At 50.3% G+C, this 70,831-nt stretch overlaps 1 protein-coding gene across 3 annotated transcripts; it reads right to left on the reverse strand.

Annotated features, from left to right (window-relative positions):
* Window positions 1–7,931: 7,931 nt before the first annotated feature.
* PMP22 (peripheral myelin protein 22) lies at window positions 7,932–41,200 on the reverse strand. 3 transcript variants are annotated; one of them, XM_042916454.1, is made up of 5 exons: window positions 41,039–41,200; window positions 36,317–36,428; window positions 34,833–34,932; window positions 18,193–18,333; window positions 7,932–9,301 (listed from the first exon to the last, which is right to left on the reverse strand). In XM_042916454.1, exons 2-5 carry the CDS (start codon window positions 36,392–36,394, stop codon window positions 9,138–9,140), a joined length of 483 nt encoding a protein of 160 aa, XP_042772388.1. In that variant the 5' UTR covers window positions 36,395–36,428; window positions 41,039–41,200; the 3' UTR covers window positions 7,932–9,137. The 3 variants fall into 3 exon arrangements, with proteins under 3 accessions (XP_042772388.1, XP_042772387.1, XP_042772389.1); XM_042916453.1 differs by lacking the exon at window positions 41,039–41,200 and adding an exon at window positions 38,206–38,387; XM_042916455.1 differs by lacking the exons at window positions 7,932–9,301; window positions 41,039–41,200 and adding exons at window positions 11,193–11,790; window positions 38,206–38,390.
* Window positions 41,201–70,831: the final 29,631 nt, after the last annotated feature.

The raw sequence follows: 70,831 nt of genomic DNA on the forward strand, positions 1-70,831 counted from the left end.
ACGCCCTTCCTGCATAGGCTGTCTCTTAAATAACTTTCATTTAATATAACCAACGTGACAAAGTGGCACATTTTGGGGCAGGCCAGGCTTGACCCCTCCAACCCCCAAGGGAAGATACGGTTTTTGTTTTTTTTTTCCGAATAAAATCTATGAAGTTAACATAAACCCTTTCAAAGTAAATAAAGAATTTTTGTTTTCAAATTAAAAGGGGCTTCTTGTACAGCAGCTTGTAGCAGATAAATTCTCCTGGCTGAGAACCGTGAAAACAATCGGATCAAACGTCTCAAAATCTGTTTGAGAGCATCATTTTGACACTAAGACCACCAGGATTTGCGCCAGCAGACCAGAGAAAAGGAAACCCACTGAGGTGAGCCCACCACCAATTCCGAATTTCCCCAAAGCAGCAGACCAAAGCGGGGCACTTGAGTGGCTCAGTCGGTTAAGCGTCCAACTTCGGCTCAGATCACGATCTCACGGTGTCTGAGTTCGAGCCCTGCCTCTGGCTCTGTGCTGATGGCTCAGAGCTTGGAGCCTGCTTCCGATCCCGTGTCTCCTTCTGTCTCTGCCCCTCCCCTGCTGGTGCTCTGTCTCCCTCTCTCTCAAAAATAAATAAAGATGAAAAAAAAATTTTTTTTGAGAGTATATTAGCAGCAAACCAAGAGCTTGCAAAACTGTCTAGAAGCAGATGCTAAGGGCAGAAAGACTAAGCTGTTTTCAGGCCCTTGAAGACTTGCAGACAAGATTGGAGTTTAGGGTTTACTAAGACACGAGGGTACTAAATCCTGGAGAGAAAAAAAAATGGAAGAAAGCATGCCTGACGCCCTGAGGTGCTCCTTCGTTCCATCCATTTGCCATTTTGTAAACAGGACACTCCCCAAGTCTGAACGCCCGGCAGAAGGCGGCTGCTAAGAGGGCGGTTTCTAATCAAAACTCCATTTGTATAAATTCTTGACATTGAACTATTTCTCAGACGAGCTCCAGGATGGAAAATAAATGTCATCAAAACAGTCCCCTGGGAAAACCCAAGATTCTTAATTTTTTTTTTAATGTTTTATTTATTTTTGAGACAGAGAGAGAACAGAGCATGAGCAGGGGAGGGGCAGAGAGAGAGAGGGAGACACAGAATCGGAAACGAACTCCAGGCTCCAAGCTGTCAGCACAGAGCCCGACCCGGGGCTCGAACCCACAAACTGTGAGATCATGACCTGAGCCAAAGTCAGACGACGCTCAACCGACTGAGCTACCCAGGCGCCCCTGAAAACCCAAGATTCTGTTAGTGAAGAAATATGTAAGCTGTTCATCTTCAATATCCTGCCTTGCTTTTTATTGCTTAGAAGAAATAAGAATCTTGTCCCTTTTGGATGGGGAGGTGGGGGGGAGCGCCTGGGTGGCTCAGTCGGTTGAGCGTCTGACTTCGGCTCAGGTCACGATCAGGGCTGACAGCTCGGAGCCTGGAGCCTGCTTCGGATTCTGTGTCTCCCTCTCTCTCTGCCCCTTCCCCTCCCCAAAGATAAATAAAAATTTTAAAAATTAAAAACAAAAAAAGAATCTTGTCCCTTTAGGAGAAAAAATAACCCAAACCACGAAAATAAAAGGCGGATTACTTTTCAAACAGAAAGAACAGATTTAATGAGAGAACAAGGAACAGCGGGAACAGACAACCGTCTCTTTTCTTTCTTTTTATTAACAACTTTATTGAGATATAATTATCCTAGTACACAACTGACCTATTTAAAGGATACAATTCACTGGCTTTTAGTATATTCACTTCCAGGAGAAGATATGTAACCATTACGACAGTCAATTTTAGAACATTTTTATCACCTCCAAAGGAAACACGGTTACCTGTGAGCTATCACAACACTGCGTTCCCAGCCCCGCTTCCCAGCCTTAAGTCGTCACTGATCTACTTTCTGTCGCTGTAGAGTTCCCCACTCTGGACTTCCAAGGAAATTGACTGACACGATATGCAGCCTTTTGCAACTGACTTCTTTCATTTAGCATAAGGTTTCCAAGTTTCACCCACGTTGACCGCATCTCCCGGCATTTGGATCTATGACGTTTTATTTATGCACTCTTCAGTCGATGGACATTTGGGTTGTTTCCACCTTTGGGCTGGTATGACTAACACGGCCATAAACATCCCTGTACCAGTTTCTGTGTTTTGTGTGTTTGTGTCTCTCAGGTATATTCCCAGGACAGAAATTGCTAGGTTATATGGTAGCTCTATGTTTAATCCTTTGAGGAACCGACAATGTTTTCCAAACGAGTTGTGCTGTTTACATTCCCGCCATCGGTGTATGGGGGCTACAAATTGTCTACGCCCTCACCAACATGTGTAATCAATTGTCCGACTTTCTGATTCTAGCTAACCTAGTGGGGTATGAACTAACATCTCCTTCTGGTTTTCATTTTCATTTCCTTGATGACTTCCAATGCTGAGCCTTTTGGCCGGGAGGGGGGTGTTTACTTGCCATTTGTATTTATTCCTTGGACCAATGTCTGCTGAAGTCCTTCACCCCTGCTTTAATTGGGTCATTCATCTTTTTTATTATTGAATATAAGGGTTCTTTTTTTTTAATTTTATTTTAATGTTTATTTATTTGTGAAGGAGAGACAGAGAGAGACAGAGCGTGAGTGGGAGGGGGGAGCAGAGAGAGGGAGACACGGATTCCGAAGCAGGCTCCAGGCCCTGAGCTGTCAGCACAGAGCCCGATGCGGGGCTCAAACCCATGAACCGTGAGATCATGACCTGAGCCGGAGTCGGACGCTTAACCAACTGAGCCACCCAGGTGCCCCTAAGGGTTCTTTACAAATATATTCTAGATGTAGGTTCAGCATCACATATGTGATTGGCAAGTACTTTCTTCTATTCAGTGGTTTGTCTTTTCACTCTCTGGATGGTGTTCTTTGAAATACAATAGCTTTTAATTTTGATGATGTCCAATGTATTGATTTTTTTTCTTTTGTTGCTGATGCTTTTGGTGTTATAGCTAAGATGCTTTGCCAAACCCAAGGTCACAAAGATGACGCCTAAGCAGTCATCTTCCAACAGTTTTATACTTTTAGCTCTTAAATTTGGGTCCTTGATCCATTTTGAGTTAATTTTTGTATATACTGTTAAATAAAAGTCCAATTTACTTTTTTGGTTGCATGTGGATGTTTGGCTGTTCCAGCCCTATCTGTTGAAAGGACTATTTTTCCCCATTAGATGGTCTTCGCACCTCTGTGACGATCCAATTGATGGTATTTTATGATCATAGAATTCAATCAAATATATGTGGGCTTATGATATATGATCATAGACATATGGGTTTACTCCTGTACTTTCAACCCTATTCCACTCATTTATATGTCTGTTGTTGGGCCAATACCACACTGTCTTGACTACCATTGTTTTGCGTAGGAAGTTTTGAAATCCAGAAATAAGGGTCCTCTACTTTGTTCCTTTGCCAGATCGTGTTGGTTATTTTGGGTCTCTTACCATCCCATTTGAGTTTTAGAAACAGCCTGTGAATTTCTAATAAAGAAGGCAGCTGGGATTCCGATGGAAATTGCCTTGAATCTGTAGAAAAATTTAGGAGCATTTTCCTTCTTAACAATGTTAAAGTTTCCAATCCATGAACATAGACTGTCTTCCCAATTACTTAGATTTTCTTTAACGTCTTCATCAATGTTCCATAATTTTGACACGGTAAGTTTTTCACTTTTTTGTTACATTTATTCCTAAGTTGTTTTTTTTTTTCCCCCTTTTTGGATGCTATTCTAAGTGGGATTACTTTCTCAGTTTCATTTTTTAATTGTTCATTGCAAATATAAAAATACAACTGATTTTTGTATGTTCATATTGTGCCCTGCCTCTTTGCTGAATTCATTTATTAGTTCTAAGGGGTTTTTTTTATTGGATTACTTAGGATTTTCTGTATATGAGATCATTTACCTGTGAATACAGATAGTTTCAGTCTTCCATTTTAATCTTGATGACTTCTGTTTGTTTAATCTAATTTGCCTAATTGTCCTAGCTGGAACCTCCAAGTTAATGTTAAATAGAGACAGACACACTTGTCTTCTTCCCGATTTTAGAGGGAGCACACTCACTATTTTACCAATACATATGATGTGAGGTGAGGGGTTTTTTTTATATAGATGGACTTCATTAGGTTGTGGATATTCTCTTTTATTCCTAGCTTGTTGGGTGTTTTTATCATAAAAGAATGTCAGGGCCCCCAGGTGGCTCAGTCGGTGAAGCGTCCAGCTTCGACTCAGGTCATGATCTCACAGCTCCTGAGTTTGAGCCCCGCGTCAGGTTCTGTGCTGACAGCTGGGAGCCCGGAGCCTGCTTCGGATTCTGTGTCTCCCTCTCTCTCTGCCCCTCACCCGCTCACGCTCTATCTCCCTCTCTCTCTCAAAAATAAATAAATATAAAAAAAATTTTTGGGGGGGCGCCTGGGTGGCTCAGTCGGTTAAGCGTCCGACTTCGGCTCAGGTCATGATCTCACAGTCCGTGAGTTCGAGCCCCGCGTCGGGCTCTGTGCTGACAGCTCGGAGCCTAGAGGCTGCTTCAGATTCTGTGTCTCCCTCTCTCTCTGACCCTCCCCTGTTCATGCTCTGTCTCTCTCTGTCTCAAAAATAAATAAACATTAAAAAAAAATTTTTTTTTTAATTTAAAAAAAATGTTTTTAAGAGCGTTGGGGGGCGCCTGGGTGGCTCAGTCGGTGGAGTGTCCGACTTCGGCTCAGGTCATGATCTCGCGGTTCACGAGTTCGAGCCCTGCCTCGGGCTCTGTGCTGACAGCTGGAGTCCGGAGCCTGCTTCGGATTCTGTGTCTTCCTCTCTCTCTGCCCCTCCCCTGCTCACGCACGGTCTCTCTCTGTCGCAAAAATAAGTAAAACATTAAAAAAAAAAAAAAAAACTAATTTACTGCCAAAAAAAAAAAAATGCTATCGTCTGAGATTTTAGCAAGGCACAATCCCTGGTCACAGATCACCGTAACAAATGTAATACTGAAGAAGACTGACATATCGCAAAAACTCCCAAAACGTGACACAGAGGCACAAAGTGACCAAATGCTGACGGGAAAGCGGCATGGGGAGACTCGCTCAACGCGGGCGCCACAAACCTGGAATTTGTAAACGATGCAAGATCTACGAGGTGCGATGAAACGAAGAATGCTTGTATTTAGTAACCGACTGGATTATTTTGGTGAGGTCTCTTTCCTCCGCACAGTGTTCAGCCTCTGATGTTCCTTGGGGGGGGGGGGGGTGGTTAGGGATGCTTTGGAATGTTCACCGTGACAGGGGATTCATAGGGCTCTCTTGCTCTCTTTCCCAGACCACATCCCATTGTCAGACGCCATTCATTCACTGCCGGTTTCTCTGCTGTTTTCAGCAACGCCTTGGGTCGTCAACTGGTCTACGAGTTCATCCAGTCAAACTTTAACTCCTTTGAAGGAACAGTTTCTGTTCCTTCAGTTCTGTCTTGCAAACCAGTGGCCTATAATGCAGCCTGGGCCTTCAGCGTCCTCCCAGCTGCCCTCTCCGAGCACTGCCACCATGCTTGGGAGCACCCCGAGGCTTGAACTTCACTCTCCGGGGCAGCTGAGGTCCGTTCCTTGGAAAGAGAGTAGCAGCTACCCGGTTTGTGGATGCGTCTCCACCCAGGCAAAAAGCGCTGAGCCAGGGCTTAGGGAGGCTTGACGAACACGACGCAGAAGCTTGCGAGAAATCCGGAGCTCGTTGAAAAGAATGAGGTCTGTGCTGAGGTAGAAAGATCTCCAATTTGGATCATTAAATGAAAAGAACAGCTTGGTGCAAAACAGTGTGGGTAGTCTGATCCCTTTTCAGGTACACGTTTTATTGATTTCTTAAGTTTTTTTCCTGTTTATTTATTTTTGAGAAAGAGAGAGAGAGAGACAGAGCGCGAGCAGGGGAGGGGCAGAGAGAGGGGGAGACACAGAATCCGAAGCAGGCTCCGGGCTCCGAGCTGTCCGCACAGAGCCCGATGCGGGGCTCGAACTCACGGACCGTGAGATCATGACCTGAGCCGAAGTCGAAGTCGGATGCCTAACCGACTGAGCCACACAGGCGTCCCTTGATGTGCTCTTTTTAAATAAATGGACGGATGTGTCTATGTTGGCATTGCCTTCTTCTCCCGGAAGACATCATAAGCTATGTCTTACGTTAGCTTTGACAAGACACTATGGGGAGGTGAAAAAGAGGCTTTCACGTGTTACTTTTCCCTCCAGATGTCTTTAGGATGTTATGCTCCTTGATATATATTACTTTTTTTTTTTTTTTAATGCCAAAAACGCTACCTGGGCGGGAAGATTTGGACCACTTTTGGTTTTCTTCTTTGATCTCACATATAGGCACGTTCAACTTTTAGGTAAATATTATAAAAACAAGTTTGTGACATGAAAGCCGACTCTTCCAAATACAAGTTGGTGAGGTTGCCAGTGTTCCCAACCACCTACGTCTCCCGGGCATAGGAATGGCCATCTGTACCACCTGACCCGTTCTACCCAAGTCACAAGCAGAGTTAGCCAGTCACTACTGAAAACCTGGGAAGGGGGAAGCCCTCCTATCACCGGGGTTCAGAGACAAAAGAGTACGAAGTGCCTAAAGGTGGCTTCATTGTGGCCCTCGCTGCTTAAAGCATGGTCCGGGGGACCTGGTCCCGGGACATCAGCATCACTTAGGCAGGAACTGGAAATGCAGAACGGAAGTCCTCACCCCAGACCTCCGGACCCAGGATCTGCATTTGATAAGCTTCCCAGGTGATTCATCAGCACACTGAAGTCTGAAAAGACCCGTAGAGGCTTTCAGATCCATCAAGGCAGGTGGGGGCCAGCACAGACAGAAGGAATCCAAATCTCTGGGGCGGCCCCCCGCATGGGAGATTCTCGCGTTGGGCCTGATATTGACAATCCCTCAGAAGAATCGAGATCTCCTCTCGGTACACCCCAATCGTCACATCTGTGATAATCACTGATTTGCTTTCGAATTACCGATCACTGTGCTAAGCACGTCACACATTTCATCTTTTTCCTGTCTACCATCCCATAAACTTGGCCTTGGCATCATCTTACAGGTGAGGACGTGGGATCCTAGAGTCGTAATAACCTGTCCAGCCTCCTACAGCAGGTAAGGGGCAAAGGGCAGGTTCAAACCTAAGGTGCCTAATCTGTGTGCTCTTCGCTACCGTATGGCTGTCTGCATACGCCTCTTCGCGAAACCATCACCCTTTGCGATTAAGAAGTATGCGATCCTTTCTTGATCCCTGGTGCCCAGTTTCACACAGATGCGCAATGAGAACTGGGAAAATACCGAACGCACCGGGAGCTCGATGTATCTCGAACGCGCAATAACACGTCAACGGGTAAACGTGGCTATGAGCCAGACGCAGCCCAAAAACCTGGAGCTAGACGGCACGGTCGGCCCTCTCCCTCCCTCAGGACCACACGCAGAGCGGGAGCTCTGTTGGTGCTAACATCTCACCTGAAAGCCCAGCCTCAAGTCACCAACTTGTCGCCTTTCCACTATCAACACATCTCCCCTCCTTGTACACGTTACGGTCTGTGTCGCTCACGCCAACGTTCCCCGAACGTTAGGTTGACGCAGCCGTGACACGCCCCCTGGTCCCCGTGCGGGTCACCAGAGGACAGCGAGAGACAGAGAGAGGGAGCTGAGCTAAATGAACACGCAAGCCCCTTCCGGTCCATGTCCAGTTTCTGTTTCGGCTGCAATTCCTGTTCTCCCTCAGTCAGGAGACATCTGCACAGGCTTACGGAAGGCATACGGTGCTCCCTGTGGCCGGTTAGGGAGCCCAGACCATGAGCTCAGCCTTGCTCTCTGCTATGGCTCTAAAGTGCACCGCCCCCCCCCCCGCCCCGTGCGCGCGCCGAGGTCCCCACAAAATCCCAAGAGAGATCGTTGAGTTACTCTGATGTTTATTTGAATGCATCTTAGTCCACACTTGGTATAAAATCAGAAAAAGCCAAGCCAAAAAAAAAAAAAAGGAAAAGAAAAGAAAAGAAAAAAAGAAAAAAAAAAAACAGGTCTGGAGTCTTAGCATCAGAAGGGCACCTTATATACAGGTACAGTCGGTGGCCAATACAAGTCATTGCCAGACAGTCCTTGGAGGCAGAGAACAGTCTAGACCCAGAGGAGTCCTGGGAATGCACGGTCCCGAGGGGTCTAGAGGCTGGTCCCGATGCTCCGACCGTAAGAAAAATGTGGGAGCAGTAAACGCTGTGTTTATTATTTATTTATTATTGTCATAACTGCAGCCTCGCTAGGTACAAAAGCAGTTATAAACCATTTATATGACACAGAATTACTCAGGTGTCCATCCTACTTTATGTCGTAAAACCGTTAATTGAATTTCCAGTGAGTAGTTTAGACGATTAGTGATAATAAGGAATGGTAAATCCATAGCACCATTTCATAGGTTTGCTGTCACCGATTTCTCATCTAGACGTGCGGCTGAGACACTCACGGCCAAGGGCAAGTGTTCCAAAGCCGAGGGCTCCAGTTTGGGGGTTCTGTCCATGGCTTCGCATGGAGGTGCGGGCGGGACCTGTCTCTGCGCGACGCACCGGGTCGCCCGCCAAGCAAAAGGGCTTCTGGCCAGTCGGGGCTCCCACCCACGCTTTGGTTTTCTGAATGAGGTGGAGTGAAGGGAGGTATCTACTTTCCGATAAAAGGGAAGGGGCAAGATGGGAAGTATTTTACGTCCGGGCCAAACAAAAAGAACAACAAAACAGAACAAAAGAACAGAGCTCCGTTATACGGTTAGGAGGTAAAAGTTCCTTAGCTACTTCTTTAAGATTCAACACAAGGCTGATGGTCAACATAAAAAGCGAACGATACTATGTACATATATGTAAAAAGTGTTATAAATAGGTTTTATAAACCATAGATATTATATACATCTTGAGTCAACACGAACCCCCCCCTCAACTGCTTTCTGTTTGATTTGGTTTGAGTTTGGGTTTTTTTGGCTAGCTCTTTTGTTTGGATGGTTGGTTTGGGTTGGGTTTTTTTCTTTCTTTCTCTTTTTTTTTTTTTTTTTTCTGGTTTCCTTCCTCCCTTCCCCCGATGTACGCTCAGTGCCTCAGACCAAACCGTCTGGGCACCTCATTCGCGTTTCCGCAAGATCACGTAGACGACGCCGCTGAGAAGGGCCAGAGGGAAGGCCACCCAGGCCAGGATGTAGGCGAAGCCGTAGGAGTAGTCAGAGTTGAGATGCCACTCTGGGTGCCTCACCGTGTAGATGGACGCTGCACTCATCACACACAGACCTGGGGAAAGACAGGGACAGGTAGGGGGAGGGAGGCGGGGAGGGGCCCCCCTGTCCACCTCCCCGCTACAGATTCCACAGGACTTCGGACACCTGCCCACACCATTTCCTCTCTCTTGACACACACACACACACACACACACACACACACACACACACACATACACACACATACCAGGAAGAAGGTCACCCAATCTTCCGCAGATAACGCTGTGCTCAAAGAGCATGTCTGAGGGGCGCCTGGGGGGCTCAGCCAGCTAAGCAATCGATCGACTCTTGATTTCAGCTCAGGTCACAATCTTGCGCAGTTCAGGGGTTCAAGCCCCGAGTCAGGCTCTGTGTTGACAGCGTGGAGCCTGCTTGGGATTCTGTCTCCTTCTTTCTCTGCCCCTCCCCCCTCTCGCTCTCTGTATCTTTCTCAAAATAGTAAGTAAGTAAATAAACTTAAAAAAAAAGAAGAAGAAGAAGAAAAGGGGCACTTGGACGGCTCAGTCTGTTGGACGTCTGACTCCAGCTCAGGTCATGATCTCACAGTTCGTGGGTTCAAGCTCTGTGTCCGGCTTTGTGCTGGCAGCTCAGAGCCTGGAGCCTGCTTCGGATTCTGTACCTCCCTCTCTCCCCACCCCTCCCAAAACTCACACACTGTCTCTCTCAAAGATTTAAAAAATTAAAAGAAGAAGGAGAAGGAGAAGAAGAAAAGCAGCTCTGATTCTGGATCTGGCAGCAGGGAAGGGTCTCGAAGATACAGAAACAGGGGAAAGAATCTGCTCTCTGCTTCTGATCGAGGGGACCCAGACCAGCATCTCCAAGGTCGCTTGTCATCTTTTCTGCCCTATTTCTCTTCCTCGGACTGTTGCCAACGCCTCGTCGACAGAAGGATGTGGCCAGCAAGAATTCGACTCACAAGATAAACCCACCTAGCGCTCTCCAGGGAGGGTTGGGCATGGGAGCGCCTGGAAACCCGTAAAGCACTGTTCAAATGGGTGGTGATGTTATCTGAACCGGTAAAGCGAAGGGGCACTTGGCCATGATCTGAATTGTGCCAGGGCAAGAGCACTGGGGTCCAGGCAGACCCCAGAGCCCCTTGGCAGGACTTCCACTCAGGAGACCAAGCAAGCAATGCCAACGGGCACCGTTAGGCAGACAGAGGATACAGAGAGAGGAAAAAGAAGAGGGGGGGTAGGATATGAGTGGGAAGCCGAGAGAGGAATCTATCAAGCTCCATTGCACCCGGTCCCTTCTAACAGTTCCTGGTGCCCTCAAGGTCGAGTCTGAACCCCCAAGAGTGCAAGATTATCGGGTCGAGAGATAAATCAGGTGGCCCTTCCCCTGCCCACCTCTGCAGCCCTTTGGTGTGGGACTCTTGAAGCAGGCAAGTTCAAGAGCGATGGTCCGCGCCCACAGTGACAGTCAGCATCCCCCTGCAGGGAGGGGTCCCGCGATGTCAGCACCCCAGCCTGGTGCCCCACAAAGCCCGCTCTGTTCCCTCTGTTCCCTCCTGAAAACAGGGTCTTTGAGAGGCTCTGAGTGACTCTATTATAAACCCAGCATGCTATGTGGGATTCCTGTGGTTCCAAAGCTCCCAATGTCCCAGACCACCTACATCTAACCTCCCTGCTATTTCACTGGACACTGTAAACTTTGTTTGAACAAAGCACGTAAGTGGGAATATACCACATTCGCCACCCTGATAAGACCGTCCTTCTCCCAGTCAGAGGAGAAAGCTCCCACTTGAGTGGCCCCTGTTGAGAAGGCCACACAATAGTCCCGCAGCTCCCGCGGGATCGGATCCAGGACCCGCTACCTACAGAAAGTTAGGGGGACAGCGCGGATGCCCGGGGTAGAGGGAAAACCAAGGGCCGGCAAACTGCCATTCGAGGGCTCTGCTGGGAACGCGCTTTATTTGCCCTGGCGTCCGCGATCCCCGATTATCTTCCCCAACGGCTCCGTGGCTGACCTCCGCAAGGTGCAAATTCTTGTCTTCAAGAAATACTTGAACTTCAAGAATACCGAAGTTGTCTCTCGGCCAATACCCGGCTACCTCCTGGGGGCAGGGCTATAGAAAGACAAGTGTGACCCAGGGAACAGAGTGCCAAAAGGCCAGGCCCATGCTTGTCATGATGGCGAGGCTTCCGAATGGGGCCCGCGTCTACCCAGCACGGGCAGGAACAAAGCCGCGGTGGCTGTGCAGACCAGCTGTGCCCAGATTTCACCGGCAGAGAGCACACGTTCCGTCGGCGACCACGGGGGACAGGGGGAGGCAGGACACCCAAGTGCGGTGACTCACTAGACGGCCTCGTCTGTAGGGTATCCGTCGAGGAGTATCTCGGGGGTTAAATGACCTTGAGCTTCGCTGCCAAGAGCCACCGGCTGAGACGCTCGCAAAGCCAAAGAGCAGATATACGCTTCGTAATTACGGTCGTCGGGAGACTGATGCTTTAGGGTATACGCGACGACAAGGCGGTCTGCGTGTAGTGCCATAGCGGTGCCCTGGAACACGGGGAGTTAATGCCATACGACAGACCTCCCAATGTCACACAAGTGTTCCCATAAATGGGCGGTCCCCATAAAGTCGCTTTCTCAATGACCTGTAGGTGGGGGCGTGGTGATGAAGGTCCTCCCCACCCCCCCACCTCGTGGGGAAGGTGAGGGAGGTTGCGGTCACACCAGCAGTGTCCTGCCTTCTCCAAGGACGAGCGGCGTGTGCCCCGGCAGTGACAGAGATGCCCTGGGAGGGGCCCGAGTCTGGGAGGGCAGGCAGCTGTGAGTGGGGGACTCTGACCCTCTCCAGACAACACAGAAGAGCTGGCCACTCAAGAGTCTATCCCCGTCACGGGGCGCCTGGGTGGCTCAGTCAGTAAGTGTCCGCCTCTGGGTTTTGGCTCAGGTCACGATCTCGTGGCTTTGTGGGTTCGAGCCCCGCGGAGGGCTTTGTGCTGACAGCGTGGAGCCTGCTCTGGATTCTCTCTCTCTCTCTCTCTCTCTCTCTCTCTGCCCCTCCCCTGCTCGTGTGCTCTCTTGCTCTCTCTCTCTCTCTCAAAATAAATAAACTAACTTAAAAGAGAGAGAGAGAGTGTGTGGACATCAGTGACCTCTGCGGAAGCTGTTCATTGGAGGGCCCGGAGCGGAAGCCTGAAAGAAGTTGCTAGAAAGCACACAGCGGGGGGGGGGGGAGGGGGGGGGTTGAGTTGCCTTGTGGCGATGGTTGGATGAGTGAACACCCGTGAGTCACATCCCCCCACCTCCATCCTGAGGGTGACAAAATGTCGTGGGAAGAGGCTAGAGGGTCCATTCCTCTGAAAGCGTTGGGCTCTCTGTCGGACCCACACAGAGCCTTCTCTGCACTGCCGGGCCGGTTTCCGCTTTCGGCCCCCAAATGCTGCTTAGAAAATCACCCCCACAGCATTACTGGCTTCTGACCTGGGCACGGCTGGAGTAGCATCTGAAACAGTTCATCCCTCTTTTTTTTTTAATTTATTTATTTTGGGGGTGGGGGGAGTGAGAGAGAGAGAGCACAAGCAGGGGAGGGACAGGGAGAGAGAAAGAATCCCAAGCAGGTTCTGAGCTGTCTGCACAGAGTCCAACGTAGGGCTCGATCCCACAGACCGTGAGATCATGACCCGAGCGGAAATCAAGAGTTGGCCGCTTCACCGACGGAGTCTCCCAGGTGCCCCTGGTTTAGTTCATTCCTAAGTGGGGGTTTCTAAATGTGGTGTCTGACCACAGCTGCCTTTGAGCCCCTCGGAACAGGGAGGGCATCGTGCTTTTATGCATCCCCAAAATCCTTTCGTTCTAAAGCCCCAGGTCTCTATCAGTCTGTTTGACGAAACAAACAGAACAAACGGAAACCCTCCCTCGGGAGTCCCCTTTGGCCGGGTTTTCTGTTCCTCTTAATCACAATAAATAGTAAGCTATACACACGTGACCCGAGTTCGCGGCAAGGGAACACAATTATCCAGTAATCCAACAAGCGGGTTATTCAGGGCCTTCTACGGAGCCTTCGATGCACGGAGCTCGGTGCGGGGCGTCAAGTAACGAAATCAGTCAAAACGTGCATCTGTCTTTCGGGTCTGTACTTCTGCGAATTTCCTGATGTTCTCCCATCGAGGGCAACCCAGCCCAACAGAGCTAGGGCCAGGGTAAGCGCTGTCTGAGAACAGACGGCTGCAGGTTCTGGAAACAAAAAGGACTCCGAAGTCCAGACACTGATTCAGAATGGCTCTTCTCTAAGAACGGGGTTTGGAACAATCTATGGCTCCTGAGTGGGAAGAGTCATCAGCAGAGAAAGTCCAGAACAATCTATGGCTCCTGAGTGGGAAGAGTCATCAGCAGAGAAAGTCCAGTAAGACCAGACCGAGGGATAACAAAGAGCTCGATGGCCACACCAGTGGTTCCTAAGCCCTGATCAAGAGTCACCCAGGGAGCAGCCCCTCTCAAGAGCTCTCCACGGACAAAGGCTGAGCACGGGAATTTTCTAAAAGCACCTTCTTTATTCGGGGCACCTGGGCGGCTCAGTCGGTTATGTGCCCGACTCTTGATTTCAGCTCAGGTCATGATCTCACACAGTTCATGAGTTCAAGCCCCGCATTGGGCTCCAGGCTGACGGCTCGGAGCCTGGAGCCCGCTTCGGATTCTGCATCTCCCTCTCTCTCTCTCTCTCTCTCTGCCCCTCCCCCGATTGTGCTCTTTCTCTCTCAAAAATAAATAAACGTTAAAAAAATTTAAAAAGATGGGGTGCCTAGGTGGCTCTGTTATTAAAAAAAAAAAAACCCGGGGTCGCCTGGGTGGCTTAATCAGTTAAGCATCCAACTTCGGCTCAGGTCATGATCTCATGGTTTGCGAGTTCGAGCCCCGCATCGGGTCCTGTGCTGACAGCTCGGAGCCTGGAGCCTGCTTCGGATTCCGCGTCTCCCTCTCCCTCTGCCCCTCCCCTGCTTGTGCTCTGTCTCTCTCTCTCTCAAAAATAAACATCAAAAAACATGTTTTTATAATATAAAAAAAAAAGCAATGAACTAGATGAAGACACCTGTTGCTATATCCCCCAAAAGCAGCCAACCTGCGAAGTATGTAATCAAGGGAAGACAGCTCGTAAATGTTAAGACCTGCTAATTACGACACGCAGAAGGGAATCAGGCAGACCAATAAGCACACACAGACGTGTAATCTGGAGAAAGGCAGAGACGGCTCCCTACATGGACAGTCAGCCCCGAGAGCCCCCCACACCTTTCATCCGCCTTTCCTGCACCCTCGTGCGTGTGACCTACGAAGACCACAGCTGGATCCTTCCAAGGGAAGCGAGGCAGAGGCAGCGCAGAAAGTATTGGGAGACTCAGAAAATATTCCAAGGGCTTCCGCTTAAAACGGCTCAGTGCTTTGCAGAAGCACGGAAATCTTCAAGTGAAGCCTCTTCTCCTTGAAGTTTTCAACCTGAGTGGGAGGACCCTGTAGATCAAGTTCGAATGCAACGTTCGGGGGGGTGGGGCAGGGAACCTGCGGCTCCCAGACCACCTGCTTTCAGCTCCCGCTAACTGGGGTGAACAGTTCAGAACAGAACATTCCTTAGGGCTGGTAGATTACAACTGCTACTGTGGCTTGACTTTTCTCATCCAACATGACTTTCTATTCAAACCGGGGCCGCCAGGCTGATGAACTGATAACTGAACACTGGATCCCATGATAGATAAGAAGCTACGTTGGAAGGGGAGAAATGAAGAACAAATCATGTGCTTTTAGACATAGAGGGGTTTTTTTTTTAATTTCTTTTTTACATTTATTTATTTTTGAGAGACAGAGAGAGAGCGCCAGCGGGGGAGGGGGAGAGAGAGAGGGAGACACAGAATCCGAAGCAGGCTCCAGGCCCTGAGCTGTCAGCACAGAGCCCGACGCGGGGCTCAAACTCACAAACCATGAGATCATGACCTGAGCCGAAGTTGGATGCTTAACTGATTAAGCCACCCAGGTGCCCCAAGCGTTTTTGTTTTTTTTTAAATAGTAGCATTCTAAAAGGCTTGTATCGAGTTCACAGGCGATTCAAAACAGAGAAGTGAGGGTGCATCAGGAACTATATTTTGGAAAAAGCAGAGTTTCCGCCCTGCATTTTCCGTTCTGTAGCAACTCGGGCGGATTCTGTTGTCTCTAACCATAAGGAGGTTGCTAACTATATCGAGTCCACGTGGTATCGGAGGAAGTGTGGGCTTCTGGTTGTTCCTGCTTGAGCTGGGTGACCTTGGCTATTCATTATCCTCTCCTGATCTCAGTTTATCAGTAAAATAACACCCTTGTATAGGTCTCATATATATACACACACACATACACACACACACACGCACATATATATGCATATATGTGTGTGTATATGTGTGTGTATATATATATATTTTATGAAAGTTCTGGTTCCTAAGTCTGTATTATTCTCTTGAGGACAGATCCACTGATGCAACAGATATGATCATCAGTCGACTTGATATCGAACTGATGATCATATCTGTTGCATATATATGAATATGTGTGTGTGTGTGTATGTGTGTGTATATATATATATTTTATGAAAGTTCTGGTTCCTAAGTCTGTATTATTCTCTCTTGAGGACAGATCCACTGATGCAACAGATATGATCATCAGTCGACTTGATATCGAACTGATGATCATATCTGTTGCATATATATGAATATGTGTGTGTGTGTGTGTGTGTGTATGTGTGTGTGTATATATATATATATATATATATTTTATGAAAGTTCTGGTTCCTAAGTCTGTATTATTCTCTCTTGAGGACAGATCCACTGATGCAACAGATATGATCATCAGTCGACTTGATATCGAACTGATGATCATATCTGTTGCATATATATGAATATGTGTGTGTGTGTGTGTGTGTGTGTGTATGTGTGTGTATATATATATATATATATATATATTTTATGAAAGTTCTGGTTCCTAAGTCTGTATTATTCTCTCTTGAGGACAGATCCACTGATGCAACAGATATGATCATCAGTCGACTTGATATCGAACTGATGATCATATCTGTTGCATATATATGAATATTTGTGTGTGTGTGTGTGTGTGTGTGTATGTGTGTGTATATATATATATTTTATGAAAGTTCTGGTTCCTAAGTCTGTATTATTCTCTCTTGAGGACAGATCCACTGATGCAACAGATATGATCATCAGTCGACTTGACATTGAACTGTAAATGGTAAGCCAAAAAAAAAGAAATCTCCAGACCACGTTCCAGTTTTGTGTATTACTTTCAGAAACGGGAATGACTAATTGATAACTCTTCTTCTAACACACCTAGGAATGACACCGTACCGCATAATGAGTAACTTAATAAAACCGGCACCACTCTAGGAGCTTGGCTTGCTTGGTCGAACTAAACCTATGCAAGCAGCAAAGCCCTATTAGGTTTTCACATCCTAAAACTGCATGTACTGGAATGCCGTATTTAAGTATTTCATGAGAAGTAGCTGTCCAATTCCCCTCCTTTTTCCAGGGAAGCTGGCGGGGGGGGGGGGGGGGGGTACTCTCTGGCTTCTAGAAAAGATCATCAACATCTAACCTCAGCCCGTGTCTTACCGTACGGCCGTGGGTAAGCCGTTACATCTACACTCACCAAAGACGTGTGGGCTGTTATCAACGCTCCAATGACTGCCGCTGAGCACAGGGTGGTGATTCAGCACCACGGACATTCTGACAACCAACTAAAAGAAGAGAGGACAGCCTAGCCCTCCGCCTACTCAGCCAGCCGGCATCTAGAACATCTCACAGTACAGATGCTCTCTGGTGCACCGGGAGCGTGTGACTTGTTAACACGGATTATAGGATCCACCACCGCATCTCTTAATTCTCTCTGGCGCCTTCTGACTCAGTCAACTGGCAGTCAATAGACAGGAAGAGAAGAGTCAGTGAAGGAAGACACTGGCCAGAATCTAGAGACAAAGTTGGAAGCTGTCACCCTCTATAAGAGAAGCTTCTCGGACTCTGCACATCGTACATACGGATAACCTATCCGGTGGGGGAACTGGAAGGTGGTTTAAGGAGGAGAGGAATAGGGCGGCTCAGTCGGTAAGCGTCCGATGTCAGCTCGGGTCGCGATCTCACGGTTCGTGAGTTCGAGCCCCGCGTCGGGCTCTGTGCTGACAGCTCAGAGCCTGGAGCCTGCTTCCGATTCTGTGTCTCCCTCTCTCTCTGCTCCTCCCCCACTCGCGCTCTGTCTCCCTCTCAAAAATAAATAAACATTAGAAAATTTTTTTAAAAAAAGGAGGAGAGGAATGAGACCTCTCGCGTGTTGTCACGGCCCCATGTTAGGAAATGATGCCGTGTGGGGGGTGCCAAAGTGAAGACACCTAAGAAGGACAACAGTAAGCCAAAGCCCAGTGGAGCCCCGGAGCTGGGGTAAAGGAGAACAAGAATGTGCCGTGGCTTCACCACTGCTTGGAGGTGGGAGACACGTATCTGAAAACAACCTCAGCCGCCCACTGGGGCCACTTTCCGTGCTGAAGGAAGGATGGTTCCTTGGGGCTTTGCACAACGTGCAGGGATACAACCCTCAAGCGTGGCCTTTGCTCTACTCCTATCCTTATTAACATTCACCTCCGATGATGTGTCCAGACCGTGGCTCCGTCCCCGGTGTTAGGTCTGGCTGGGTTATGGACCTTCGTTCTCGAGTCCCTAAGTCCTATTTCCCATCTACCCTGTTCCCTGGGGAGGGAGAGAGTTCTCAAATTCTAAGGTGCATGCGTAGGTACACACACACACACACACACACATACACACACCTGTACTTTATAAAAACCACCCAATGTGCAGACTCACAAACATCAGTCACTCCCCAGCCTTGGAGACCCAGGAACAGCTTCCCCCGTGGAGTTTGTCATCCCCAACTCACCGGCAAGGATCTGGAAGACTCCGGTGATGTAAAACCGGCCCCCTTTGGTGAGAGTGAAGAGCTGGCAGAAGAACAGGAACAGGGACAGAACGCTGAAGATGATCGACAGGATCATGGTGGCCTGGACAGACTGCAGCCATTCTGGAAGGGGAGAGGCACTGGGGTTAGGAGAAGTCAGCCTGAACTCAGACGATCCACTTTTGGGATACCTGCTTGCTTGTGGCCGTTTTAAGAAAGGGCTGCAAGAAAATACTAGCGTCCCGGAACGAGGAGCTAAACTCCAGTTAAAATCTATTGAACGCCTTCCCAGTCTTTTCGCCAAGGGTCTGAGCCCCGCCCACTGCCTCTGAGCCCCGCCCACCGTCAGCTCTCTTCTTGCCCTCAGGGGCTTGCCAATTGGAACCCCTGTCTTCCAAGCACAGTTCAAAACCACCGTCCAAAATATCAGCACCCCCCACCCCCGCAAGGAGAGGTGGAGATCGTGGGGCTGGCTGGGAAGAACAAACAGTGCTGGTCAGAGCCAAAGCCAATTCTGCAGGAAACTGGAAGAAAATGTTGAGGGAGAAGACCCTGCAGCGAAACCCATTTGCTCAGCCGAGCTGGATCTTGGCCGATCTCGATCCTACTCATGAACCTCAGCGCAGAGCAGCCCGTGCTCCGACAGGTCACCGGGTGGGACGCTGGACGACAGTTCCGCATCTTTGTTGAATGCCTGACCCGCCCCCCCTCCCCCAAGCCTCGGATCAAATCTCCACGCTTCCGACTAAACTTCAGGCGGAAAAGAGAATTCTGTAGTTCACCATCTATGGTAAAACAGTGCCATTTCCGGAAGGAAGGGAGAGGAGACGGCCTGGGTTCAGCCTACGGAGGGAGCCTACGGTGTCCTACTCGAAGACCCGCATGTGGCATTGCCCGCCTGTCACCCACGTCCCTTCTTCCAAGTGCCAAAGAAATCACCGGGGTGGGTGCTCCTCTACACAAGGCAAAGCAACTGGAGAAGCCACAGGGCCTTATCTTCTCCGCTCAGTAACTGGCTACTTCGTAAAGGCTTAGAAAAACACACACTGCTGCTTAACGCGGTACTCAACGCTACGAAAGCTGCATGATTTATAGTCAGTCACTGAATAAGATGAACCTGGGTTGAGTTACCAAGAGATCATGGCAGAATCTTAAGGGTGTTGGCTGGGTTAACTGTCACCGGAGTTTCAGCGTAAGACTTTTCCAGACACGGTTGGAAGAAGTGTCGGATCCGGATCAACTAATCCAGCTCCTTCGTACGGAAAGAGATTTCCGGAGATGTTTGGATGGGCCCAACTGGGCACGATCAAACCTGAGAGGCCCTTGATTCCAGTCTAGCATCCTTTTCACCGTGACAGAACATACGCTTCTTTTGTGTTTTCAGTCTCTGTGTCAACTCAGGTAAGAAAAAGATGTCCCGGGTTGGGTGCCATCTTTCTCCAGCATATTTAGTCCCTCTAGGTGAGCCTGCCATGAAGTCAATGTTGCCGGAATACTGTCTTTTCGAGAGTAAACCAATTATCCGGGACTCTGGTAGGGGAGTCTGGAAACACAAAGATACGTGAGACCCAAATCCAGAACTGAAAACAGTGATTCAGTTTTGCTGGGAAACGTTCTTCAGTTTCCCTCCCAGGGAGCATGGCTGATGCAGACAGTACCCTGGATTTCCTCCCCCAGTTCTGAAATCTTTACCCCCCACTAACCCCTAACAACAGACCTCACACTTCGAGAAGACCTCAAATCTTTGACATTAAATCTACACGAAGAGGAAAGATCCCTTAGAATTAATAAGGGAACTTAAAGCCTTCTCGAGAACTTCTTTTACCAATAATTTGAGCGTTAGTCCCAACCCCATTACAATGGGGGGCTTCTGCCGTACGTGGGCAAATCAGATCAGAATCCAGGGGTCAAGGAAGGTGTTATTCGATGAGCATTTGTTGAACATCTATTGCTGCGAGCCCAGCTCTCAGGTTGGCTCTGGGAGATACAGAGTTGAAGAAGAAGCTTTTCAATCATAAGTACAATAAATAAATCACATATATGAAGATAGTCCAGTCAAATCACCGATCACAATACATGTGAATGGGTTCGAGTCCCTCGTTGACACAGAATTTCACCTTGAATTACATTAATTCCTGTCTATAGTCTGAGACAAGAGATACATCTCAAACAAACAATGGTAGAAACATCAAAAGATTTTTAAAAGAGGCTCCAGGCAAATATTAACAAAAAGAAAGCAATTATAGTAATCATAGCAGCAGAAAAATAAAGCAGAATTTAAATTGAAAAAGATGAGGGGTGCCTGGGTATCTCAGTTGAAGCATCCGGCTCTTGATTTCTGCTCAGGTCATGATCTCACGGTTCACGAGTTCAAGCCCTACATCGGGCTCCACACACTGACAGGACAGAACCTGCTTGGGATTCTCTTTCTCCCCGACTCTCTCTGTCCCTTCCCCGCTTGCGCAGGCACACACACGTTCTCTCTCTCTCTCTCTCAAATAAATAAACTTTAATAAATAAGTAAGTTGAAAAAGATGAAAGGGGCCAAAGAGAGATACTTCCTAGTGAAGAAAGATCCAGTTTACCATAAGGAAATGGCAGTCATAAACCTTTATGCATATAATAACACATCCTGGAAAATGTATAAAGCAAAAGATAATTGGAATACGAGAAGATATTGACAAAGTCACAATCACGGTGAAAGACTTTGGCACACTTCTCTCAGAATAGATAAATCAACTAGCAAAAAACAAAAACAAAAACACAGGAGCAGAGAGATTACTCATAACAGGGCTAACAAATTCAACTTAGTAGATATATAGCAAATTTGCATCCAGATAATAAAGACCGTGAATTATTTTCAAACGCACGAGGAACAGTCTTACACACTCCGTATCAGGCATCAAAAAAATCTCAATAAATTTCAAAGGAAGCAGAAATCATACCGGCACAACTTGAGGCAAACACAAAGTAGAAATTAAAAACAAACTGGCCAAGATAACGTTGGAAATTTAAAAAATGGTATCCGGACAGAGAAATCGAGACAAAAACCAAAACTTTCTTCAGCAAGGATTGCCACTGTACCACGTGACAAATCTATAGGCGGGTGGCCCAAGCAATACTTAGCATTTAATGGACACCCTTAGAACAATTACTAAACAATAAAAAATAATGACAAAGAATGAACTTTCAACTCAAGAAATTAGAAAAGGAATAATGAATCCAGAATCAGTGGACTCATTACTGAGAAGGGCAGAGATTAATAGAATTTAAAAATGACAAAAATACAACTGATTAAAGAATCATGTTCTTTGGGGAATCCAAAGAACATGGGGAATCCATGTTCTACTGGAATCAATAAGGCAGACAAATTTTACTAAATCACACAGAAGACGTGCTAAAGACACAGAAACATATTATGTCCCCAGACAGAAACACTCAAAGTCATAAAGACGCCGCTTTTCCCCAAAGCAATCTACAAGTTCAATATTATCCTAAATAATATCTCAGCCAGAACGTGACACGTGCTTTAACAACTTATCTAAAGGACAATAAAGCAACAAGAGCCAAAACATGTTGAACCAAACACAAAAACAACAGGAAAAAACAAAAAGAGACAAACAAAAACAATGAGGCAGAACATCACCTACCAGATATCAAACATATATATATATGTATATACAACATATATACATGTATTATTATATATGCATACATAGTATGATTATAACCATAAATTATATAATATATATTTTTATGTTGCTATATTTATATTAGATTACACTATATAGCTTATGCTACAAGCTTATATTATACTTATATTATACAGTTTTAGCAGCTCAAACAATGTGGTATTAGCCATGAAAGAAAAATAAAACAACAGGACAGAATTAAGACTTTGTGAGTACACCTGTGAATTTAGTATATAATAAACACAACATACAACTCAGTAGGGAAAGGATAGAACAGATACCAAGCGGTGTTGGCCATCCATTTGTCAAAAAACCCAAGTAGATCTCTAGCTCACATCATCCACAAAATTCAATTCCAGAGGCATCAAAAGGCTCAGTGTAGAATTATAAAGCCACGGAGACACGCGATTCACAAAAGAGAAATACGAACAGCCAATAAACATATTTGATGGTGCTCAACTTCATTAGCAACCAGGAAAACACAAGTGAAATCCAGAAGGGATGTGATGCCAATGTTTACCTATCACACTGGCTGAAATCAAGACGACTGATAATGTCAACAGAGTGCACGTATGAGAGATACGTCTGTATACCGTTCAGAGGGATGATAATATAATAATTGTTCTGTGCCCAGCAATTTGGCAGAATCCATTTGAATTTTTAAATGTCAGGGTGCCTGCGTGGCTCAGTCGGTTGAGCGTCCGACTCTTGATTTTGGCTCAGGTCATGATCTCACTGTTTGTGGGACTGAGCCCTGCATTGGGCTCTGTACTGATAATGTGGACCGAGCCTGCTTGGGATTTTCTCTCTCCCCCTCTGTATGCCCCTCCCTGACGCGTGCCCTCTCTCTCTCTCTAAGTAAATAAATAAACATTTAAAAAAATAATAAAAAAATAAAACTTTAAATGCCAATACCACGACCCCACGGTTTAATCACTACATCCCGGATAAACATTTAAACATAGGCTCCAAGAGAAATGAATAAGGATGCTCGCTGTGGTACCACTCTTCGGAGTGGAAATAAATTAAGGTAAATCCTTGCAATGGAATGTTCTGCAACAGTTAAAAAATCATGAGTTAGAAAATGAATAACCACTGAAAAGCCCTCAAGACAACGAAAAGACTCAGGTGTACACACGACGTGATGTCATTGTGTGAATACACACCAAAACACTATATATGCGCAAATGCGCACGCACAGGTGTGAACGTGTGTGTGTGTGTGTGTGTTCATTGAAAAAAGAGCCAAGGACGTGCCAGATTGATATCAACAATTGCCCCAGGAACTAGAGCTGGAATGGAGAAGAGTTTGTCTTCTGTCAAGGTCTATACTGTTTTGGGGGCGCCTGGGTGGTTCAGTCGGTTAAGCGTCCGACTTCAGCTCAGGTCACGATCTGACGGTTCGTGAGTTCGAGCCCCGTGTCGGGCTCTGAGCTGTAGAATTAGCTCAGAATCTGTCAGCAGGTAGCCCACTTCATATCTTCTGTACCCTTCTCTCTCTGTCCCTCCCCCACTCGTGCTCTGTCTCTCTTTTTCTCTCTCTCAAAAATAAATAACCATTAAAGCTGTTTTTTAAATGATCTCTATCAGTTGGTTTATTTTTAATACGGAGAATACTCTCATGTAATCTTTGAATAAACTGAAACTAATTTAAAAGATCACAAGGTAAAGAAAACCTCGGAGGCCCCAATAAATGAGGATTCCGAAACTCAAAGAATGGCTGGAATCTGGACAGGACCGGTTTCCACCTGCAAAGAGTAAAGGGACTTCACATTTCTTCAAATGCCATCAAATCAGAAGCCACATGTTGACAGAAGGGAAAAAACAGCGCTGAACCAGGAGGGAGAAGTTTGCATTCCAGCCCCAAACAGGCCGGCTGAAGGTTCGAGAGCCTGGTCAGTATTGTTCCAAAGGAAGCCGACGATGTCCTGAGGGGATTCTGAAGTTCACAGGACATTGGTCCAGAGCCAGAATCCTTCATCTGGACTGGACTAGACCCACGGCAGACAGTAATGGAGAGCAGGTATCTATGCTCCTGGCATGGCAGGTGTTCGATCCTCTATGAGGATATATGAAGCCTGACCACCCAGTGGTCATTCAGTCCAGTTACAAAGGCCCAGGGGACGGCTCTGTCACCCGCTTCTGCTGACCGCCCCCTTCACTACCACTTGCCATGTTTGGGGCTCTGAATTTTTCTTCTCTAACATGACGTACAATCTCGTAGAGCGGTCGCAAGGATCAAACAAGCTGATATAAAAGATCTGTCAAAAGACGATACAAATAACCCGATTTAAAAAGCCGATGTTGGGGCGCCTGAGTGGCTCAGTCAGTTAAGCGTCTGACTCTTGATCTCCGCTCAGGTCATGATCTCACGGTTTATGAGTTCAAGCCCCATGTCAGGCTTTGTGCTGGCAGCACAGAACCTGCTTAGAATTCTCTCTCCCTCTGTTTCTGCCCCTACCCTACTCATGCGCTTTCTGCCCCCTACTCTACTCACACTCTCTCTGCCCCTACCCTACTCATGCTGTCTCTGGCCCCTCCCCTACTCATGCTCTCTCTGGCCCCTCCCCTACTCATGCTCTCTCTGGCCCCTCCCCTACTCATGCTCTCTCTGTCCCCACCCTACTCATGCTCTCACTGCCCCCTACTCTGCTCATGCTCTCTCTGCCCCTACCCTACTCATGCTGTCTCTGGCCCCTCCCCTACTCATGCTGTCTCTGGCCCCTACTCTACTCATGCTGTCTCTGCCCCTACCCTACTCATGCTCTTTCTGCCCCCTACCCTACTCACGCTCTCTCTGCCCCTACCCTACTCATGCTCTCTCTGGCCCCTCCCCTACTCATGCTCTCTCTGGCCCCTCCCCTACTCATGCTCTCTCTGCCCCTACCCTACTCATGCTGTCTCTGGCCCCTCCCCTACTCATGCTGTCTCTGGCCCCTCCCCTACTCATGCTGTCTCTGGCCCCTACCCTACTCATGCTCTCTCTGCCCCTACCCTACTCATGCTGTCTCTGGCCCCTACCCAACTCATGCTCTCTCTCGCTCTCTCTCAAAATAAATATATAAACTTTAAAAAAAAAAAAAAAAGCTGATGTTGAAGATCAGGGTAAGTAAGCATTTACAGACTGTTCCAGGGTTCTGGGGGTACCTCCATCCGGGTGACTCCAGTCATGATAAGGGGGGGACCACAGGGCTCACACCAGCCATTTGATTAGGGGACCAACCAGAACTCCAAAGTATCCTGGAACAACGTTGACATCAATCCAGAATATCTCACTTTCAGCTCAGAGTCCCGCAGACTATTTGTAAAGAGTCAGATGGTCCACATTGTTGGCTTTGCAGGCCACACGTACGGTCTCGGCAGCAACCATCGGGCTCTGCCATCTAGCACCAAATCGGTCTTGGCCAATGTGTACGTTTCATCCGATGAGGCCTTACGTACAAAATCAGGGAGCGGTGGGCCAGGTCCAGCCCGCAGCCTCTACGTGGCCAAGCTCTGCTATCGCAAAGCCAATCAGACGTACAGGAAATCATGCTTAGGGTGGAGGGACGTCTGATACAAGGCACAGAGCTATCAATGACGGATCGATGTCAGACAGAAAGCCTGATTTATACGGAGCACGCCTAACGTCAGGCCAACAGGCCAAGTGACAGATCCGCACCCCCATCCCGGCCCCAGCGCGGGGACACGCTGTCTCTCAAACTGCAAGCTGAGCCCACGTTGGGCACCCACAGTCTTCCTCACTCGGTGGCTGGCCCCCAAGTGGATACCCGGTAAATCCTGGCAGAACTCCGGCGACAGTGTTTGGGGCAGAGCACAGGGATTTAAAGCCCTAAAAACTCTTTGGAGACCTTGTTCTAATGAGAGTGCCGCGTCCAAGAGCTTTTGGACGGGTTGCGGATGTGGGCCGCGGAGGCAGGGCGACCCAGCGTCCCCGGCAGAGAAGGGCAAGCTTGAGTTACTCCGCGATCAAAGCTCGCTTCAAGGTCAGATTCCTGCTGCCGGGGCAGCTAAGCAATGAAGGAAATACATCTGCCCCCGCAGCTGTATTCTTAGCCGGGGCCTGGAGTCCAGTGAGTTACGGGCTCAGAAAGGATGAGGCGCTTTTCAAAGCACCAGATCATCTGGGCCCTTCTGCGGCTTTCATTACCGGCACAGAGTCAGTCCCCTGCCTCTCTCATCCCCTGCCCACCCCCCCCCCCGGGGTCCCTCTCTGAGCGAGGCACAAACGCTTTCTGTTTCCATCGAGAGAACAGGTTTTCTTGGAAGGGAGAGGACAGACAGCTGAGGGAAAGTCAGAGCACACACCGGGGAGGCCGTGAAAGAAACAAAGCCTCCAAGGAAGAAGCCACCAGAGGGGCTAAATCCCAAATGCAAGAGATGCGACAGGCACGTGCACACCTGGGCAGAAGGCTGGGCTGTTTGCAACAGCACGTGACCAACAAGGCCGGGCTCTGCGCCCTCAGACCGCCCCGCCCACGGCCACCACACAAATTGCCATTTTCCTCATTTGTCACTATGAATGCCATTCCAGGAATAGCTGACACGCCGAGGGGCCTCTATGCTGAACAACGTGGCCTTTGCCCTTAAGGCTTCACCCACCCGCTGGAGCACCTGCACGGCCCCCCGCGTGGGTCTACACCCTGGCAGGCGGGGGGGGGGGGGGGGGGGGGGGGGGTCTACGCCCACACAAGAGGATACAGAACCGCCCAATACGGAATCGTGGGGGCCTGTTAATTAGAGCAAACGAGCGAACACGCCCATGTCAAGCAGGTGGAAAGAAACTTCGGGTCAAGGTGTTCCTGCTTAAGCCTCATTAACTGGCTCAGGGGTAGACAGAGGAACCACTCAAACTGGGGTTTGAGACCACAGTTTCATTCTGCTAACGAGACCTTGGGTTCCAAAAGGGAATGTAATATGGCACAAAGGATACCAGCAAACACTTAAGGCGGCTTAGGTTTCCTTTGGAAAATGCTCCGGCTGGAAAAGTCTGGAAACTACAGGATCAGGTGAGGCTAGGCTGTGTCCCTCGAAGAATTATTATGCTCTCTCTCCCTCTCTCTCTTTGTGCCTCTCCCCCTCTCTCAAAATAAATAAATAAATATTAAAAGGAAAAAAAAAAGAATTGTTGTGGGACCACTTACCCACCAGTTGACTAAAAAAACAGAAACAAGGGACGGGTCCCACGGTCAAGTACGTTAAGCCCCCCCCTCGGGTGCTAATTACAACCTACAACGAAACGTTAAAGGCTAAGAGAATTCTTGCCATCAAAGAAGCAGCCCTTAGCTTTTAGTGTTCTCCGATTTTTCCAATGGACTTATCAGAAAAAAAAATTTTTTTTTTTTTTTTTGGAGCGGACCACTTGGAAATGTTGGGTTTGGCCAGAGAAAATGGCAGCAGGGGGACAGAAAGGCATTGTGCGTGAGCTGCAGTCTCCGATTAGCCAGGAGTGTGTAAGGGGTGAGGGGGATGCCCGGGTTGTTTGCAGGATCTTTGGGTCTGAGAGGCTTTCTCTGCAAAATAATAGCCAGAAGCCCCCTCTCCTTTTGATTCCTAAAGCCTTTTCGAAAAGGCCAAGCATCGTGGTGGTCAAGAGCTAGAACAGAGCCCCTACCCCATCAATCGCGGTAATCGCCCTCCGTCACCTAGCACAACGTCCTTCTCTCCCCTGCACGCCTACCGAAATTCTCCCCAACGTCCAAAGCCCAGCTCAAAGGTCACCTCCACTCTGGACACTCCCCCACCATGTCACAAGTACACCCGGAACGAGAAGACGCTCTGGGACACGATGTGGTAGCTGCCTTTTCATGCTCACTCTATTCGGCACCCAGGGCACCTGCCCCAGATTTCCAGTTGGTTAGACAAAAGGCAAGATGCCCAGGCTACTGGGTTTTCAACTTCGACACACACGGGGAGGGGTGCGGAGAGGGTCAATGACGTGTTTGAACTCTCTCTCGCGATTTAAATGATCCTACGGCCTTTCTGTAGGTTTAAATTCACGGAAGCTGGACAGGGAAGAGGGAGCACGGTGTGAGCTTCCCCGATTCTCTGCCCGCCCACCTGGCAAGCCCACGCACCGCACCAGTTCCAGAGGGACAAGGAGAGGCTGGGTGCCTGCCTTCTACAGGCGGTACCTGAAGAATCTTCCAGCCCGGCCCTCTGCCACGAGCTACAGACTTCTCGATCCCAGTGCCTGGCCGCCAATCCCTAGTCTCAACCTAACGGCCAGCCTGAGCCCTCGAAACACAAATCGAATCCCGCCCCTCTTCTGCTTAAGATCTTTCAATGGTGTCTCACTTGTCCTTCTCAGTCTGTGGCCTCTGGGGCCCTGGCAATAAGGCCCCCCAAGCCCCTCTCCCCTCATCACCTCACTCCCCTTCGTCCAGCCAGCACACTCAGTCACGCCGGACTCCTCCCCGCCTCAGGGTCTGGCCCCCTTGCCATGACCTCCTGGAATATTCTCCCTGTGGTCCTTCACATGACAGGTCCCTCCGGTCTTGAAGTCGAGAGGGCAAGAAAGAGGCCTTTCCGTAACCAGCCTCCCCCACCGTGGGTGACTTTCGAGGCCACCATCCCGTCTCCTACAGGGTCCTTTCCACCCCCCGCCCTCGTTTATTGTCTATTCTGTGCCTCCCCCAAGGACCCGTGCGCCCCACTAAAACAGAGACGTGGTCTTTCTGGCTCGGTCTGTGGGGCTGGTTTGTGGAACAGCGCCTGGTACACAGGATGCGCTCGGTACGTTCAAAAACTAAATGAAAGGATGCTGCTGTCAGCGCTTGGAAGGTGCAAGAGGTTCTCTTGAAAGGTAGTGAGTTCCCCATCACGGGCAGGATGCGCGCGTGGCGGGCGTACTGGAGTGGGGCCTGAAGTGAGGCGCGGCGGGAGAGGGGCGGACGTGATCTCCCAAGTCCTGCCCAACGCTGGGAGTGCCCGTGCGTGCCCACGATGGATGACACGCTCCGAAGGCTTCTCGCCAGACATCCTTCTCTCGGGCACCGAAAACCCACGCCCACAACCTCGCGCCACAGTACGGCCAGGCCCCGCTCCCCAGACGCAAGAGAGACGCCTTCTCGACCCTGCGGAAATCCTGGGAACGCAACTTAAATTTTTTTTCCAGAAGCGAAGACTGTGAGCGTCAAGGGCCACGTGGCTCAGGCGCGGGTTTGCACACACGTTCGGAATTAACTCCTGGATGCTGGCGGCCGACGGGGAGCTCCGGGGGCTGAAACATCAGCATTACGGCACCACCTCCCCACCCCACCCCGGCCGCTCCCTATCCGGCCAGGGCCTTGGCAACCCACACGGGCCTGTAAAAGCAAGAGCCATTACTTGGGCAGAGATTGTGGGTTGGTCCACGGAGCCACAAAGATTTCAAATTGCAAAACACGACCCCGTAAGGGCAGAGGGCCTCCGGTGTCCTCTAAAATCTGCCCAAGCACCGAGCCGCAGACGAGGAAATGTTCCGATGCCCTCGCCGGAATGACGATGCCACCAGATGGATAGGTCTGGAATCGTCGAAAAGACCCAGAGAACGAGTGCCCCCGAGAGGCTCAGGCTGGGGGGGCCTCGGAGACTGGCGAGGCTTAGATTGTTCTAATTCTCAATGCAAAGCATCCATCGAATGCCGCCCACGAGCTTGACTGGCACGAATTTATTGTGGCCGTCGTTGCTTGGAAGGGAAAGGAAAAGCATCGAGGGCTCATTTTCTTAGCTTGTGATCCTGGCCCCAGCCCACACTCTGGGACAGGAGGCCAGCCCGGGGTCACTGGCAAACGGGGGCACCTGTGTGCGGCGTCCTTCCTTATACACCGGAGGGGACGACGGAGGCTCCGGGGGACAGACTGCAGGAGGGCCTGACTTTTTGCCTTCATGCTTTCGTGTCGAGCATGGGCCCCTTCTTTCAAACTGAACACACACGGGGCACCCGGGTGGCTCAGTCGGTTACGCGTCCGACTCTTGGTTTCGGCTCAGGTCATGATCTTGCAGTCTGTGAGTTCGAGCCCCGTGTCGGGCTCTGTGCTGACAGCTCGGAGCCTGGAGCCTGTTTCGGATGCTGTGTCTCCCTCTCTCTCCCTCTGCCCCTCCCCTGCTCATGCCCTGCCTGTCTCTCTCTCTCTCTCTCAAAAAAAAAATAAATAATAAACATCAAAAAGGAAATTTAGAAATGCATTTACAGGCGCCAAACTGTTTATTAGGCTCTAGAAGGACCAGATAGGCCTGCCCTCTGTCCCTCAATGCTGCCAGGCCCCTTTCCTACACGAGATGGTCCCCTCTGCCTGGAATCGGCCCCAGATGCTCCTGTGGCTGACTCCCGGTCACCCCCAAGGGGTCACGCCCGCACGACGCCTCCCTTCCCTCGTTACACATGACCCTGTTTTCGTTCTCGTTGTAGTTCCCATCCCTGCCCCCAAATTTATTCATGCTTATTGGCTGTTTTGCCCAGTAAAATGCAAGCTTTTGTTCATTCTTACATCCTTGCTGTCTACAACAGTATCTGGTATATGGCAGGCAGCCAGGAAGTAGCCGCACACGAAAAAACAGGGGAAGGGAGAAAGGCAGAGAGGGGGCGGGCCCCGGAGGTGGGAAGTTCATGATCAAGGAACTAAGAGAAGGCAGAAAATTCCAGGAGATGAGGTTTCAAGGGAATGGGTCCATTCAGGTCGATTCCTATGGGATTTAGTAAAGATTTCCATCTGAAGTTTAAGGCCAAGGAGGGGACCTCTGAAAGGCTTGAGATCGAGAGTGACAGGGCCGGCTTTGTATTTTTTTAAAATATCACCCTGGATTGGGTGTGAAAACTGAGTTATAAAAAAATAAGCAAGGTGACGGGTTAGGGGGCAGCCTCAGTGGCTCTGATAAGTCCTGCATGCGTGGCGACCCGCAAGGAAACAGCCAGCACCCGGGCGGGGGGGGGGGGGGGGGGCCAGGCTGAGGAACCAGAAGGAAACACATCCACACGGGCTGCAGACATTAGCAGCATTCTCTAAAATACTAGGAATTGTCAAAGAGGTAGATGTGGTGGAGGAGAATGGAGACTGACTGGTTCGGGGATGCCCCTGAGACATCCCAATGGAACCGTCTAGAAGGAGGCTGCATATGCAGATCTGGAAGGTCAGGAGAGGAGGCCAGGCTGGAAGGAAACACAGATCCGAGAGACACGATGAAACGAGGAGACTTAGGGACTGGAGGTGGGGAGAACAAGAGGAAAGTCCAAAGGTCGCACGCTTTCCAATATGGATCTCTGTGAGAACGGCCGGTGCGGCTCTTAGAGCCCAGGATACAGGAAGGAGGAAATATTTGAATAATCCTAAAATAACGGGGCTCTGCCCAGAAACTGCCTAGGACCCAGCGGAGCTATGGTAAAGAGTATGACGGGGTACAGAGGGGGGAAAGGTCAAAGCCCCGGAGAGAAGTGTTTCAAGCCAGGCTTACGGGGAGTGCTTGCTGTTAAATTTCTAGGAATCGAGAAGCCGTGCTTCCCACGAGGCCAAGTGACTACATCCTCAGCCTCCTTGGTAACTAGGTGTGGCTGTGTGACTAAGTTCCTGTAAAAGAACACACACAGCAGTGTGAGTGAGGTCTCTCTGGAGACATTTCACGAAAAGGGAAGGGCGCACATTCTCCTCCTCCTTTCTCCGCCCTATCGCTTGAAGCCTGGATGAGATAGCTGGAGCATCAGCAGCCCTTGCGACCATGAGGATGCCCACATGGTCCACATGCAAGAGAGAGCAAAGGAAAGAGCTAGAAAGTGCCTGGGTCTCTGACAACTTCACGAAAGCGCCGTAGCTCTCTCTTCTCAGGCCGCCGACCTCCCGAGAGAAAGGAAACTGTCTTACGGAAGCCACGGCCACTTGAAGAGGTGCTGTTACATTGCAGTCAATTTTAATCCTCATCCGAATACTAGCCGACAGATCCAACACGTCCCCTGCACTGCTGTCCCCTTGCTGTGGGTCACGTCATTGCCTTGGTAGGGATATCCTCCTCCTTGCCTGTATTTATTTAAATCCTGCCCATCCTCTGGAGGATGGATCAGATTCCACCTCCCACACGAGACTTCCTCCCTTGAACTCTGGCGCTGTCTGCCTGCCCCCACTCCTTGGGCATCTGGCCTACGCTGCCTTCCCAGTGATTCACCCCCCCACACTTATCTGCTGGCTCCTCAGAGAGGCTCAGGCCCCTCAAGGGCAAGGTCCACCATTTCCCAAGTGCTCGTATTCCCTGGGCCCGGGGAGGCCGTCAATACAAGGTCATGATGAACAGGCCCCCCCCTAAGGTTCTTCCCGCCCCCCACCTGCAGCCAAGTTAAGGATGGACCCAGAAGGTATGGAAACGAATTCAGAAAATGAGAAGGCAGGTAAGACAGCTAAAACCTCTCATAGCAAGAGGTAGCTTGAAGGAAAGATCTAAGACTTCTCCCTCAGTCTATACAACCCAGCTGGTTGACCTCCATGAGGTTCACGCGGCAGGGGGCACCGTTCACACAGAAAACGAGGGGCAGATGTCACGCCCCGGGCCCCGCACGGACCAACACAAGTCCCTTCGGTAAAAGCCAGCCAGTCAGGTCAACCGACACGTTTTCACCTAACGCTCCTGTAACATACTTAGCGATTCGTCGCTCTCGGTAACGAATCACTTTGGAGGACCTCATCCCAGAGGATGTTTGGAACAGCCTGAGCACAAACGCACATCTCAGTTCATTCGTCAAGGCGGCCTAACGTTTGTAACTGCAGATTTTTGCGTCTGTGGTTTGCCTCGGAAACTGTTAGACTCGATCGGCCAAGCACAGGAGGCCCAGAGGATCCCCCCGCCCCTGGTCAGAGCTGAAGTCCTAACACAGGCTGACCGGCCGGGGAGCCGTCAGCGGAGATAACAACTACTGGGGAAGCTTCCATGGAAACGTCTAACTTCGAAGAAGCCCAGATCCCTCAAAACATCTGAGAAGGCAGGCTCAGGGGAGAAGGCAGGCTCCCGGGTGGCCCTCGGAAAGCGACCACGTGGACTTGGAACCCACTCGAAAGACCCCAAAGCTGTCGTCAACGGACCCAAGACGCGAGCTTGGCACATCAGGAGCCAAAGGAGAGACGAGAAGGGGCCTGCTGAAAATAACACGAGATGGGCTGCTGGCCGGAGATGACAGCCATTCCCATCCAGGTCAAGTGCAGCACCAGGGGGTCAGTAACCGGCCCCGAGGTGAAGGCTGCCCTCCTTCCCAGGCACGGCCGGAGCGCAGTCTAGACAGCTGAGCCTCTGCCCCCGTCCGGACCTCAGAGTCCAGGATTTCACGCCAACCCCGAGTGGCGTTTGACGCCTGGGGAGGCCTGGGGAAAAACCACTCTCTGGGGCAGCATCACCACTGGTGACCACCAGGTGTCAGTAGTGAGCGGGGCGCCACCCATCTGGAGTCTTCAGAGCACTTGAGCCAGATCCTGGTGGGGGGGGGCACCGGATGCTGTGGCTTTGGGGGCAAACAGGGCTATCACCGCATTCTCAGGCATGCACGAGTATTTCATTTCAGTTACTCGGCTGTCAACTCACCATGCAAACGCGCTGCGCCCCGTCTAGGATGTTTTTCATCCAATATCCTTCACGCACTCCGAGAAAAGATTCCGGGCTGCTCACGTCCATGAGGACAGAAGCCTCTCTGTTTTCGCCCCACCCCCCACCCCCGGGAAAGCTTAAACGTAAAGCAGGATTTTCTACTCCTCGCCGATCCTTCCCCCACAGACACTGCCCCGTAAGTGTTCTAGAAGTTTCTCTTCATACAGAGGTTCGAGATGTGGGTTTGCAATGCTTCAGTGACAGCTTGGGGGTTACCCGGTGCGGAGCCCGCAGGGACACAAAGCTTGTGCACCGTGCAAAAGCCAGAGCGGAGGGCCCCTTCCCTGCCTGCTTTATGGAGCTGGACCCAAACTGGTCTCTGTCAGCAGTTGTAACATCTCCAACGGAAATACTAGATCATGAGTAGCTTCAGCAACAACGGAGGCTGTCCTTGCTCGGTCTTTTAAAACCCGGGATGTCAGGAAAGCTTTGTCAAATCCTACAGCGACTTCCCTCTCCAGGCTGGGGACGTATCCTTCGGAGCACGGGCCCATGCCAAGCCCAGCCCACGATGTCCTCAACACCAAGCACTAGGGTCCCTTTCAGGGTCCACAGTGACACTCAACAGCACCCAGCCACCCCAGAGAAGGCACCCCATTTACCGCTGCCTCTCCATATCCAAAGACGCGGGGGGCCCCTGCGTCTGAGCACTCCTCTGAGTACAGGAAGTGTCTAGCGGGTCTCTCACTGCCAATTATCCCTTAACTGGAATCCAAGTAAGCCCCGCTTCAAATATCTCACAAGCAATGATGCCGAGGACAAAGGAGAAACACAGTTCTCCGCACGAAGGGCACTCCTAGGCTTGCGTTTAGCATTTTGCAAATAGCTTCGAGTCGCCATCTTGCCGCAAGGAAACACCCAAAGGTTGGAATGCCAAATGACATCACCACTGAGGCCCACGACCTCGAAAAGTGGTCTTGCCAACGGGGGACCAAAAGCTGGCCCAACTACCCCCTGGGACCGTCACTGAAACAGGAAGTGGCAGGACCTTTCTGGATAGAGATAGCCACCAAAGCAAGGATACCAGTTGGGTCAGGAGACCCAACTGCCTAAGGTCTTGCCATGGTGCCACATTTATGGCTTATCTGTGCCCACGTTTCTTTGCTGACAAGAAGCACTGTGCTTTCTAGGGCATCTTTCCGGGGAGAGATCATGTGCAGTGAGAGCCGGGGTCTTAGGTCAGCCAGGGAAACTTCTGCCCTTCTCCTGTCTCGGATTCCCGGTCCCCAATTGCATTCTGCCCCACCCCAGCAACAACTTTTGAGCTGCGTCTTCCAAGAACAAGGGTTTCCAGGTCTGGACTGAGAAATATGGAGCAAAGACCCAGTCTCACCATTTGCTGATGATGAGTAGCAGTGGTGGACGTTTCCAGAAGAAGAGGTGCTACAATTCTGCCAGAGGTCGGTTGCATGTCCATTGCCCACGATCCATTGCTAGAAAGAACCAGACATCTTCGATCAGACAGGGTGGTGAGGGGCGAAGGGAAGGGGAGAGAAAGGGGAAGGGAAGGCAAGAGCGGCCTCATCCGCCTGTCTACCTGGCCTGCCCCTGCCCTGCCCAGGGTGGCCCAGCCAGAGGCCACAGTCACGCTGGGGAAAGGAGAGAGGTGGGGGTCTGGCTCAGACATGGTGTTGGGCAGAGGGCCAGCGTTTCACAAATGAAAAGCACTTTGTGAACAGAAAAGTTCACACACACACACACACACACACACAAGCTAGTACGTGCAGAAGTATGTCCTATAGCAGAAGGAGCCATGAACTCAAGCCAGGACACCTGCATTCAAGCCGGCTCTCCTCACCCCGATCTCCTGGGTGTCGCTCCCCCAAGCTACTGCCTCTCTGAGCCTGTCTCCTGGCTCCTAATTCCTATCAATCCCACAAGATTAAGAGGTTGTAAAAATGCTTACAAACGATGAAACAATCCACAGATCCCCAACATCACAATCTCTCACTCTGACATATTTCTCAACCTTGGAAACGGACAAGAATATCACGTCTGGGATACGCGCCTTATGTTAAGAAGTTAAAACCACAGTAGGGGCGCCTGGGTGGCTCAGCCGGTTAAGCGTCTGACTTTGGCTCAGGTGGTGATCTCAAGGTTCCTGACTTCCAGCCCCGAGTCGAGTCGGGGTCTGTGCTGACAGCTCAGAGCCTGGGGCCTGCTTGGGATTCTGTGTCTCCCTCTCTCTCTCTCTCTCTCTCTCTGCCCCTTCCCCACTCACGCTCTGTGTTCATACAGAGGAGGCTTTAGAGTGGAAGGTGCTATGCCCACATCACAAAGCAGACCGGGGGCTGTGAACTCTTTTCCGGAAGAGCCTATTTTAACCTTCCCATTTCCAGCCCTAAAGGGTGTTCCATGACATGTGGAGAAAAACAAACCTTCATAAATACTCCACTTCCTTCCTCAAGGAACCTACGGCGCAAAAAAAAAAAAAAAAAAAAAAAAAAAAAAAAAAAAAAAAAACCCTGCAATTTTATCAAATGAAGGTCGGGAAACCCTGAGGTCTCTGCACTGAAATTATTTGGCTTAAATGGAGGCCTGCGCCGCTCACCTAGTCTGGCGATCGCCTCCCTCCTACCCCTGAATCTGCTCGGGTTTTCTCCAAACAACTGAAAGGGGGCAGCCTGCCAGAAACTGCAAAAACGCCCCGGGGGCCGCCTGAGAGTTTCACGTCGTTTGCAAATCAGGACGCGGCGCGGACCTGGAAGAATCGCCGCCCGGGAGGCCGGAGCCCAAGGGCGGTGGGGGTGGGGGGGGGGAGAGGGGGTCCGGGTGCCCCGCCCGCGCCCACCTCCCCGCTGCCCGCCGGGCACTCACGCTGACGATCGTGGAGACGAAGAGCAGCACGAGCACTGCGACGTGGAGGACGATGATGCCCAGCAACAAGAGGAGCATTCTGGCGGCTGGTTGTGCTCAGCGGAGTTCCTGCCTGCCGGGAAAGAGAGCCGAAGCTGGACGTGAGGCCCAACCAACTGGCCCGGGCGAGCGAGGGAGGGAGGGAGGGAGGGAGGGAGGGAGGAGGAGCGCGCGGAGGGAGGGTCCCCGCGCCGGCGGAATGCAGGGGCCTGGCTGCGCGCCCGGCCCGGGTCGCGGCGCCCGCACGCCTCCCGGCGGCCGGCCGAGAGAGGGCAGCAGCCGGCCGCAGCATCCCCGCCCGGCAGCCCGCGGGGGGCCCGCCGGCCACACGACACCTCTTGCTTCGGGCACGAGACGAGGGGGTACGCACGTCTAAGTCACCCCGGGAGGAGAGCTCTTCCCAGAATGACCAGCGGAGGCCACGGCACACCTCCACCCACTCGGGGTTGCCTCCGGAGCACAGCCCCACGTGGGGAAGGAGGCAAGAGGAGGAGAGAGCCCCCTTTCCCTACGGGGTGGCGGTTGGGGGTCCGCGCGTGGGCGCCCCGATTTCTGCCGGAGGCCCGGGGACGCCAGCTGCACGCTGCGAGGGAGAGCGCGCGGCGGGGAGCTGGTTTCCCAGGCCCGGTGCGCTCCGCGTTCCGTTAGTCTCCCAAGTTTCCACCGGGTTCTGCCAGCGCCGGGGAGCCTTCCTGGCCCCGGCTCAGCCTGGCGTCCACACCGGCGGCTCCGGAGAGGAGACGCAGAGCCGGGGGAGTGTGGGCAGGAAAGAAAGGCCCAGAGAGTGGCGGGACCCCTGCGCTTCCCGCCCACCGCGCGCTTCACACACCCCCCCCCCGCCCCCGCCCAATCCCCTCCCGCCGCAGCCCCTGCGGGCCGGGCCCTGAGCTCCCGGGCTGGCCTCTCGCCGGTTCTCCCCGGTCCCGGTTGCGCCCCCGGCACGCGGAGCCGAGACACGACCCGGTTCGGCCTCGGCGCGCCGGAACGCGCGCCCAGGAGCCTGCACGGAGGGGGGTGGCGGGGGGGGGGGGGTTGGTGGCAGATGTCGGGTGGGAAGGAGAGGCGGAGGGTGGAGGGCTGAGTCCCAGGAGAACCGCAACCCGCCAGAGCCGGCAGGACAGCTTCCCCCACGCAGCTATGTGGTCCTAGCCCCTCGTTTTACAGCTCTTGGGGGGAAATGGAGACTGGGGTGACCCGTTAGAGGGTACTATGGCTGTGGAAGCCCAGCTGCATTAGGGGGCACCGTCTCAGCACAGGGTCTTGAGCCAGGGGAGACCACGTTTCAATAGCTCCGTTTTAAAAGTCCCCAATACCAGGCCCCTCCGCTGCTCTCCCTAAGCAACACAGTCCAAGGAACCCTTGGAATGTACGGGAAGAAATGAGCACGGCTTTCGGATTGTCTCCCAGACGGTTTAAATTAAATCCAACGGCTCCTAGAGCCGGGAGGGACAAGAGAAGGATAATCGGGTATATGGCTAGAAATGGGGGGACCACGGGGGGCCAACAGCCCCATCTCCGGGGTCCACCGCAGGGACTGCTTTGCCAATGAGTCCCCAAGTAGGCGCGTCTCCAGCGAGACCCAAAGTGCTCAGCCCTTGCCGCATATCCCCACACCGCCACCCGCGCCCCTTACGATTTAGGGACCGTAAGGCAAGGCCACACGGTGTCCCTACAAGCCCCGCAAGAACCAGACGAGCCAGACGGTGGTCCGCCTGTCCGAGCTCGGAAAGACAGCTCGCGGGCCTGGCCAGCCCAGTGCCCGCGCCTGCTCCGCGCTTTCTGGCACCATCGACGGAAGATGCCCACGTTTCTCCTCCATCTCCTCCACTTGTCCCTACCAAAGCACTTACAGCCCAAAGGGATAGTTGTCCCCGTTCCTCCAAGTGGCCTCGGGCACAAACTCGGCGCGGCTGGCTCGGCGGCTGGCGTCCCCGAAGACAGCTGCGCTGCGGGGCTGCGCGCGCGAAGCGAGGGGCCAGAGGGAGGCTCCCGGCGTTCCCCTTTAACGGGAACAACGCCCTGTCTGCGTCGCTGCAGTAGGGTGTGTCCCTGGGTCAGCGTGTGCAGGGGGGCGGGACTCGGGGGAGGAGAGAGGGCAGGAGGGAGGGAGGGCGGGAGACAGTTACTCGGCCTTCAATCCGCCTCGGGAGAAAGTCGATCACTGCAAAACCGCTGGGACTTTTACTCGCTACTAGCCGGCGGCTGAGCTTTCTCACCTCCGCTTCCTCTGGCTCCCCGAGCTCCTGGAGACCAAGTGTCGGCCAATAAACTGGCCCTTCCGCCCCCTCGGCCACGTGGGAAAAGCCCTCCCGAGGTCGCCCCCGCCGGGGCGCACGCACGTGCACTGCGCCCACGCGGGGACCGAGGCCGGATTCCTCTCCTCCGGGGAGGGGGGAGCCGGCACTTAAGCGCAGGAAGACGGCCCTCACCTCTCGGGTCCTGGCGAGCCTGGCCTGCCCTGGCATTTGTGCTGGCCACACCTGCACCGCGCCCTCCCGCGCTGTCCGTGTCTGCGCCCAGGCCGCGTGCCGGCTCCCTAGGACTCAAGGGACCCACTTTGCGGGCCCCGCTTGGGTGACAATTAGCAAGAGGAGGGAGAGTTCCGCCGACTACAGCACAGCGCGCCCGGGGGAAGGGGGTCTGGCTCCTGCTAGCCCGGACCACAGCCGGGTATGCTTCAGGCGAAGTTCGCCTGGCCCGGCTCCCAGCCTCCGCTGGCGTCCCCAGGCCATTGGGTGGGGAGTTGGCCATCGAGGTGGGGGAAGATCAGCCAGGGAAATCCGCTGATTCATAGTCGCCTGAAAGAGGTTCGCCCGGCGTCACAGGGACGGAGAGGCTAGCCCTCCTGGGCGTGGCGCAGGTGGGCCCCAATACGACTCTCGATGGGGGAGTGGGTGCGCAAGCCCAGAGCCTTAATGTGGATTTTAAATGTCTTTACTTACTAATGCCGCAATTCACACACACCCGGACTGCTAGTGTCCGGTCATAAAACCTCATCATTCCAACTGATTCAGACAACTCCATACTATTTTACTATTTGAAACCAGCTGTGTAGGGGCGCCTGGGTGACTCAGAAGGGTTAAGCATCGGACTCTTGACTTGGGTTGAGGTCATGGTCTCTGGGTTCCGAGTTTGCCTCTCCTGGGGCTGACAGCGCAGAGCCTACGTCGGATTCTCTCTCTCTGTCTGCGCCTCCCCCGCTCATGCTCGCTGTCTCTCTCTCAAAAAATAAACAAAAATAAATTTTTAAAAAGTAAAAATGCTTTTGGTAGCTTATGGTAGCTACCATATGCTTATGGTAGCTGATTGCATATTCTTGTCTTTAAGTCAAAATACATTGTCTGAAATACTCTTCAAACCACGGTCTTTTAAAAAACTCTTATATTAGCCAATTAAAAAGACGACATATGAAAGTTTGGCTCAATGCGCATTATATGACAGGTGCACACATGGTCTGGGAGAGGCGGTGCAGGGCAACGCTTAGGCACGCTGGCTCTGGGCTCAGACAAAGCTGACTACTCAGAGTCGTGAATTGGGGCAAATGCCTGAAGTTCCACAAGCTTCCATTTTTGCATCTACAAGCAGGACTGACAATGCCTACGTTAGAGGTGGCGAGTAGGGGGGGACAAGGTGTGCGAGGCAGTTTGCATAGTGTCCTGAACGTAATAGGGACCAGGACCCAGTAAACTGTCACCATGGTTACCGTTATATCACATTTTGCCCTCACATCAAGCAAGGCTGAGCCCCCACCCCATCCCACCCCACCCCCCCCCCCCCGCCAGCCCACCCCGTGAGCTAAAATAGCTTATGCCAATAGCATAACCAGCCACAGGAATGACAGTGTGTTCTCTCCTCCTGCGTCATTTTATAGGTCAGGTATGCCCCAGGAACTATGGCCTCTCTTTATGCCATTCAGACTTTTATTTTACTTATTCCACCAGCCCTGATGTGGACACTATGTACCCAGTACTGTTCTAAGCACTTTCCAGATAATTAGCGTATTTAACTCAGGATTTTCTTTCTCTTCCTTTTCTTTTTTTCTTTTCCCAAGTGACCTTTTTACCAAAGCGTAAGCATCTAGAAAAGAACACACGTCGTAAGCGACAGCCTGCCTCTTCCTCTTCCCAAGATTTTAGTCCCTAAGCGGGTGACACCACGCTGTGAGCTTTGGAACCCATGAGCTTGAACCCTTTTTTGCTCCTCCTTTACTGCCTCTCGCCTGTCTCCTGCCTGCTCGGCTCCCAGGGTGGAAGACGAAACACCACCCCGAGCAGTGTCCACCAGGCTTGGCCACACCCAGGGCCAGGCCAGGGCTTGACTACCGGTGGACGCTTCTCCCTAACCTGCTTCCCAACCCAAGGTCCCCTGCCAGCCAGCTGTGTGTGCAGAACTCCGTCCCATCAGGAAAAAAAAGCATCGGGTCCCGTTTCTCCCTTCAAATCTGGACGTGCTGGGGTTTCCAGACGCTCTCAGATAGAGCCTCTCCCCTCCCCAGCCAGAGTATATACCCAGCTTCTAAAGGAGGAGTTGAAAACCCTCTGACTGTCGGTCATCTGCAACACAAAAGCCCTGTCTCCCTGCAGCCCTTCCCATTTGTGATTTGCAGGGGGTGGGGGACTGGGCAGTTCTCAGAGAAGCACAAGCTTCCACTCTGCAGAGGGACAGTGTGCCAAGAAAACTCACCGGGCCGAATGGTGTAACCCCTTCCTCCACGAGGATTTCTCCGCTCCAAACACGAGGGATGCCAAGGCGGGGCCCTCCCCACAGGGCAGCCGAGAGACCAGCAGCTGGCAGGTTGTAAGCCCCACTGCTTCCAACCAGGCTCCCCGAGATGTTTCCCCCGGGGGTGCTCCGTGTAACTGAAGCCAGGCCAGGCGTCTTTCCAGTTTATTCAGGGGCTGGTCCAATGCTGGGATATGTCATGGTGGCCTGAGAGCTTCTCAGCCTCTTCTGCTTAAAGAGACAGTGCCCAGCTTGGTCTACAGTGATCCCCAGAGGCCCTGCTCTTTTCCTCCGAGGAGGAAACGCGCCAGTGTGGGGTGTCCTATGTGTTAATTGCAGATAAGTTTCTTTTTTCCTTTTGTAAATCAGTATCATCATTTGAAAGAGCCAGGCATCCTGCGGATGATGTTGACCTCCGTGAGATCATTCGGTCCAAGTCAACAAGACTCGATTGAAGGCATTCGAACCATCAATAGATAGGAACGATAGGCTGGGAGGACAGTTGCAAAGTTATGGAGCGTTGGACCAAGGAGGCCACCAGTTTCTTCAGGCTCTTTGCATTATATGCGTCCTCCAGTCTCCTGGGTGGAAGTCCCAAGACAAGGGCACTTAGTTTTATTGAAGGAGTCTCCTGGAATTCTGGCAGTTTCCCCACCTCTTAGGACAGGGATGCCAATCCGTAGTGCCCTGTAGAGTCTGGGGAAGTCTCTCTTGGCCGCAAACACCTTATGTTTTGTCGGGCTCCACAGTCGGGAAGGGGGGTCCCAGAGGCCCACTGCCCGTTCTGCTATCAGCCAGGATCTTTCCAGGCGCAGTGAAACAGTGTAACCCGGCCTGGCCTCGGGTCTCCTTACCTCTGACTGCTCATTAAAATTACGGACAGCTTTGCACGCAGCAGCCTGGCCTGGGCCTGTGTGCGAGAGTAGCTGACTCAGTGGTCCCGGCTGGGGCTCGGGTGTGGGTAACAGACGGTCAGAAGGCATCGGACGGTCACTTGTTTCTGCCTCGCTGCCTTCGGTCACGGTGCCCAAAATGGAAGTAATGCCCAGTGAGGGCTGTAGCGCCAGACAGGTTATGCTTCAGAGCCTTGCCAGGTAATAGAGGGGCGTAGGTGTATATTTGGTGTGCGTGAGAGAGAGAGACAGAGAGAAGAGAAAGAGAGAGGAGCTCCCTCAATCCTCCCCTGACTTAGGGCGTGAGGGAGGGCCCAGCGAGCAACGTTTTCAGCTTCCCCAGACAACCCCCTGCCTTGATGTCCCCAAGATCCTGCTTGAAGGTTGCGGCTGGCCCTCAGGCCGGAAAGCCTGAAGACGTCTGAGAGCCTTTCTGCCCAAGGGCTACGAATTCAGAGGAAGAAAGGGTGGGGTGGGGCAGGGTGCAGGTGGGAAGCAGGGAGTTTGCTTCTGGCTGGATAGTGCCAATCTGATCAGCCCTCCATCCTTCCAAGAGCTCCTTGTCCCAGGACCTGCTGTCTTGGCCCCGTGTGTCCTTCGATCCCCGCCCCCCCATCTCCTGCAACCAAGCCCTGAAAACCAGCGGGCTTTGTCTGAGCCCTCTTTGATGAGCTCCTCGAAGCTTCCAGCCCCCAGAGCTGGTCCCTGCTGTGTTCCAGCAGCCCATCCATCAGGCCCTTGCACCCCTGTGTCTACCCACCTGGGCCAGGCTCTCTGCCTCCTCCTGGGCCCCCTCTTTCCTCACTCTGGTGTCCCCCCTCAGCCAAAAGAAACCCCAGCCTCTCTGTTTTGAGCTGTGTGTCCTCAGAGACATGGAGACTATCCCCTGGGGTCCCTTGAACTGCCGGGCACCGTTCTGAACATTCCATGTGATTATTAATCTTTACAACAACCTTATGAAATAGGCGCCCCATCACCCTTTTTTCATAGGAGGGGAAACTGAGGCCCGGCAAGACACTGAGTGGCTTTCTCCAGACACCCCATGAGAACATGACAAAGGCCATGTACGAACCAGGCATGGATCCTGATACGGTATACCTATCGTTACAGCCACCTTTCTTTTTCCCGTTAAAAAGGCAAGAAAGGGGGCACCTGGGTGGCTGAGTCAGCTGAGTGTCTGACTTGAGCTCAGGTCATGATCTCGCGGTTTGTGAGATCGAGCCCCGTGTCGGGCTCCGTGCTGACAGCTCGGAGCCTGGAGCCTGCTTCTCTCTCTCTCACTCTCTCTCTCTCTCTCAAAAATAAATAAACATTAAAAACTTATTTTTAAAAAGGCGAGAAAATACCCCAAAGCCTCCACTGTTTCCGCTAGTCCTGTGAGCTCCCCTTTGAAGGTCCTGCCTTGTTGTGCCAACCAGGCCTCCGGGTCGCACACCCATCCAGCCCTGTGCCGGGTGGATCTTGCAGGTGTGACAGTTTGGTTTCCTAAGACCATCGGTATTGTCCACGGGGAGTGGGATCTCGGCAGCCCCTAGAGGTGGAACACAGCCCGTCCTTCCTTTTCCTGCATTTAGAGCGGCTGCCCTGCCGTTGCATATAGCGTCTCGTTCAACAGGGAGGGACCAGGACCGCCTTCCTCGCGGAGCGGTCAGGGCTCAGGGCATTTGCAGCGTGTCCCCCGGCCACGGGCGAGTACAGAGTTCCTCCGCTTTCCAGACCTGTGATTTTTCCATTATGTGGACGCCCCTCCCCCACAAGTGAAAACCAGAGGTGAGTCTTAATCGGGCACTGGTCCTGTTGATGAAGCTGTCGTCAGAGTGTCTGTCTCGCCAGGCACTGACTGGGTCGATATCTGGGGAGTGTTTACATGACAGATGAAGCCTTTCCTGTTTCGGTGCAGCCAGCAGCCTGTGTGGGCGTTCTTGGCCAGGGCTGGACACATCTGGTCGGAAAAGGTCCTCCAAAGTGAGGTTACTGCCTCATCAAGACTCAACTGACTCTTTTGAGCAGCTTAGTGTTAAAAGCTCCAGCACGGCGGAGGCGGGGGGGAGGGGGGAGGCAGAGGGGAAGGAAGGAAAGCAAGGAGGGAAGGAGGGACGGAGGAAAAAAGAAATGGAAGGACCCTCTTTGACTTCCCTGAGCGGATCTCTGTAAACAGACATGTTTGGAATTTGTGGCAAATCCAAGCCCCCAGAAGACGTTCTCTACGAACCGCAGGAACAGGTAGAAGCAGCTTGAACACACATCTCACACACACACACACACACACACACACACTCAAGCTGGCACAGGGCTGTTCCCTAAATTACCTCTTTAAAAGTTACAAATGTATCATCTCCAGCGCCTTCACCTGGGGGAGCGTGAAAGCACAGAGCGATGGTGTTGTGCCATTGGAACGATGCAAAGTACAAGGGGTTCTTTGTCCCCGGATGCTTGTTGCTTAGGAAAGCCAGATTCCACTGATGCCAAAGGAAGGCGAGGAAGTGGGCTTTTCTGACACGTCGCGAGCCAGCAGAGAAAGGATCCGGGAGCCACTGAAGCAGGAGAGGGTCCGAAAGTGATTTGGGCTGGAGATGAAAAACTCTGAAACTTTTCTAAGGCTCTCCCTCCTCGGGGATGTTTTTCTGCTCCCGGGGGGAGAGAGGCCCCCGGAAGGTGGGGAGGGTGATGGATCTTGCCACCCAGCAATGGCTAGAACAGGAGGGAATGGACAGATCTTCTGGGCCCCTCAGTCCAGGCAGGACAATGCCAAGGACGGCAGCCTGGGCTTCATGTCAGAGGTTGTCCTCTTGGAAGAAGGTGGACAGAAAGGTCTGTGATAAGCCAAGGCAATGGGTGATTCAGGTAGAGGAGGCCACACCGAGCCGGGGGGTGGGGGGCGAGGGGCATCACTCTCCCGCAAGAAGAGCGAGGTGTGCACAAGCCATCCTGGAAGGCAAGCCGAGTGAACAAGTCCCAGGGTGCATTGAGGTATGGCGTCTCTGAGCTGCAGGCACTTGCACTAAAAATGAACTTGGGCACAGACGTTTTCTTCATCTCGGAGTCCCTGAACCACATATCAAGTGTGAAACCTCGGCTCAAGCCAGAGAAGTTCACGGGCAAAGGTCAAATCCCTTTGTGAGGTTCAAGGCGGTTCAAGTACGTCTGCTCTTGGTTGTTAAAGGCCAGCGAATATCTATCCAGGGGATTTCAGTGGTAAGCCTGGGTTTCGTGCGGCAATTACCGTAGAATTCTGATCCAGAAATTAAAATCCTAGAACCGTATCTTACAACAGGGACGGATATGCAAAAATGTGGCTGTGACAGCTCTTTTTACGATGAAGGAAAATGTGAACATCCCGAATCTTAAGCAATGGTGCGGTCATTTGGGTGCGGTCATTAGACGCAATATTATGTAGATACTAAAACTAATGGGGAGGGGCCGCCTGGGTGGCTCAGTCAGTTAAGCATCTGACTCTTGATTTCAGCTCAGGTCATGATGGCACGGTTCGTGGGATCGAGCCCCGCATCAGGCTCCGCACTGGGGGCGTGGCACCTGCTTGGGATGGTCTCTCTCTGCCCCTCTGCTCCTCCCCTGCTAGTGCAGTCTCTCTCTCTCTCTCTCTCTCAAAATAAATAAATAAACATTAAAAAAAATAATGCTGAGGAAGGGTATTTAATGAAATGAGGAGAAGTCGACAATGCATGCTTAGTGGAGGGAAAAGTTACAAAGTGCTATACCTATAATTTTGGGGGGAGCTTGCTTCCCGGGGCGCTGTGCTAACCCTCTCATTTAATTCCTACAACAATCCCTGGGGCACCGAGAGGTTAATATAGTGCCAAGGGCACACAGCTGGCAAAAGGTAGAGCCAAAGTGTCAACTTGGCCATTCCGAAGACAAGGCCCGGTCTTCTCAACCTCTAGACGCCAACAGACGTATACCTTCAGACATATCCCCAGTTGCACGGCGACAAAAACGAAAGCCATATCTGCAAGACTGCGGAGTTTGGAGAGCGGAGCGCAACACGATGTTTCCAAGTTCAACATAAAATGGGAAAAACACATTTGCGTGGAACGGAACGTACCGCCGGGCGAGTCGTGGTTGATTATCACACGTCTCAGTCTTGTGCCTCCATCAGACGAATCTGTGACATTCTGGCTTAGACGGAGGAGGTGGGCACTGGGCCCACCCCAGGGAGGGGTCACGTGGCCCAGAGCCACGGGCAAAGTCTGGCTTCATCTCTTGTACTGTCCCCAAATGGAGTCACACACCCAGACACAGGGGTAGCAGGTCAGTGTTGAATTAAGTGGCACATCTTAGGGTGAAATCGATTGTACATCTTACAATGTCGACGGTGAAATGTAAGCATTTATGCGGACCGTGAGTTTGGCGACCTTATTTGGTACTTATGTAAATACATCAGGAGACTCAGGAATTCAAAACAAAAGAAAAAAAAGGAAGTGTCCTGCAACCATGAATGAGCCAACCGTCCATTGGTCTAGTTACAAGACTTTGAATCTGAGAATTTGTACGACTCACAGCACAAACATGGTCAGATGTACATCAGATGAGTGAAAGTGCACTGACCAGTTATGGTCCATTATCCAAGGGGGAGAGTCTTACACGGTTGTCAATGGTCTGTCACTCACCACATTGTCTTCTCTTCCTCTCTTGCTCTCTCTCTCTTTTCATGCCTCATTCATCCCTCATGGTGTGCAACCATAATGAAATCAAGATACGATTACTATCTGAATTTCACCACCTCGTGAATTCCTCAACCTTTGGGAGATCTCAGGACCCTTTTGAATGTCCTTCCCAGCAAGGTATTTGCAAGAGAGTTCCTGGGCGGGGGGGGGGGGGGGGGGGGGGGGGGGGGGGAGACACAGTCTTGTGCCTCACTCCTATATGATCTTGGATCCCTGAACACACAACTCTGTCTTGGGACCCTTTAGGCAGGGACCGGATTACGAAGCCTTTTTTAAATTTACTAGACCACACAATTCTTGTGCCCAGATTCTCTCCAAGAGGTAGGTTCCCTGGAACCTCACTCTTGGAAACACTTTTCTTGGCACACTGGGCCATGTGACTTCTCCAGCTCTGACATTCTTTCTGGTCTTTACCAATGAGGGAAAAATGGAAGAAATGGCATTCCTTCAAACTGACTATAGACATTTCAGGAAAGGAAGAGACCGATTTGAAGGCAGGAGCCTTCAGCGAAGGACTCCAGGCCAGCTAACTTTCCCCCAGCAGGGAAGAGAAAACATCCACGGAGGCCGACCAAGAGATTCATCAGTGTGATCCCGAGTAAGGAATTGGGTGGACGTCCTCTGAGGTCATGCCGTGCCACGTCACTCCCAGTGGCCATTCAGGACCTCCCTTGTCACTTGTTTATTCTTCTATTGGAGAAGACCACGTTGTTTCAACTCCGGGCGGTGGCCTCATCATGGTCTTTGGAAGAACACCGCGGAACCCAGTTATGGTGTTATATGAGACTCCCAAAGGTGGCTTTCTCACTGCAGACTGAGACCTGTTTGCCCAAAAGACTGCTGTGTCTAATTCAAACTTTTGCACATCAGATTATTTTTTAAAAATAACCCCAAAGAGCAGATTCTTATCCATCTAGAACCTGTCTGCTTTGCATACCCCATGCAACCATCTGGAGGCCATCAATGACATGGAGGCTTAGAGTTATAAGACCCCAAGCTGCTATGGCCCTTCAGAGGTCTGACCCAGAGACTCCCCATTGTGTTGATGAGCAACATCGCCGAGACACGTACGCCCCCTTTTGGAATCCTGTCTTCCAGGACTTTCTTCTCCCTCTTCCTTTTGGATGGCAGCCTCTGGGCCCACGACAGCCTCTGGACAGTCTCATGCTAAGAGGGACCTACCCGAGCACCACCTAATAAAGTGTGATACATGTTACTCCCTCTGGTGACCCTGTCTTTTTTTTTTCCTAGATCCATCCCAAAGTCCCTCACACGAACCCCCACCTGTGCAGAGAGAGACGTGAGTCAGAGAAGACACTGGAGCAGACGCACGGAAACTCAGCGATGACCCCAGGATCCACGCACGCAGAGAAGGGCAAAACATCCTCCAGAGAAACCGAGGAATCCCAGCGGTAGCATCGCACAGGCCGTTCCCAGCTTCCTAAGATAACCCAGCTTCGTGGCTCCCATTTCCAGAGAGGCCGGAGTGAAGGTAGTTGACACGGATTGCCGGGGTAGACTGCCAACTGGAAGACCCGAAGAAGGATCTGCTCGCTCTCGGGCTGAGGGAGAGCACCTGTTACGAGGCTGAAGGCATGAACTATTCAGCCATGGAGCTCTGACTAATAACCACGTAGTACATAGACCTGTACGTAGTCTCCTGACAGTCCACAGAGCCCTACCCCGTTAAGGTGGTCTCCAGCTCAGGTGACCGATGGACCCGTTGTGTACCCAGCAATTTCAGGGGCAGATCCTTACCCACATGGCTACGTGTGAATGCCTGGTAAGGCTGAAATCGGCTGGTGGCATCAGCTGCTGCACAACGGAAGCATCAGTTCCCAGACTACACTGGTGGTTGCTTCTAGAAAGGAAACAAAAGCCATATAGTTCCTCTCACTAAGGTCACCGGACTTTGCTGGCTTCTTCCCTGCTGAGAGAGTCAACAGAAAATGACTAAGTGTTCTTGGCACCCAAAGCCAATATCCACAAAGATTCCCATCCCTACAGACCTGCCTCTGTGCTAGATAGCTTGTCTATTTTCTCCATCCGAAGGCATGATCTATTCCCCCACTCTTTGAGTCTGGACCTGGCCGCGTGAGCCGTTTGGGCCGGTGGAAATTTCTTGGCAGAAGCAGAAGCTTAGAGAGTGCTTGCTCATTGGGGCTTGCCCTCTTACTACTGGAGACTATTCCCCCATCCTCCGAACAAGCCCAGGGAACCTTGCCGGATATTGACAGACCAGCCATGCCAGCTGAGGCCCCGGAAACGTGAGTCACCCCAAGGGAGAACAGCTGCGCGTGGCCCAGACCTTCAAGCCACACAAAGCCCAGCCAGCGGTCAGAATGTGAAACCTAGTAACTTGTTGTTCCAAGCCACTAAGATTTGGGGCACTTTGTTACACAGAAAGAACTAGCTGATACATTAAGGATCCTAGAGTTGGGATTAGGTGCCAAATACATTCTGTAGCAGCAGGACTTTATGCCCACAGGGCAGAGGCAGTCAATTTCCTGCTGTAGCAAATTGACTTGCACTCCCCTTTGGCTCTCCGGGGCCCAGAAAACTGATACTTCTTGGCTCAGCTGATTCCCTGAGGGAGGAGAGTGGTAAGGTCAGTGAGATGGAGCAGATTCCCCGGGCTCTGTGGGAATCACTTGACCCGCTGGAAACTCTCCGGCATTTTCTGAGAGTCTTGTGATTCCGCGGAGAGGCTACGGGTCTGTAAAGAGTCCCGTGGATTTGTGGGGGTGTGCTGAGATGCAGAGTCGAGCAGGACCGCTCACCCTAGCTGAGGCGAAGCACCGTGTTTGGTTTTTTCTTTATCTCAGTAAGCTGCCTGACCCCACTGGACATACCAGATGGATGCGTCCATTGATGGTGGACTTGAACGCCGTGCAACGTGAAACTACCGTGAAAGCTTCTAAATTCGTACTCCCAGTTTCTGGACTTATCCCGCAGCAGCCTTATACCAGTTCGTGAGCTGGCAGAGGTCCCCTGGGCGGACCACACTCGGAGTAGAATTTCTGCATAGACAGCTGAGGCCGGCCCTGACGTACGTAGAGCCCCTGGCCCAGGACCGTGAACTCTCCTCGGTGGCGGGAGCCTGACTATTAAAGCTTTGCTTTGGACACTAAGCCGAATGGCATCTCTTCCACCCCCCGGGGCAAGGCCTATGGAAAATCAAATAACAGGACAACTTTTGTGAAGAGCAGAACCCTCCCTTGGGCCAGGTGCTGAATAACAAAATAATAACTCTCGACGTGTAGCACCTCATTGGCCAGAAGAAGCAGTTGTACTGAGCCCTTTGTTCCGCAACCGCCCGTGAGTCACGGTCTTGACAGAATGCCCGTCTGCGTGCCAGCCTTGCCCTGATTCGCCAGGGCAGAGCCTGCAGGAAGGGCGCTCCAGCCAGCCAGATGACCCCCCTCGGCTCCCAGCAACCATTCTCCTCGATGGAACCACCGCTTCCTTAATCTGCGGACGGCAGGAGCATAAGTAAATCCCAGAAAAAAATCTAGAGGGCATTAGGGAGCGTCCCCTGCAGCCTCTTCCCGGGGGAGGGGCTTGCAACATCGGAAAGGGGTACCGGGAACGTGCAGAAGGCAGATGCTGAGGACATGTATTTATTTTTTTATTTGAGAGAGAGAGAGAGAGAGGATGAGTAGGGGAGAGGGGCAGGGGGAGAGGGAGAGAGAGAATCTCAAGCAGCGCTCAGTGCCGAGCCCCGACGCAGGGCTCGATCCCACGACCACGCGATCATGACCTGAGCCAAAACCAAGCAAGCGTCAGATGCTTAGCCCACCGAGCCACCCAGGTGCCCCCGAAGATGCTAGGGAGATGCTGGGATGTCCCAGAAGGACCTTTAGTGAGCACCAAGATGCTCCAGGCCTTAAGTGCCTAACATACTATTTCTGTGGTCTTTGCGGCAACCAGACGCTCCCAAGCTAACCGAGGCTTGGAGAAATTCAACGAGATGCCCAAAGGCGCACGGTTACCATCCGCTTATAAAGAACAACAATTACGACTTCTACACGAGCCGCCGACAAAATGACTCTCTTTTCCACCGATCGGTGACGCCGCTTTCAAAACGTTTTCCCCTTCAACCTTTTTTGTGCCTAACGTGGATCGTGTCGGTGCCCCCCGCTGAAATACCGTCAAATCCTATTTTACCATTTCTGGGCGTCTGCGGCTCAACCTGCCTCGTCACGGTGTTTCCAAGGGCCAGTGTCTGCACGCTCTTCTTGTGAAGGGCTGTCCCTGGGCTTCTGGACCACTCTACCTGCAGGCACGGAGAGTCGGAGATGCCCGGGAGCTGCCGCACCGGCCTCCCACCCCCATCTTGGCCATCAACCAGACTGCCAGGCTGAGGACAACGAGAGCGCACGGCCCTTGCTTTGAGTTGGGGCATTTCCGAGGTGCGACTTCCCCTCCAGTGCTCCCTACAGAGTTAGGAGAAAGCTACCCTCCACAGGACGTGGAGCATACATGTCTTCACATCACGGGGCCACGATGTTTTCAACCCGAACTCACTGCCAGCGTTTCCAAGCTGGAGTCATGCGGAAACCTCCATTTCTGTCTGGCTTCTCTGGGAAAACTGGGACGCTTGGGGACACCAGCCAGGATGGCAGCCGTCATTTCCAGCTGAGCAGTGGCTCACCCCTGCCTCGTGTATTGATGAAGACAGAAGGGACTCCGATCTTAGTGGCTTTACCCAACAAAGATCATTTCTCATTCACTCCTGGGCCAGTCGGGGTCCATGAGGGCTCGACTCCCAGCTATGACTCCAGGACCCAAGACTCCTGCTTCTTCCTGTGATATGTCATAGGAATAAGTAGCATCTAAGATCAGTGGGGGAAGGAAGTTTGAAAGAGGCACGCTGGCTCTGAACCACCTGGCTTGACATTTTTCTTCGGCGTCCATTGGCCAAAACTAATCAAGTGAATCCCATTGAGCTGTGCAGGAGACAGGATGATGTAAGACAGTCCTCGGTATCTGGTCAGCATCGTCTCTGCCACACACAGATGTGTTCTCTGTCTGGCCAAATATCCACGGACCCTATTACCTACCAGACGCTGCCGTTTAAACTCTAACACCAGCCTCTTCGCTCATCCCATTACCCTGGGTTAGAAGGAACCGTATCAGATTGGAAAGCCCCTGGATCTGTGGGTCTCTGGACCTCCAGCTCCTCCTTCAGGACTGACGACTGACGGAAGTGGCCAAGGGCCTCGGACAGGCGTCCCCAGGGAGGAAAAAGCCCTCAAGCCCTCGGATGAGCTCCTCGGCCATTGACCAAAACACGCCCGTCCCTGAGAGAGAAGTGACGCCCAGCTGTTCCCGGAGGCCAGACCTGTCACCCACACCTCCCTGTTTCTATTTCAACAGACATCTGGCAGCTGGTTCAAGGACTTTTTGAACAAACATGGTTTCTTCTCTCTGCGTGTAAGCCCACTCGTCTCCTGGGAAAACAACGTATAAGATGGTTATCGTGTCTCCGAACCAGGCCACACAACCTACTTAACACAGCATGTGGTGGGAACTTCCCGCATGTGGCTGAGACCGGCCTTTGTGGGTTAGCAAAGAATGACACTACCAACCAATGCCACAGGAAAAGACCTTCTGGGGCGCCTGGGTGACTCAGCTGGTTGAACGTCTGACTTTGGCTCAGGTCATGATCTCGCAGTTCGTGGATTCAAGCCCCGCATCGGGCTCTGTGCTGATGGCTCAGAGCCTCGAACCCGCTTCGGATTCTGTGTCTCCCTCTCTCTCTGCCCGTCCCCCACTCACGCGCTCTCTCTCTGTCTTTCAAAAATAAACATCAAGAAAGAAAAAAACACATTTCAAGAGCAAGCCACCAACTTATGAATGTTTCTTGCCATTACCGCTTGATAAACTAGAATTTACCTGTATTGAACAATCCGAAAGCAGCTCACGGAGGGTCCATTTCTCCCCCTAGTGTTTTGTGTTAAAATTAGATTTCAGGGGCGCCTGGGGTGACTCATTCAGTTAAGCGTCTGACTTCAGCTCAGGTCATGATCTCACGTGAGTTCAAGCCCCACATCGGGTTCTCTGTTGTCAGCACAGAGCCTGCTTCAGATCCTCTGTCCCCCCACCTCTCTGCCCTTCCCTCCCTTCCTCCCTCCCTCTCTCTCTCTCTCTCAAAAATAAATAAACATTCCAAAATAAATAAAAAATAAAATTAGGTTTCAGACGTTCCTTACCCTCAGAATAGGTCAGAATAGGAGAGGCTTTTAGAAGCTACTAAGTATCAGTCAAAACATGAAAAATCCATTTGCTGTTTTATACAATTGCAAAAAGAAACTTAAAAAATCCTCTGTATCAATACTGTCTAGATCATAACGGCTTATTTCACTCACTTCCAAATACTTTCTAATTTCCTGGACCTGTGGGTTGTTCAGAGGTATGTCATTACTTTTACAAATATGTGAGGACTTTTCCCAGATCTTATGACTGATTTTTTTATTTACATTTTATTTATTTTTGAAAGACAGAGAGAGACAGAGCACAAGCAGGGGTAGGGCGGAGAGAGATGGGACACAGAATCCGAAGCAGGCTCCAGGCTCTGACCTGTCAGCACAGTGCCCGACGCAGGGCTCGAGCTCACGAACCTCGAAATCATGACTTGAGCCGAAGTCGGACGCTTAACTGACTGAGCCACCCAGGCGCCCCTGATTTTTTTATTTAATTCAGTTGTCGTAAGAGGACATACTCTGTCTGACATTAATCATTTTAAATTCATCAGGACTTCTTTAGGGTCCTAATACAGCTTATTTTGATTAACGTGCCGTGTGCACTTGAAAAGTTTAGATATTTCCAGTCTTTGTATTTTTTTAAAGATGTTTTATTCCTTAGTGTACAATGACTGCCTAATTTTTTTGATGTAAACTCATTAAATTCAAAGAAAAATAGTTTTAAAAAGTTTATATATTTTGGGGCGCCTGGTGGCTCAGTCAGTTGAGCGTCCAACTTCGGCTCAGGTCATGATCTCGTGGTTCGTGAGTTCGAGGCCCGCGTCGGGCTCTTTGCTGACAGCTCAGAGCCTGGAGCCTGCTTCGGATTCTGTGTCCCGTCTCTCTCCGCCCTACCCCTGCTTGTGCTCTGTCTCTCTCTGTCTTTCAAAAGTGCGTAGACATTAAAAAACATTTTTTTGAATAAATAAATAAAATAAAAAGTTTATATATTTTACAGTTTCTGGGCAGGGAAATGTTAATTACAAATGTTACCTAGATCCATTTGCTGAGAGTGTGGTTCAAGCCTTCTGTATCCTTTCTGATTTTCTATTTTTTTTTCTTCAAATATTAAGGAAAGGGGGTTGTAACATCTAATGCTAATGGTGGATGTGGCTTTTCTGTTTTTGCTCCCTTTATTTTGGACTTCTTTTATGTGCATACACATTTATGATTGTTGTGTCCTCTTGATGGGTCGATCCTTTTATTATCATAACATGTATCTCGGCCCTGAAGTCTGATAGTAACTGTCTGATGTTAACTTAATCACCCTGGCTTTTTAAAAATTGGTCTTAGTATATCATATCTTTTCCCCTTCTTTTCCTTCTACGCTAGTTATGTCCTTATATATACAGTGCGTTTCTGAGATCAATGTTCTTTGTTGCTTGATGTCCAGGGTCCAGTTTACACGTATTTTGTCTGGGTTTTTTTGTTGTTTTTTTTTTTTTGAGAGGAGGGTGTTTCTGGCCAGAGGGTAAGTCCAGTTCCTAACATGCCTTCTTGGCCACACGTTAAAGTCCCTCTGTTTGCTTTTTGATCAGTATTTTCCAAACAGCCAAGGGTCCTTATCGCTGGTCCGTACATGACTCATCCGCCAAGAATCTGCTCCCAGATCACCTCCTTCGTGAAGCTTCTCCTGACATTTCCCCCCCAGCCCCACACCCTTCGTAGAGAATAGAGTTTGTCTATTCACAAGAATACATTCCAAGCACCTCATGAGTTCCCACAGTGGGGTTCCCCAACACAGCCTACCTGTTTTTCCTAAATGCAGTTTTCTGGATGAGAATAATTGCTTCCTTAGGGATCTTTACCTTCTTCTGGTTTCCATCATTGTCATTAGCAACCGGCCTTTTGTCTCAAGATTGTCTTCCATGACGGTACTGAGATAGGATTTTACTACACTGCGAAGATAATTGTGCGGGGCCCCTCCTCCCCTCCCCCACCCCCCTCCATAGAGAACCCAGCCTCTCTGGAACTTGACTGATGTGTGATCGGCTGGTCTCCTCACTAGTTTGGTGACTGGTTCCTGCCCATACATGTCACACAGCGCCCGCAGCAAAATTAAAATCATTGCGTGTCTAAGTAAGCTGTGGTCCATCTAGACAATGGAAGATTATTCAGTACAAGAAGGAAATGAGCTCTCGAGCCACGAAATGACATAGAGGAAACTCAACTGCCTATCACCCAAGCGAAAGAAGCCCATCTGACCGTATGCCATTCTGAAGAAAGCAAAATTATGGAGACACAAAAAGGATCAGCGATTGCCAGGGGCTTGGGGAGATGTGAGGGATGAACAGGCAGGGCTAAAAAGATTTTTAGGGCAGTGAAATTACTCTGTATACTATGACGTTGATATTGGCAGAGGCGGTCTGTCCGTGTGGGTAGAGCTCTACGAGACATCTCTGTACCTTCTCCTGCAACTCCTCTAAAAAAAAAAAAAATGAAGCCTTGTAAAAATCGTGTGTGACTGTGTGACTACTCACAGGCTGTTGACACTGTGAATACCAAATCCAGTTGTTAAGAGTCTAATTATACTTGGGGCGCCTGGGCGGCTCGGTCGGTTAAGCGTCCAGCTTTTGGTTTCGGCTCAGGTCGTGATCTCACGGTTTGCGAGATTTGAACCTTGCGTCGGGCTCTGCACGGACAGCAGGGATCCTGCTTGGGATTCTCTCCCTCCCCTTCTCTCTCTGCCCCTTCCCCGCTTTCTCTCCATCTCTTTCTCTCTCAAAAGCATATTTAAAAAAACACATAAAAAAGAAGAATCTGATTACATTCGATTACATTTTTATTTCTTCGCGTTATTTCTTTACTGTACTCCTCCCTTAATCTATAAGGCTTGGAAAACTGAGACTTCCCTTGCGTTTCCCGATTACTGTGCCTAATTATAGTCCCTGGCATAAAATAAGCACTTCACTAATATTTGTTGAATGAATGAATGAGAGCATAGTTAGAAAAACGCACGAATCTCCAAACCTCCATGTATTTCTAGGATGCCTGCCCTGTGGTGACCTGATGCTTATATGCACCACCCTTTGGCTGCTGAGCATTGCTTTGAGCTCTTTTCCAACTCACTTATTCACATCGCTTTGAAACATCTAATATTTCCAACCTAATGGTGCACCTTGTATCCATCCATTCTGTCACTCCGACTTGAAGACTGGTTTAAAAAACAAAACAAAACAAAACAAAAGGCGCGCCCGGGTGGCTCAGTCGGGTAAGCATCGGACTTCGGCTCAGGTCACCATCTCACGGTTTGTGGGTTCAAGCCCCGCGTCGGGCACTGTGCTGACAGCTCGGAGCCTGGAGCCTGCTGCGGATTCTGTGTCTCCCTCTTTCTCTCTGCCCCTTCCCTGCTCACGCTCTGCCTCTGTCTCTCTCTCAAAAATAAACATTAAAACAAAAACAAAAAACAAGAAAGTAGTAGAGTAGAATCATAGGATGTCTCAAGAAGGCCTAGTGTCATGACAGCCACAGTGATAAGGGCCATCAGGACATTATTATCATTCTCCCATCCTCTATGCTGCTTCCTGAGCACCTAGTGCGTGCCGGGACTTTGAGAGCCTTTCTATGACAAGGTCGAACCCTTTCTGCTTTTCAGTCTGATTAAACACTTAGGAGCCTTGCATGTAAAGACTCACTGTTATCATTATTCTTATTCCCATTTTAAACATGAGGAAAAAGAGGTTCAGGGTGTAAACACATTTCCCGAGTCCATTAGCCGGAAGACAAGAATCAGACCTTCCTGTGAGAGCATGATGCCCCTGCCACTAGCTTTCTCTAAAGCTTTCATTTGGGGGGTCGCCCGGGTGGCTCAGTCCGTTAAGCGTCCGACTTCGGCTCAGGTCACGATCTCACAGATGGTGGGTTCGAGCCCCGCGTCGGGCTCTGTGCTGTCAGCTCAGAGCCTGGAGCCAGCTTCGGAGTCTGTGTCTCCCTCTCTCTTTCTCTGCCCACCCCCCTTGCATTCTCTCTTTCTCTCTCTCTCTCTCAAAAATAAATAAATAACATTAAAAATATTTTTTAAAATAAAAACATAAAGCTTTCACTTGCTCCCTGGTTCACTTTATCTCAAAAGCATGAACCCTTGCCAGTGTTGGGTCCCCAGAAGGGTGGGCACGGGAACTCTCGACCAGCCACGGCTTGGAACAGGGTCAGGCTTTTCTGTGAACTATTTGAAGGCATCTGATGAAAGGCTGTTCGGTGAGAACATTCAGTCATGCTCAAAACATCTGAGGGACGGAACTATGTTTATCCAGACCTGGCAAGTCCTGTGCTCAAAACTATTTTCCTGGAGCACTCTAGAGGACTTCGTCTTTGCCAGGGAATGTTCCTATAACGTTTCTCTCTCGAGTCGGAGGGAATCACCAGCCCCACTCTCTACGTGCGGGGACAGCAGCTGCCGGTGTCACTGGACTCCCCGGCAGGCTCGCGGGGGGTGTGGGAACATTCAGTTTTCATCGAGGTTTATAAACACCTCGTTCATCGTGCAGCCCTCCGGGCAAGTGCATGGGGACGCTGCGGCCCTACAGATTCCCAGGATGTCCAGACTGGTTTATTGGTTGCCGTGCTGGATTCTGTCGCTCTTTTTTCGGCCGCACACTCCAGCCGCGGGCCGTCTGTGGCCGGAGCCTTAACCCCTCTTTCAGCACATGGGGACGCGTGGCTCCGTGACAAAATGATGGAGCTGGGCGGTGAGGGGCTTCCCTTCTGATCAACAGGATCCAAAAGCATCAATCCCTGGACGGATCCTTTGATGAACGGGACGGGCTGCTAGGGTCTTAAAAAGCAAACCATTTCTCGCCAGCTCGATTGCCTCATTGTGTCTTAGTTCGTGCGTTTGGTCCCCCCTTGCTGTCCCCCAAATTTTACTTTAAATGTCCTCTCTCGGCTGTGCTATAAATCGTCACTAGTGCCTGACAGAAAGACCGTTCTTTTCTATCTTTTCTTATTTTGGCTCACAGAGGATGGACTGCTCTCTCCTCTTCGTGGAAGAGTGTTGAAGAGAACGTGGCTGGCCTTTCTCTGCCCCCTTCCAGGGTCCTTCCTCCGTGAGGAGTGGTGATCGTGGACTCATCGTGATTCACCATGTTATGAGTTATAAAGTTAAAATGAGATCAATTAAATAATTGGGGTGTTTCTTGCAATGAAAGCCAACTCCCTCCACCCCCAAACCGGTTGGGGGTATTTAGAAGGACATTGTCGGGGCGCCTGGGTGGCTCAGTCGGTTGAGCGTCCGACTTCGGCTCAGGTCACGATCTCGCGGTCCGTGAGTTCGAGCCCCGAGTCGGGCTCTGTGCTGACAGCTCGGAGCCTGGAGCCTGTTTCGGATTCTGTGTCTCCTTCTGTCTCTGCCTCTCCCCCGTTCATGCTCTGTCTCTCTGTCTCAAAAATAAATAAACGTTAAAGAAAAAAAACTTTTAGAAGGACATTGTCTGATAGAATGGAGAAAGGGAATCACCTTCTCTGAGATCAAGAGCTTTGAACTTTTCAGATTGCTTACCATTTTTTGGGAAGCAAAGACATACGGTTTTCTACTTTACCTGTCTCTGGAGATACAGAGTTCTGCTTATATCGTTTTCACGAATCATCCAAATATAGGTTCTCCAGGGCACATGAGGTACTGTTCACCTAAATACTTTACTCAGAAATATTCTAAATTTCATTTCTTGATAAATTAGCTTCTGGACCCACACACCCAATGGGAAAACATTTCTTGTCGAAGATTGTAGAAATTAAGATACACTTTAAATTTTTTTTAATGTTTTATCTACTTTTGAGGGAAAGACACAGAGACAGAGCACGAGCAGGGGAGGGGCAGAGAGGGCGACACAGCATCCGAAGCAGGCTCCGGGCTCCGAGCGGTCAGCACAGAGCCCGACGCGGGGCTCGAACCCACGAAACGCGAGATCGTGACCTGAACTGAAGTCGGACGCCCGGCGGACGGAGCCACCCGGGCACCCCAAGATGTACTTTAAAGTCAACCTGTATTGACTATGTCCATCCTGTACAATGAGGTCTACCTAACTCATTTAAGTGCTTTGTTTTATCTTCTTTACACTTTATGCTTTGTGTTTTCATCTGTCGTTGGTGTTGTTATCGTCGTTCTTCTGTTTTAAATCCTCAGTTCACAAAAAAAGAATCAATGACTCCAAAGCGGTTTGTTAAATAAGAGTGCAATGAGGGGCGCCTGGGTGGCTCAGTCGGTTGAGCGTCCGACTTCAGCTCAGGTCACGATCTCGCGGTCCGTGAGTTTGAGCGTCGGGCTCTGGGCTGATGGCTCGGAGCCTGGAGCCTGTTTCCGATTCTGTGTCTCCCTCTCTCTCTGCCCCTCCCCCGTTCATGCTCTGTCTCTCTCTGTCCCAAAAATAAATAAAAAACGTTGAAAAAAAAAATTAAAAAAAAAAAGAGTGCAATGAAAATAGTAATACAAACACTACAGCTCAAAATAAAATTATAAATATAAATAGGAAAGAGGATTCCAGTCTAATTCAAATATAGACTATGAATGTGCATGTGCTAGGAGAAGCGATAGGCAAGGAGATCTCTTGCAAACAACCCCAACTGAAGACCTGAAGGGGAAGTCTGACAAGTGTTAAAATTGGGTTTCACTGGGGGCCCCTGGCTGGCTCAGTCAGTAGAGCATGTGACTCCCAATCTCGGGTTCATGAGCTCAAGCCCCGCGTTGGGAGCGAGATTATTCAGAAATATAAAAAACAATAAATTAAAGTTGGGTTTCACTGGACCAAGGGACTTATTTGTTCTACTCTGCCATGATTTGTCTATTTAGAAATTTTGTTAGACAGGGGACAGAGATTTTGCATCGTTTTCCAGCAGTGACCTTTTTCGTAAACCTCCTGACAATGAGTTTTTTTTCTGGAACCAGCACAAGATCTTGCTTCCCGGTTGTAAATTGAATATTTTTTTAAATCTAAGGAGCCGAAAACTTCAAAGCCAACATTCAAAGCCGTCTCCAAAGCATAAACAGGCTCGACTCAAAATATTTTCCCGAGGTTTGGAAAACCAGCTTCATAGCTTTTGACACATTCGGGCTTGGCGAGGAAGTCCAATAAGCATGTGGAAGTCATTAGTGCTGGTCGCTACCTATTTCCCATTCTTCACCTCTGTGTGTCCAACAGCCCCGCATCTCTGTGCTGCCTTTGAAGCGAGGCATGGCTGTGGGCCCTGCGTTAGTCAGAGAAAGGGGAGTGGAACACGACTTAAAAGCCGGCGTGCAGTCCGAAATGTTCTCTCTCCCCTACGTCCGTGACACCTCGTCCACGTTCCAGGAGCGGCCCTTCCACCAGCCTGAATCCACCAGCCTTCAAGTGACGTGAGCCAGACCTGCAATTCGCCCGATGAGATGTGGGGATCCTTTGTTACCGCAGCGTAACTTAGCCCGTCTTGAGCAATACGTAGTCATGGAATTCTTTAATCAGTGGCCAGAAGTTGAATGAAGCAGAGTAATAGCAGCACACGACATGGAAACACAACGTCACGGGGGGGTGGCAGCAAGGCTCGTGTTTGTTTTTGGCTTGTGGTTGGGTTCAACCACCGATGCGCCAACGTTTGAACTCACTCTTGGAAGATAAGAGACATGTAGTCAAGGAAGAAGAGGCTGGTGACGCCATTCTGTTGGAAACTACGGTGCCGGAGAAGACGTGTTTATTTTAGTCGACAATTATTTTGTGAGTCATGGTGGGGACTGGAAAATGCGTGTTGGGGTCAGGTACACGGAACGCTAGCGAAGGAGGCATCGAGGAAGGGAGTTGCCCTAAAAATAAAAGAAGTTGCTCCGAAAGGGCAGTCTTCTCAGTATTACGCTCACTGAACACCCCGCAATAACACAGGAAATGCACTCAAACTGGAAATTAAAATCCAGTGGGGCCCATTTGAAATGTTTCTTCAGTACGTGGTGTGACAGTAGTGGCAGGAAGTACAAGACTTTATTTCGGGGGCGCCTGGAGGGCTCAGCCCGACTTCAACTCAGGCCGTGATCTCACGGTTCGTGAGTTCGAGCCCTGAGTCAGGATATCCGCTGTCCGCACAGGGCCCGCTTCGGATCCTCTGTCCCCCTCTCTCTCTGCCCCTCCCCCACTCACACTTTCTCTCTCCAAACATGAATAAACATTGAAAAACAAAGACTTGATTTTCTACACAGACTGTATTGGAATAAAGGCACTCAAACGAGTATTTGAAATTACAAGTGAGCTCTGTGTGTGTATGTGTGTGTGTGTGTGTGTGTGTGTGTGTGTGTTTTAAAGAATTACTTCATGGCCTTTCTAATATCAATCAATTCCTTAATTGATCAATTCCTTCAGTGATGTCAAATGACTTGTCCATGTGGCCAGTGGCATACCTTACCTGTATACTTGGCAATTTATGAGGATTCTTTTTTTTTTTTAACGTTTATTTATTTTTGAGACAGAGAGAGACAGAGGATGAACGAGGGAGGGTCAGAGAGAGGGAGACACAGAATCTGAAACAGGCTCTAGGCTCTGAGCTGTCAGCACAGAGCCCGACGCGGGGCTCGAACTCACGGACCTCGAGATCATGACCTGAGCCGAAGTCGGCCGCTTAACCGACTGAGCCACCCAGGCGTCCCAATGAGGATTCTTAAAGAGTTGGACGCTCGATGCAAATAACTCAATTGCAAACCATTTGACTCCTCAATATTTGATGATTTTCTCCATTAGTTCTACATCAAATGTTTTCTAACAGAACCACCTAGAATTTGCTTCTAGTTTCGTTGGCCTATAGCTGTGAGTTAGAATTTTATGCTTTTGAGGGATTCCTAGGTAGCTCAATTAAACGTCTGACTCTTGATTTTGGCTGAGGTCACGATCTCACCTTTTGTGAGTTCGAACCACGCGTCAGGTTCTGCACTGACGGTCGGAGCCTGCTTGAGATTCTCTCCCTCTCTCTCTCTCTCTCTCTCTGCCCCTCCCCCGCTCTCTCTCTCCATCTCAAAATAAATAAACTTAAAAAAAGTTTTATGCTTTTGATATGCTTAGATTAATATTAAATTTACCTACGTTTTCTTTGAGTACTTTCACGGTTTTTAAGACTCCGTGGGGCACCTGGGTGGCTCAGTCGGTTAAGTGTCTGACTTCCGCTCAGGTCATGATCTCGCGGTTTGTGGGTTTGAGCCCCACGTCAGGCTCTGTGCTGACAGCACAGAGCCTGCTTGGGATCCTCTGTCTCCCTCTCTCTCTGTCTCTGTCTCTCAAAAATAAATGAACATTAAAAAAAAAAAAAACCTCTGTAACCAGCTACAATTTATGTTAGTGTATCACATGAAATTATAACCTAATTTTTTTGCAAATAGCCAGTTACTGAATAATCCATTTTTTTCTCCCGCTGTTATGATGCATTGATTTTATCAGATCCACATGTATTTGTGGGACTGTTTTTGGGCTTCCTGATTCATTGATCTGTCTGCCTATCCCACTTTCAATTACTACAGCTTAAAAATACTGCTTCAGGAATAATAAACAAGTAAGAAGGGTTGAATGAGTATTGTTTTTAATTTTTTTTAATCTTTATTTTTGAGTGAGAGAGAGAGCGAGCATGTGTGAGAGGGGGAGGGGCAGAGAGAGAGGGAGACACAGAATCCGAAGCGGGCTCCAGGCTCCCAGCTGTCAGCACAGAGCCCGACGTGGGGCTCGAACTCATGAAGCTCGAGATCATGACCTGAGCGGAAGTCAGACGCTTAACCGACCGAACCCCCCAGGTGCCCTGAGAGAGAGTGGTTTTTTTTTGTTTTTTTTTTTTATTTTAAAGACTGTGGAGTGTGCTTCCTCTAGTCTGTGAAATTTCTCACTCTGTCCTCTGGCTTCTGTCCCTTTGCTTACAAACGTGAACATGTTTTTTTCTGTCTTGAAGAGACTTGTGCTGACCTCCTTGTGTTTTTCTGGTTATTGCTTCTCTGCCCTTCCTTTCACTGCCGGTCTGCCCCCGCGACCCATGGAGCATAGTCCTCTTTCCCTTAAATTCCTGTGTTATCTGGCCACGCTGTGCTCCCCAAAGAGAACTATTAAAAGTTATCAGCCACCTCCCTTATGTCCTTCACGTCTATTTCTGATCTTCAACCTCCCGCGACCCCTTGCACAATGTCACAGCAGTCACTACACCGCCCGGACTCACCTCGCTTCTCTCTCGCCTCCGCCTGGTTCTGGAACCCCGCTGACTTTTTTGAGGGCAACCTCCCTGCCTCTTCGTTCTTCCTGTACTTTCTGTACACACTTCTCTTCCAAGACTGGCTGGCTGGTGGCCTTGAACGGGTTACTTAACTTTGACTCTCCCTCGATTCCAAAGAACATGGCTGGCGTGGTTTGCTCTGTGTTCATCAGGCGCCAGCGGGAACTTTGTGCAGCTTGGTCCACAGCCCGTTAAGGTCCTCCGGACCTAAAAATGAGCTGTTGACTTTCTGGCGGACTCCTAGAACAGAGCTTGGCTTTGACGTGCCAATGCCACCACTGTCCCCAGTGCCTCTAAGACATCTTCTGGGTATGAGAGAAAGGCCCCCCTAGGTCACAAAACCTTGATACGTGGTTCTCGTTGAAGCCCTCCTATCTCTCCATTCCAACACCACTACTGACCCATTCTTCTTACCTCCCGCTTCTTCTGTAGCTTCCACCGAGAAGTTCATTAAAAGCTTCTCTGGCTGACTGTTGCCAATGGATCGAATCCGAATTTCTTAGCCTGGCACTCAAGACCACCGTGCACAGACTATGTTTATGGCATCGGTACCCACCGCTACCCTAATTAATACTGGGGTCCAAAGGATCTGGATTTCATTTCAGACTCAGACTCTTGGTAGCTGTGTGGGCTTGGACGAGTTACTTAGCCTCACTGTCACCAAACCCAAAGACCTTGGAGTGTCACAGCAGAGGAGACTGACCGCATGTAGCTTGTGTGTGTCAAGCCCCAAAGAACCTCCAGGGATCAAAGAGACTTGTCTGCCGAACACAGAGGCAAGACTCGATCCGTCTTGGGCAACAGCCATAGTAACACCTCTGAACTCTTGAAGGTGAACACTGCGACTGTCCTTCTTCTTCTCTGCTTTTAGAGGTCAACAGAGTGATCCTCTGCCCTTTTTGCTAACCCCTTTTCGACCCAATGAAGCTATCTTATTTCTTGGCATCCCCAAAATACCTAGGGCGCCTAATAGACACTCTATAAACCTTTGCAAATAAATGCTTGTTGAGACCACCCATCACGGTCTAGGGAAAAGATCACCCAGAGTCAGAAGGCCCAGGCTGATTTCTGGAGTTGCCCTATGCTGGCTCCATGACATGGAACAACCAAACTAGCACTCCTGAGCTTCGGTGCCCTACATTTTCACGTGGAACTCTGGTCAGCGTTCAAAAGCCACGCGTGGTTGGTTGCTACCATGTTGGATTGAGAAGCTATGGAACATTTCTATCACTGCAGAAAGTGCTGTTGGACCGGGCTGATAGATAACACATCACAAGGGTAGCGTGGCTGGCAATAATGTCATAAAATAGTACTTATCGGAAATGCCCGGAATGGGAGCTTCACTGGCAACAGAAACGCAGCTGCATTAAGTGAAGGAGAGAGCCGAGTGACTCTGGGATGTGCTGCCTGTGTATCTGAGGAATTGGATTAGCGGAGATTCAGATAAACAACCGAGAGACCTCATCATAATCCTCTGGGAGTTATCTGGACTCACCGAACGATAAGGAGGAAGGGAGGAAAGTAGCCCCATCTTATATAGAAGCCTCTAGCATTAAGCTGAAGAAATGAGGCAATCCCAAAAGATATTGTGAAGCTCCAAGTGGGAAATGGCGATTTTCAGGCCTTTGAGCTTCTTCATTGACTTAAGAAACTGAGATTGAGTTGCAGAGGGGAAAAAGTGCTGGGTGGGATTTAGCTCAGAGAAGAGAAGTTTGGGGTGGGGGGAGCCATGGAGGAGGTTACAGCTTTTCCCAACCATGAGACTGTTTTAGAGGACCCTCCCTCAATTGTCCAGGATCCTTTTCAGTATATTTTTATAATGTATTGCTTTTATTTTTTAACGCTTATTTATTTATTTTGAGAGAGAGAGAGAGCGCGCGCGCACAAGCGAGGGAGGGGCAGAGAAAGAGGGAGACAGAGAATTCCACCTCCCTGCAGTGGGGCTTGAACCATGAGATCATGACCTGAGCCGAAACCAAGAGTCGGACACTCAACCAACTGAGCCACCCGGGTGCCCCTATAACGGATTATGTTGGTAATACCCTTCGGCCATATTTGGTTTTGCTAGCCGTACTCTAAGTTCCTAAAGGACAATCAGCGTCCAGTCCCATTCTTCACATCAAAACCAGAGTGGTCTTCCAGAAACTGAGGTATGTCCCTCCTTGCTTAAGACCTTCCCGTGCCTGCATAGCGCAAGTGAAATCAAGCTCAAACTCCCACAGTCGGGACTGGCTACAGACTTTAGGGGACACGGTAAACAATGAAACTTCAGGGCTCCCTGTTCAAACATCGTTAAGAATTTCAAGACTGTGACAGGAGAGCATTCACTAGGTACGAGCCTTTCTGAGCCCAGGGCCCTGAGTGGCTGACAGGTCTCATGCCCGCGAAGCCAGTCCTGGCCATAAACAACACCTGTATATAGCCCCTGGGTCCTTGGAAGCATATTTTTCCCAAAAAGCCTTCAGTCCCAGATAGGAAATGATTGTGTTCACTGACCACATACACCAGCATTTTGGTGCTAGTCCACTAAAATAGGTTCTTTCCCGCATGTGTGCATTTTGTGTTGTTGTCTGAGCTGGAGTTATAGCCACAAAAATAGCTCCCTGACTTCCTCTGGAGGGAAAAGAGAATTCAGAACTCGGTCTCTCCCGTGGTTACCGCGATTTGGATTCTCTCTATCTCATCTTGTGGATTTTGAGACCCTTAGTCCACAACATACTTCTTTGCTCATGGGGAGCTCAGGAGACACCAGGACACCTTCACAAAACGAACACTAAGCATTGTGTTGTGACTCCGATAGGGAATGTAGGAAGGGGTCTAATTACGAAATATAGAGAGAAAGAGTCGATGAGTAAACACCTTCATAGTTTTGAGCTGTGTTTATTGTTCATCCTTCAAGAAGAGAAGGACGATGTTTATTTACCTCTTGAGGTGGAGAAGGCTCAGAGGTTCAGGGATGAGACATAAAGACCCATCAGGGGTGAGGTAATGACTGTATGGGGTGGTTTCCTGAGAGAACAATCTCTTCTAACTACATTAAACAGAAAGGGATACAGATCTTCCCTGACTTACGTTGAGGTTGCATCCCGATAAGGGCATCGTAGGTGGAAGATACCGTCAGAAAAATGCATTTAGGGGCACCTGGGTGGCTCAGTGGGTTAAGCGTCTGACTCTTTGGTTCAAGTCATGATCTCACGGTTCGTGGGTTCGAGCCCCACATCGGGCTCTGTGCCGGCAGCGTGGATTCTGCTTGGGATTCTCTCTCTCGCCTCCCTCTGCCCCTCCCCTGCTCGTTCTCTCTTTCTCTCTCCCTCTCTCACAATAAATAAATAAACTTTAAAAAAAGAGAGAGAAGAAAAATAGGAGCTTGGATTGAAGACCATTTAGGGGAACTAAGACCCAGAAAATAACTTTAAAAATACATAGCTACCAATCAAGAGAGATGACCTAACTCAGAGTACAATACACAAATATGCTGCACAAACAGCACAATAACGTAGTTTAACTCCATTTATGAAAACTAAAAGGAGCTTGGCATTCTCTAATGTTAAGTTTGAGATGGCAACGGGGAAACTAGAGGGAGAGGTTCGTGTGGGTTGCACGTAGTTGAAGGACTTTGTACAAGTTCCAAACTGGTCATTTTGAAGGACCCGGTGGCAAATATTCCTGCATGACTATAGAAATGAAACTGGTCGACAAAATCAATCCAGTGACGAAAAGCTAGATAAAGTCACTTATGTGACTGATGTAATCAAGGCGGCTGTTTATTTTTTTTCATTTTTAAAAAAAATTTTTTTAACGTTTTTATTTCTTTTTGAGACAGAGAGAGACAGAGCATGAGCGAGGGAGGGGCTGAGAGAGAGGGAGGCACAGAACCTGAAGCGGGCTCCAGGCTCCGAGCTGTCGGCACAGAGCCCGACGCGGGGCTCGAACTCACGGACTGTGAGATCGTGACCTGAGCCGAAGTCGGACGCTCAACCGACTGAGCCACCCAGGCGCCCCAAGGCAGCTGTTTATTTTTAACATTTAAACTATATGTAACAATATATATTGATATTAAAACTATATATAACCATGCTTATAACTACAGATATAACCATATCTATCTATGTATATAGTCACATAGTAACTATAACTATAGCCTCCGTGGCTAAGTCACTTCAGCGTCTGACTCTCGATTTCTGCTCAGGTCATGATCTCACAGCCTTGAGATCAAGCCCCGCATCAGCCTCTGTGTGCCGAGTGGGGAGCCTGCATAAGATTGTCTCTCTCCCGAGGGGCGCCTGGGTGGCTCAGTCGGTTAAGCGTCCGACTTCGGCTCATGTCGTGATCTCACAGTTCGCGGGTTCGAGCCCCGCGTCGGGCTCTGTGCGGACAGCTCGGAGCTTGGAGCCTGCTTTGGATTCTGCGTCTCCCTCTTTCTCTGCCCCTACCCTGCTCGCGCCCTGTTTCACTCTCTCAAAAAATAAATAAATGTAATTTTTTAAAAAATTAAAGATTCTCTCTCTCCCTCTTCCTCTCTCCTCTGTTCTCATAAATAAATAAATAGATAAATAAGTAAAGCATCAATGCTTCAGTCTCTCATACTGTGGTGTGGGTGGTGCTCTTAATTCTTGGCTGTGGCTCTGGCTTATTTTTTTCCTCTCAGGTTGCCTGGCCTCGTCTCTCTCAAAGAGATGTTACATACATCAAAGGGCCTGGGGTTGAAAGGTGAAACCGACCAGCTTGTTGCAAATAAACAGATACTCCCTCACCCCCTCCCAATGTATAAAAAGAGTTTCGCTATCAGTAAACACATGGGTGTCCAGAAAGAGCAGGATCTCAGGCAAGCAGAGCACCATTGGGTGGGGGGCTGGGGGATAGGAAAAGCATCCTTATGTCTGAGTGACTGCGGGGCTGACACACCCAAGACTAGAGTCTTGAAACTTCGTCCAAAGAGATCAACTCACCTTACAGGGAGGGGACGAAAACATAGTAATGGAGAAATACCCGTAATTTGTGCGGTTTCCAAGGCCCTATCCTTCCGTACACAATGAGGCACCATTTAGAGCCGTAGTTGAAGCCTCCGGGTCCCCAACAAGCTCCCTCTTCCCTGTGCCATGAGGCCACCGGAGTTGATTTTCAGACTCGGCCAGCTCTTTTAGAAGGTCCTTTGGCTAAAGGGAAGAAGTTGGCCACAGAAAGGGTCTCCTATGAACCCCTAGAAAAATTAGCAAACAGCAGGTTGCAGAGGGAATGAGCCAGAGATCACGAGACGGAACCTTTGTGATGCCGACAGAGAAAGATTTGAGGTGAGAATTCAGATCGTTGAGAGCAGAGCTGACAGTGTTTGTGCAGATAACTCTTGCCGATGACACTGGCCTATGGCACCTCTAGACGCTTACCTGTCCAGGCTCCCACGGGGCCTCAGAATCCTTCTTAACACTCCATAAGTGCATACTACTCTGATCTAGAGCTGGTCTGCAAGGTGAAACAGATTGTCCATCTCTGGTGAGGAGATTAAGTATTGTCTCTCTTCCCCACGGATGCATGAATATACAGGGTTCCAGAAAGACCATCAGCGAGCGCACTCTGCGTAGAAGGCGGGCCTTGGCCATGATGCCAACCGTGAACCCAGTGCTGCTGGGAACAGTGGAGGAGTCAGGGCCAGCAGAGTGGAGACTGAGGGGGAGCCTGGGGACGCGGCCTTGAGTGGCCACTCTGCCTCCTCCCGGGTGCCTTGGGTCAGCCCTGCCTACGAAGGGAAGGGCTCCGTCCTTGCTTTTGGAGCGAAACAAAAATTATAACCCCCAACTAGACCCCACCTCGGCTATTTACAGCCTGAACTCAGGACTCCAAAAAGTGCCAGGTGAGGCGTTTATGACAACACTTCCCCGGGACACAAATGGAAATTGCTATTTAGGGGGAGTTACGCGCATTTCTAAATCTGAACGATGCCTGGGGAGGTGGAAGCCTGTGGCATTCCAGAAGCCCTTCTTAAAGCCACATACTATGAAAGACACTTCGGGGCCCGAATATATAAAGCTGCATCACGGGTCGATATTTGCAGGCTGGTGATTCTTCAACAGGATCACACTTGGCGATTCTTGGCTGTTCGTGGATTTCAGCGTTCGAATATTTACCCTCGCGAAGTGGCCGCGACATTTAAGACGAGAAACCGAATGTTTATTTGTAGAATTTAGCCTTGCCCACGGTTTACCAAAATTAACAAGAAAACCAGCCTTTTTCTGTGTCGGAACTACGTCGTCTTCCCATCACATTCTTGCAATTCCGGGAACATTATGTTTAAGTTAGAAAAAAGAGAAAAACTCCTCAAGCATATATTCCTTAAAAAAGGGAGCAATTCATGGAAAATGTCAGCAAGATTTTCCCCGAAGCATGTAACAAATAAAAGACATGCGGAATTTATGGTCACTATCGTCTAAAACTGATGACCATCCACACCTCATCGCTCGAATTGCCTAAGTGTTTGAGTGGCACTTAAACATCTTTGTTTCCATTAGAGGCGAAGGGAGAGGGTGCAAAGCCTACAGTCTGATTTCTAAAATGATATACTGAGACCACAAAAAGAACCCTGGTCCGAGCTTATCGTGTTTACGTCAACTCTACTAGCCTTTTGAGACATTTCGTGAAGTTGACTGATCCCAGGTCTGAGAAAGTTTTAGGAAACAGAGAGAGATGGGGTTTGGGGTTAATCAGCGGTTGGATGAGAGCAGAGAGAACACACAGAGATGCTAGCTAGCTAATGGGAGACATGGGGCTACCCTAAGCGAGAAGCAGGAGACCCAGAGAGAAAACCGTTCCCTCCGGTAACCCCACCTTCCGTGTCGGGGCCTCTGGATCAAAGGATTCAAACGCTGTCGACATCCTGTGAGGTTGAATTCCAGATGGTTAAATGCAAGTTCAGGAGGCAGTAAGGGGTGCCTGGGTGGCTCAGTCGGTTGAGCGTCCGACTTGGGCTCAGGTCACGATCTCGTACTCTGTGAGTTCGAGCCCCGCGTTGGGCTCTGTGCTGACAGCTCGGAGCCCAGAGCCTGCTTCGGATTCTGTGTCTCCCTCTCTCTCTGCCCCTCCCCCGCTCATGCCCTGTCTCTCTCTCTCTCTCTCTCTGTCAAAAATAAATAAACATTAAAAAAAAATTTAAAAAAAGCACAGGCAGTAAGATGTTGACAAACCTCCGTGATCACTGCTGGGTGTTATGATAAGGGGTGTGTTTTAGGAGTCTGTGTGTGCCTGTGTTCCCTAGTTTCCAAAATACGGCATGCAAATGTTTTTCATTTACAGTAAAGAAAAAGTTACTTAAGCAAAACAACTCCTGAGATACCACAGGACCTCCTGGAATGCAAGCAATGCCCCATTTTGCAGCTCATCCAGGGTCAACGCCTCTGTCATTCCACACCCCTTGACGCTCAGTTCCCTTGAAAAGAGTTGCCCAGGTCCCGTCGATGGGTTAGAATATGCTTTGCATTTCTCCCGTCTTTGCCTCTACGGCCACCTCTCTGAGTTCATTGCTCAGTCGTGATTTCATCGGGCCATTTCCCCGCTCGGACCTCCCCCGACTCCTTGACCTGCAGTTGAAGGCCTCCCCACCTCACGTGCCCCGCCATCATGAATCACAGCCTGGTCTCCTTAACTAGGGCTCCCAACGCACTGTGTATTTTTCCGCCCGTGTTTTGGCTCAGACTACCCCCAAGGTACCCCGCGTACCCAAGGGTCTTTCTCCTTTTCTGTTTCCTT

This window comes from Panthera leo, chromosome E1, assembly GCF_018350215.1.
Source record: "Panthera leo isolate Ple1 chromosome E1, P.leo_Ple1_pat1.1, whole genome shotgun sequence".
NCBI lineage: Eukaryota > Metazoa > Chordata > Mammalia > Carnivora > Felidae > Panthera > Panthera leo.

Coding starts and splice junctions, on each gene's coding strand:
- PMP22 (XM_042916454.1), bottom strand. CDS start 36,394: ATGCTCCTCTTGTTGCTGGGCATCATCGTCCTCCACGTCGCAGTGCTC. Junction 34,933..36,316: donor TCGTCTCCACGATCGTCAGC/GTGAGTGCCCGG, acceptor GGTTCTTTCTAG/CAATGGATCGTGGGCAATGG. Junction 9,302..18,192: donor AGTCTTCCAGATCCTTGCCG/GTGAGTTGGGGA, acceptor GTCTTTCCCCAG/GTCTGTGTGTGATGAGTGCA.